The 72,089-nt window shown below is 34.6% G+C and overlaps 2 protein-coding genes across 2 annotated transcripts; both read right to left on the bottom strand.

The window, feature by feature from the left end:
* Positions 1–32,061: 32,061 nt before the first annotated feature.
* On the bottom strand, positions 32,062–33,546 carry LOC145296639 (uncharacterized). Its single transcript, XM_080142566.1, has one exon. It carries the CDS (start codon positions 33,544–33,546, stop codon positions 32,062–32,064), a length of 1,485 nt encoding a protein of 494 aa, XP_079998692.1.
* Positions 33,547–33,613: 67 nt separating this feature from the next.
* On the bottom strand, positions 33,614–37,402 carry LOC145296638 (uncharacterized). Its single transcript, XM_080142565.1, has one exon. It carries the CDS (start codon positions 37,400–37,402, stop codon positions 33,614–33,616), a length of 3,789 nt encoding a protein of 1,262 aa, XP_079998691.1.
* Positions 37,403–72,089: the final 34,687 nt, after the last annotated feature.

The following is a 72,089-nucleotide window of genomic DNA, read 5'->3' as shown; positions in this document are numbered from 1 at the left end:
ATCTAGCGAGATTCGAAATCGGGATCCCATGTTAAGTAGCATAACCCCCTACCACTAGGCTATCTCGCACAACTTGTTGGTTGCTGTTTTGTGATACTTTTTGAATGAATTCAATGATATATACGAAAATGCATTTTTATCTAAATGCGAATTGGGAATAATTTTCCCTTTAACCAATTTTGGTACCCCCAAATGGGGAGCAGCATATGTATTGCCTGCATATTGTAAAAGAAAAGCGAGAAAGTACAGTGTATTTAGACAACAGTGGAAACAACACTGTCTCTTTGAACAAAAAAAAAATCTTGTACCATTTCAACCAATATTAAAAAAAATATATATACATATGAGATACATGGGTAAAAGTATTATTTTATTTAATGACCGGTAGTCTAACCTGACTACCCTGTTCAAATCAGAGAAAGTCCCTTTTTTTTTTCTTTTTTTAATCAGACGGAGAAAATGGAAGTAATTTTTTTAAAAAAGTAAACAAAAAAAATATTGTATTTTTTAACCAATATTAAATCGAAACCTTTTTTCTTACTTTCTTTTTTTTGGTTGCAAATCAGAGAAAGTCCTTTTTTTGTTTTGTTAATCAGAAAATGGAAATAATTTTTTTTTTTAATAAAAAAAAATCTTGTATTTTTCAACCAATATTAATCGTTGTCTGCTGCTGCTACTGCCACCGATTTAATGCCTCTCACCACCACTTTGCCTAACAGCTGCTGATGCTACTCCCACCGATTTAACTCCTATCACCACTACTATTTTTGTCTACGCTGCTACTCTCACCGATTTAACTCCTATCACTACTACTACTTTCCATTTTCTTGAATTTATTTTGCATTTCTATACAGCAAACATGGATATATATACCACTAAAACATCCGCTGGGTCATAAGCTTCATTTTGGTACCTAAATTGCTTGGGTAGGTTGCCTGTAGGCTGACTTAATCCGCGTCACACACCCACACCCACAGACAGACACTACAGAAATGTATAATAGGATAATAATAATAATAATAATTATCCACTGACACGTGTCATATATATATATATATATATATATATATATATATATATATATATATATATATATATATATATATATATATATAAGGACTATCCACTTATTTTGTGCTTCCTTTTTAAAATTAAACGTTTTAACTCTTTTTCAAAGTGTTTTGTAACATGTTTTATTAGCTACTTGTTTCTTATATATATATATATATATATATATATATATATATATATATATATATAATTAACCACTGACACGTGTCATATCTCTCTCCTCTCTCTCTCTCTCTCTCTATATATATATATATATATATATATATATTATAAAATTTTAATTTTTTTGATAAAGACGGTATGAACCACCCAACATACCAAAATTTTAATTACATACATTTATATTTTCCATGAGACTATTTTTAATTTGTCATCTTTAGCCGAGAAACATACCAAAGCACTTGCGCCAAACACACACACATGCACACACACACACTATATATATATATATATATATATATATATATATATATATATATATATATATATATAGTATTACTTCGGGTCACCACTTATCAAAGCCCGAAGGTCACTCGAGGATAAGGGTTAATAAATGTATGATGGTAGTGAAGTAATCGTTAATGATGTAAATGGGGTAGAATTTAATTATTTATGGGGACAACTCGACAGGAACTTGTTTACATTATATTTGAAGGCTATCATGTTGTATTTAGCCGGGAAGCTTGCCACCGGAACAGTGTTCCAAAGGCGGGCAGTTCTGCGAAAGAAGATTTGTTCATGGAATTTGCGTTTACATTTAGGCACAGATATAGAGTGGGGAATATTATATATATAGTGGTTGTAGCTAGTCGAGTGTTTTTAATGTGAAAGTTTGGCAAGGGGGGGCATAGATAGGATTTCAGATAAGTATTTACCATGAAAATAAAGATAGAGCAGAGACAGGCTCGAGACGTTTCTTCTGTGGGAAAGAAGTTGCAGGGAAGAAAAAAGGTCATCACCTAGGTTTTAAAGCCGGTTTTGAACTTTATCAAAGCAGGATAGGACGTGCTGAACAGCTTCTGCCCAGATGTGGCAACAGTACTCCATTGTAGAGCGTACCTTGATCTTATACAGATAGGGGATCGCATCAGCAGTGAGGTACTTACTGAAACGGTAGAGTAATGCAACCATCCTTACAGCGCTTGGCAACAGATTTGATGTATGTGTTCCATTTCAGATCAGGAGTGAAGAGCAGTTCCAGAAGCTTGTCAAGATATGGGCTTCCTCACGACTAGTGCCATTCATTTCATTTGAGGCGTGGTGAGGATCAGGGTGATTATGATGAAAGGAGAGAAGCTTCGTTTTCGATGCATTAAAATTAACCAACCGCCTTTTTCCCCATTGCACTATGTTCTCAAGATCAGAAAAGAGAGAATCAGAAAGATCTTTGCAATTGTGGCTTTTGAAGTGTTACCATGGATTGTCGTCTGCATGAATGTCTACAAATGACCTAAGAATGTGATTTGAGAGATCATTGATGAAGATCAGGAACAGGTGTGGGCCCTGAATGAAACCCTGAGGGACACCAGCGTTAATATAGTGAGTTTATGATTTCTGCTCGTCAACGACTACTGTTGTAAGCCTATCAGAGAGAAAGGATTTTATAACTGAGAGAACATTCCCAGCTATTCCATAGCTGGCGATCTTGTAAAGTAGACCTTTATGCCATACTCTATCAAAATCCTTTGATATGTCAAGAGTCATTATTCTAGAGACAAAGCCTCCGTCGAGCGATTCACTAATCCTGTGTGATGCGCAGTCGTGAAACCATTGACAAATAGATAAAAATCCGATGTCCACCAAGTATTAATTTTTCAATCTTGACTCCTTAGCAGCCTTTTTTCCGATGAAAACCGATTAAAATTTTTCCACGTATCTGAATATCCTATATACCAAATTTCAAGTCTGTAGATAAAAAAATCGTTGAGTATATAGTTCGAGAAGTATCTTCACACACATTCTCACTTTTACAGAAATATAGATATCAATAGCAAGAAACAAATATTTGGCGTGCGATCGGTTTTGAAACGATTTGGATATTTTTTTTTTTTTTTGCTAGCAGACCCTTTTCCCGACGTTGCCAAGAAATTTCACGTTCAACCTTGAACGATCCGTCGGGAACATAGACCCCACACTCTTATAAGCAGATTTCTAGAAAATTATTAATGTTACGTATTATTAGTAATAGTATTTTCACAAAAACCATAGTTAAGTAGTTAAAAACAAATAGTTTATTACTTGTTTTCATTAAGAAAGAAACCGTAATGAAAAGAAAGCAGTTGAAAGTTTCGTATGCGATTGTCATATTTTATTTTAGAAAAAAGAGCGGTCCTTAAAAGATATATGTACCTGTGTAGTTTACGGACAATGCTGAAATAATGACATCATTATTTATAAAGTCATTCTGAAAATTTGAAGGATGGGCTTAGCTATCCTGTAATTGCACGCAAGGATTGAATAAACAGAAGTTACCGTAAAAAATGAATTTAAGTTGAAAATCCCATCTAAACAAGTAGCACATAAACTGAATAAGTACAAAGTTAGGTGTATCAAAATTTTTGACACCCCTAACACGAAACTGCGAATAAAATTTTTAAAAAAAAACAAACTCGTAATTTCTTTTTTAAAAGTGGGTTGTTTATTTTCTTTATAGATTATACTTCCAAAATAAACTATTAAAGTAATAGAAAGTTTATTTTTTTATTTTTTAAAAAAACATTTTTTTTACGTAATGAAATCAATTGAATTTTACGAGTTAAATATTTTTCAATTTTTAAACTTTAAAAATCTATCAAAATTTTTTTATTGGTTCAATTTTTAAGATATTTTCAGGGTCAATGGGAAATTTTATGCACTTTCCAATAACCCGAATATAATATTTTAGACAAACTTTTCTTTTTAAAATTCACGCCCCCCCATTTTGAAATGTTTAATTTATTCACCAAAGTTTTATATATCACAAATTGAAGATAAATGATCAATAAATAATATATTCAAATTTAAAACAAAAAAGAAGTGTTTTTTGTAAAGTCCGAAGCTTAAAACCTTTTTTTTTTTAAACCACTGCGTTTTTTTTTTTTAATGAAACCTTGGTCCTTGCTCCTTTAATTGAAAAAAAAATAGTGTTTGAATTACATTTTTCGAGTAGTTATAAGCTTGGAAAGACAGGGGGTCGAATTATTCAATATTTTTTCACGCATTCGTAAGGTCAGTTTCTGACACACCTAGTACAAAGTTAGTTATGAAAATTGTGAGAGTAAATAAGTTTTAGTTTTGGTTTTAGGTAAAAAAAAAATTATCAGATAAAAGGAATTCTGCTGATGAAACGTTGTTTTTGGGTTGTTGTTTTTTGTTTTGTCGAAAAAAAACAGTCTTCATACTTGGTTCTTAAAAATAACTTAATCGAATTAGATTTTATGTTAGTTGTCGGTCGTTTGATTTATTAAAAAAAAATCTTATTAAGTATTACATTTTTAAAATAAATTTACTTTTTTCGAGCGCTTCATTTTAACAGCGAAATATGGAAACTGAAAAAAAAAAATAGAATTTTTATTAAAAATAATGTTATCTACCTTATTGCCATTTCGTAATCGGTTAAATATTACTGCATTATTACATAAAACATGTACTTTGACTAATCCATTATTCAGTGATATCCGCCGTTAATTGTAACAAAACAGACATCAGTTACTTCCTCTGATTCATGACTTAAGATTTCTTCGAAAACTATTTTCATTAATAATTCATTTTCTATCTTATCGTTTTTCATAATTTTTGGATACGTTATTAAATTCGACATTACACTTAAGTAGATACCATTGGTTTTACTTGAAATCCAATATTTGGATTTTCGGATTTCGCTCTTATAACAAAGAAGCGCCGAAAGGCGGTTACAAGGCTGCCTTAAAAAAACAACAACAAAAAAAACAAAACAATCTACTCCTAAACTGGTTGAGTGCTTAACAAGAAACCAGTGATTTTATTGCTGTATTCTATTATATTGATACGATAAAAATATATAAATTCTAAGGTAAGTAGGTATTATTGGTTTTACTTGAAATTCAACATTTAGATTTTCAAATTTTGCACTTATAACGAAGAAGCACCCTTTTATGTTATAGTTTAAACAAAATCGGTCGTTTAAAAAGAAATCTGTCTCTGAAAGTTAGTCATTGATTTTGTCGTTCTTTTTGTATTGTTCATTTTCTGGAAAGTTTGACCTCTTTAGTTATATTCAGTATGGCACATGTGGATTGCGTTCAACAGCTGATCTATTAGCTGTCGTAAGTAAAGGGATTTGTCGGTTCGGTTTATGGATAAGCGAAGATAGGGCCGTTGTGTTTGACATTTAAGAGGCATTCGACAGAGTGTAGAATTCTGATCTACATAAACTTTTTAGGTTATGATATTGGTGGTAAAGTTCTTTGCATTGTGAGGTCTTTTCTTTCTGATCGAAGCTTGCTTGGTGGAGTGTCTTTATTTCCTTTTCCCATCAATGCCAGTGTTCCTCAGGGCTCTATTCTAGGTCTAACACTGTTTCTTCCAGAGAATATTAAGAGAATATTAAGAGAATGATCTTCCAGAGAATATTAAGAAAAATAACATTAGTATTTAGCTGGAAATGGCGTGAAAGATGTGCATAGTAATTGCCTCGTTGCTTTCCTATACTGTCAGAAGTTATACGGGAAAATCGTTTCTATTTTATTATATACTAGTAGGACCCGTGTACCGGCGTTGCCCAGTGGAAATATGCTCCGCCACCTCGCCTAAAAAAAATCAATTAAATTACGGTTGTTAGTGGGAGCCGCTGCCGTAAAATAACGGGCCAAAATGAATGTATCGCACTGAAGTAACAACGTTAGTATCTATAAACCAATTTTTAACATGGGGATTTGATTATGTGCTGTGATTATTCTATGCTTTCACCTAACGTGTCAAATAAAACTAGGATAGTGTGGCCTATGAGATAGCAGTTGTTACTGTCCGCCTGTAATGTATAATGAAAATAAAAGAATGAACTAGAAATTAATTATAATCCACTGCATTTATTCCGGATGGAACGTTGTGTAACGAGGAAAAGAAACAACCAAAAAACACTGCGGCGGATCTGAACAATGATTCTCGTAGCCTTTAAATTTTTCCTTTTAACTTTGTCGTATTTTTGCGGCGATTATCATTAATTAATTTCCAGATTAAGAATGAAATTTATGGTAACATTTTTAATGACTGGAATAGTCGGGGATCAATTTGTAATGATAACGTTCTAATAAATGGAACACACTTTTTTTGCAACGTCAGTTGATTATGCTGCTCCTAGCCATTAAATGTTTCCCTTTTCTGTTGGTGAGGTATATACAATTTTTTCCAAGGTATTTTGGTAATATGAAAGCTAAGTGTGTAATCTATGATAAACGCCGTAGAAATTTGCAAAAAATTGAAAAGATAAATCTAAATGCTAGTGACAGCATTAACAACGGGAATGGCTAAAAGTGGAAGTAGAACGGTATAATTCTATATTTAAGCACATAAGCGTTGATAATCGCCTGAAAAATTTACGAATAAGTGAAAAATAAAAGTAAAAGTAAATGGTAGGAGCAACATTGTTCTGATCCACCAACTTTTTTTTTTTTTAATTATTCTGCAATCTGAAAATTATGTGCATTTTAAAGAGTAAACGTGTCCAATAGCTGACCCTTATTGGGTTGTCATACTCTACTAAATATTTGAAGCTAAATTTTTCAGAAAAAAAATGCCAAAAAGGCCAAATTGATAACTATAGCCAGATTTTCACAAACAAATAAGCCAAATTGAAAAAAAAAAAACAAAGAGTGTGTGCGTATGTTGCCACATCTGGGCAGGAGCTGCTAGAAAGGACTTGGCCTGCCTTGATAGAGTTCAAAACAGACTTCGTAGCCTCGTAGGAGATGTCCTTTTCTCTTCCTTGCAACCTCTATCTCACAGAAGAGATGTTGCGAGTTTGTCTCTGATGTATCGTTATTTTCATGGAAAGTGTTCGACTGAGCTTCAATCTATGGTCCCCCCTCGCCAAACTTTCACAAGAAACACTCGTCTAGCTGTAAACACTATCAATAATTCCCCCCACTCTTTATCTGTTCCTAAACCTAAACGTAGATTCCATGAAAAAAGCTTCTTTCTTAGAACTGCACGCCTGTGGAATTGTCTTCCGTTTTCCTGCTTTCCGGCTGACTACAATATGGTTGTCTTCAAGTCTAACGTAAATAAGTTCTTGATGAGCCGTTCCATAAAAGTTATCAAATTTTCCAAATTTTCATTACTAATGATTACTATATTGTCCAATTTCTAATGTACAATCTTTAACCCTTATCCTTGAGTGGCCTCTTGGCCTTGATAATGTGGTGATGCCTATGTAAAAAAAAAAAGATATAAAAACATATATGCATTTTACACGTATTTTATTATCACGACTGAATTGTGTTCGAAAGCTACATAAGATAATGTATTGGATTTGAATATGACATCTGTTGTTGCAAAACTACGATACTTTCGTTCAGAGGGGAATTTCTGTAGTCATTTTACTATATATGGAGATATATAGATAACAGAAACTGTAATATATAGTCTTTGAATAAAACAGTTCATATTTTTACCTCCCGACAATAGCTTACGCAATCATCGGTGTAAAAAGTGATAATTACTGTCTTCCTTTACTTTTCTTGTTTCTTCTATTTAAAAACAAAAGGGAGCTCTTACTCAATTCTATTTACGCTACTGTACTGAAGCGGCACTAATCCTCGGCAGGTTGAATCAGCTTCCTCCAAAGGATGAAGTTTCATGGGAGTATGAAATTTGCAAGCGGTCCCCAGTCGCATGTATATCTCCGTTAGGGGAGATGACAACGTTAAATTTTTTGCAGATCTTGAAGGGAGGTGTCGACGTCCTCCTACGTGCAGCGCCTGGGATTCCTAAATGGTTACCCATCTGGTACTAGCCAGACTCAATGTTGCTTATCTTCGGTGATTCAACAAGAACCGGTGTGTCAATGTAATTATGCCGTATATACAACACTTCTATTTACTTGTATTCAAAAAGTTTTTCAAATCTACAGATATATTTTGATCATTTGATTTTTTTTTCGTTCGTGATGTTCGAGCGATACATCATTACATATCGATGAATGATTGATTTTAGACTTTCGTAATAGTACATCTATTTTCTTCTCTTTACTTTATTTTCTATATGCATCACAGCTCTTCAATATGGCTAGACCAGCACCTATCCCAAACTCGGAATCGAACCAACGACCATCGAGTCGATAGGCAGTAGCCCTATCCAGTAGGTCACCCGAGCAAGCACTGTCAGCAATGATATCTAACACTGCTTTATTAGCGGGTTGCACCCGAATGACAAAAGGAAAGACTCAGTCTACAATCATACATTTTTAATTAATTTTTTTTTTCTTTACTGCATTTCGTGCAACCCGAAAAAAAAAAATTGTCTTAATTTCTTCGGTTGCTTTTCAGAGACTAGTAATTATTAAAAAAAAAAAAAAAAAAAAAAAAACACAGCATTCTAAAGCAAAGCAAAAAGCAAGAAAACTGGTTCCCCGACAAACCTGCTTAGCAGCAAAATCACACCTCTTCACTGTTGAATCCTCTAAATATCAGAAAGCTTTCTACTCAAATAGTTTCTTCTTTCAAACAGCTAGAATTTGAAATTCTTTATCTGCTACTCGCTTTCCTGGCTGTACTGATATGCAGAAGTTTAAATGTAACGTAAACCAATATCTTGCTAATCTTTCCTAGGCATGGTATCCAAATGGCGTGAGTACCAAAAAAAAAAAAGAAAAGAAAAGAAAAAAGATGAGACGAAACGGCAAATAAAAAACACGAAAAACACACTTTAAAGTGGCTTTCAGAGAAAAGTCGGGCTACCCTAAAACAAATAGAAAAAACTATCTGATACAATGTTGGGAAATTCTCAAACCGCCTTCTTAGATTTTCTGATGCCATTTTATATTAATAAAGAATGTAGTACAGGGTGGAACGATAAAATTGTCGCCATAGAAAAGACATTTCCATTTGATGAAAACTGAAAAAAAATTGTTGCAGACCATCTACTAGTTGGCCAGTTGTGTACAGATCTCAGGAGCGATAGGATCTTCTATCATGTCTGAAAGTGACACAATGTTCAACGAACGAGATCGGAGATGTGCCGCTGCATAACTCATGCTCTCTACCGATCCAAGTTATGACAACAGAACAAATTCCAGCATCCTTATAATGCATTGCTGGGTTGCCACGAATATCAAGGACGTGCCCACGGTGATGAAAACAACGTTTCCGGTCACGGTTTGGTGTGGTTTCAAGCGAGGGCCACATCATGCCACCTCACATCTTCGAAGTCGGCTTGAAAGTAAACACCAAAATGTACCTGGATGTGCTGAAAGGTGTGGTGATACCCTGGTGCAATCAGGTAGCCGCTAGCAGACCGTAGGTGTGGTAGCAGGACTCGGCACCGGCCTACAAGTCCAAAGAGACCCAGGCTTGGCTTCAGAAGGCGTGTTCCCAGTTCCGGACCTACATCGAGGCAATGATTAGGGCTGAAGGAAGCTACATTGAATAGATGTCAGCTCTACTACATAATCAAGTTACCTGAATTGATTTTTTTTCAAGAAAAGTTTTAAAATAAAACAGTAGTGTTGTTTTCTGTAAGGCGACAATTTTATCGTTCCACCCTGTAGAACAGATACTGGAACAAAATTCGATTTTGAGGTCATCATCCGAGTTTGTGATACTAAATCGGCATGTTTTGTTTGGGCTCAAAGTTTCTTGTGTATGTCAAATTTTAATTTATTGCATTCAAGTCTGTGGGAAATGATAATACTTTGTCAATTTGGTAGCGTAGTTTTGCCGGCCTTTGGAATCGGTTTAGCATTCATTGTCCAATGTAATTCAAGTGGCATAATCTTAACAAACGCAAATAAAAAAAAAGAGTCCTAGAGTAATATTTTTGTTTTGATCTCAAAATAATTTATATCAATTAATAATGCAAATTATTCATATCTGTCTGAAGTCGAAACTATGGCACATAGTGTTCAATAGTAGAGGGGAAGTGTAGTAGAGAATGAAAAAATAGGACGGGATTACTATTTCACATTCGAAAATAACATTAATTTTAACATGTAAATACTAGTGATACCCATGTTCCGGCGTTGCCCAGGAAAATTATATCAACTCAAGTAATTTTCGGGCCCTAACCTTGAACTATTGAATTGTTTATTACTTATGTTAATCCGGCGCGAATGCAGATCACACGAAGTTAATGTAAAATATTTTTTTGTGGAGAGAGGGAGCTTGCTATCCAGGAATTATGAGACAGATTTAAATACCAACCGGGGTGGTCTAAATTGATGTTAGACTTAACGAAGAGTATTTTTTTTTAATTATTATTAAAATAGACTTAGAACCGTTAAAAAGTAAATTTCGACCTACGAAAAGAAGAAAAACTAAACTAAAAGAAATAAATCGATAAGGAAGGTTTTCTTTGGTATTTTCCGACGCCAACGCAGACCACACGATGTAAGTTTTTGAGGGAGCAGAATTGGATAAAATAAATAGCATTTAAAAAAAAAGAAAGCAACAAAAAAACACGAACAAATTAATTGTAATAAAAGAATGTTATGCCTTGGAAAGCCTTCGATTCTTAGCAGAAAGAGGGTAATGCCTGGGAAGACATTTTATGATAACTAAACAGATGATACACGACTCACACCCTATAAAAAATAATAGAATAATAGATTTCTGATTCAATCATTTTTTTATTTTCATTAATTTAAAATTCCTAATCATAAAATGTTATTTTTTGTTTCTTGGAATTTTAGGTAAGATCAAAGTGTAGTATGTCTGCAAGCGACCCCATATGTTAAAAAGTAGTGAATCTTGTAATAGTACACTACCCATCACAACAGAGGAAATACAGAGTGGGAGCTTGCTATCATGACGAACAAACAGACAGACCTCCAAATATTTATTTAATAAAGTAAAGTAACTGGGAATTATAATTTTTAAGCAACGAAACAGTATATGCTAATTCACTCTGGGAACCACTTAGGCCAACTTCTTTGGCGTGTTGCCAGAAAATATGCGTTCATTTCGTTCCCTTTCAAACTTCCTTGTATTTTTTCTTAGTAAGCTGCCCTTCTCAACATATTTTATAGTAAAAGTCGCAGTCATTTTGCCTCTCACACTAATCGCTACTTCTACCTCATTCAGTCCCATCGGGGAACTGTTCTTAATAGGGTGAACCTTTTTGATAAATCGCCGCTATAATGTCTTACTTACACTAGATTATACATCTGAATACAAATCGCACCATTCAAGTATTCTTTATTTATTCCTAGTGTTCTTTTTTTTTTTTTTTAGAATGATGGAATGTAGGAATAGTGTTTCATCATTGTAAAATAAAACGTTTATTTATATAAAAGTACTTGTTGATTTTCTTTTGCCATTTCTAACATGATATAATTCACAACAACTATTGCATGCCTGCAACACATTAAATTCTTTTTACATTTTTATCTTTATTCCTCGATGTCTGCCTACTGACATACCTTTACAAAAAAAAAAAGAGTCATAGGAATATACTAAAAATAAAATATACGAACATACAACGTGAAAGAAAACGCGTTTTCGTAAGATGGCCAATAATCTTATTTTAATTCGCTTCTTAATTGCAGAGAAGAAGATAGAACGAGATCTATTAAATTGCAGATACGTTTCTTTACCTTATTAAGAATTCTCAAGTGGGACAGAGATCCACCAACCCAAATACGACAACAATACTCTATACATGGTCTAATAGTAGATTTGTAGAGATAGGGAATATCCTCGGGTGTGAAAAAATTGTTTAGAACGATATAGAGAATCTACTTTACAAGAAGCAGGAAAAGCAATATATGTACCTAAAAATATTTGCTGAAAAAGGGAGATCAAGAAGTTTCAGAGTTGATTTTTCTTCAAGAATAAAGACATCTATGAGAATCTCAGGAAGAGAAAGGGACACGCCTACGATCGAAAGCTTTAAAATCTATTTCATAGCTTCTCTTTACACAGAAACTTAAGAGAAAAAAAAAGATATTTAATTTTAGTCAACAAATTCCAAGTACACATATCTTTTACAACTCGTTGTTCGCCGCATTCGTTCATATAGGTGTATTTTCTTCCCCTTTTTCACCTCCACCGTTTTCTTAACAGTAACTTATAGAATTACTCCTGTCTTTATGATAGCTTAACCTAATAGGTCCCCCACTATCTACCATATCCCGGCCCCTATCCCATCGCCGCAATGTTGCAGCCATGTGCTTGTTTTACAAATACTCTGACGGTATGTACTCCAACGGACTTGCTGCACTTGTGCCCCCTCAACTACCAACTTACTACTCATTTTGGATGTTATTCTCTCCGCAAGACATATGTCCTAACGGACAGAGTGCTAAAGAATAATCAGTTTTATATTACAGTCTTCTGGAGGTTGAAGGTTCTACTCTTAGTGAGGGCGATACTAAGAATACAATTACAAATTACTCAAAACTTCTACCGACTAATCCAACAATCAGCAAAATCACCCATCTTCATTGTCGAGGTCCCCACATGCCGGAAACCTTTCTACTTTAATAGCTTTTTTTCATCGAACCGCTTGCATCCAGAATATCCTTGCCCCCTGTTTTACCGACTGTGCCAACATGCAGTAATTTAAATGGAAAGTGACTAAGCATCTCACTGCACAACTCCCCATTTAGGATATCCCTATAAATCTGACCTCTAATATTCGGTAGCCCCTTACATCTCAGTGTCAGTGTGCCTTTTTGGAGTAAATTCAAGTTAAAAAAAAAAATTTTTTTTAATGAACTGATAGTGTCGTCCGTGTTGTTACTAAACTACCCCGTCATGTATTGCTCGATGGGTGATGCTTGCAACCTAATCCCCGTCCTGGTCTCTCCGTTACACACACGCCCTAGAGCATTCCACACATTCCATGAAGTAGAAACGCCCAAGTTTGGCCGACGGATATGTTTAGGGGAAGCGACCAAATTTCCGAGACTAATCCATGACCCATTTAATTTCAAGGACAGATTGTGTTGCTCGGGTTAGACTAACCCATGTTAACAATTAACATTTTATGTTTCGGGATTTTTTTAGATGAGGATAAATATTTTGTATTATTTGAATTATTATAACTACTTGGATGTTATTCTCTCTACAAGGATCCATGACGTAACGGACAGCGTGCTAAAGAATAATCAGTTTTATATTACAGTCTTCTGGAGGTTGAAGGTTCAATCCTTAGTGCGGGCGATACAAAGAATACAATTACAAATTACCCAACCATTCTTCCTGATTGCGGCCGTCAGAACGAGATCAAGCTACTCCTGTGGATTAAATAAAGGGTTCCATTCCAAATTTTGTACAGATTCCAGTTCGACAGAAAGAGTCCCGAGTTCAACAAGAGACACAGAAAGGAGACAGGAGGTTAAATAGACCGAAACAGTGTAAGAACAAACATCCAATGATTACAAAATATTATTTAACTTCGGAAATCTCTCTCTAATCAATAGGGCTATGACAACAGCATATTCTTTTCCTTGTTTTGATTCTCAGGTATATATCCATTGATATCTTATATGATTTTATGTAGAGTGATGTGGTTTTCTCGGTTGATTAATTGTGTCTAACTGTGTCGGATATATACTCGAGAGTCAAAACAATGAAAATAATATGCTGTTGTCATAGCACTACTAATCAATCTTTCTATAAATACGTTTTCATAAGTCACTAATTTTCGGTGGGCTTTTCCGAGGCAACAATCACGTGGATGAAGAGCCAGTTGATGGTCTATTTGTTTGCATGTTTGACAAATTAATTTTCGTACTGTTAACTATTCTCTGCCGTTCTTCTATGACGGAATGTTCATATTTTTTCTTCCTAATTATAAAGATTTGGTCGGTAGTAATATTTATTTGCTTTATTGTAAAAAGAAAAACAAAACACAGATAATAGTAATACTACTATTATTAATAATGACAAATTTAGAGATTAACACATTTAACAAAATTAGATTCGGCTTTTTACATGATTACGTAGCGGAAGGAAAAAGTACACTTATTTTAGAATTTCGAGTAGGGAATCAATTTCATACATTAATTTAACGTCAAATTGTAACCGAGCGCATACGAAATGCGAAATTACGTCACTATAAGGATAAAGATTATAAAAAGACCTCATTAGAGAATACGATCACGTTCGAGACGTGGTTGGCATCACAGCTGTGACGAGAAGTCACACGTGGCGAGAGAATAAGCAAATAAATATCGTTGTTACGAGTTGAAGTTCTTTCCTATTCTTCGTCTTCTTTGCGACTGAAGTTACATCGTCTTGGGTTTACGTGTGTAAACGTGTGTACTAGGTTGCAAAATGATCATCATTTCCAGCCCATTATAATTTTTTTAGAGATATTGACTAAATTTTTTACCACTAATTTTATCTAATTAAATCGCTAAAAATCGAAAATTAAATAAAATGCTGGTAGAATATTACATTTTCGAACAATTGTCGACATTTTTTCGGGTGTATTTTTAGCAGAATTTTGTCTAATTTGAGTTTGAGCAGTTATCAAGGATCCTTAGAAGGGTGAGCACTAGAGTTGTTTTGAACTAAAAAAACTTTAAGACAAGTTAAAATACAAATAAACTTATCCATATCTTATCTATATTGTATTTCGTAACATTTATTTTTTGCATATTGTTTTTAAACAATATGCTCGTTAGCAATAAATACCCAAATCTCATTCTTCTATTTTGGGGTCGCGTGGGGGGGGGCGTACTTTTAAAAAACTTCCACATAATTTTTATTTTGTTTAATTCAACAAGCTCCTAAATGTTCGCACTTTGTGATGTTTATCAAAAATTTTTATAAACTTGTAGCAGCCGAAACTCGCTACAATCACAGGCAGGAGCTAATTCTCGCGGTTCGAGATTTGAAATTCATTTTCTCCCTGGTTTGACTAATCACAAGCCAGCTCTCAATCACGTGACCGAGTACATAAAAGGCGAAATCTGAAACTCTTAAGTCCCTTACTCCCTGGCTTCAGCTGGCAGCAGACATTAACCTGTGGCGTTGGCCCTAGGCCGAACGTGAGTACAACAAGCTAACAATGGTACTCTTCAAACTCATATTTATTTCCACGTGCGGTACCCAAACGAACTTTGGTTGTCATGCTACAGAACTGTTCTCGTCGATACACCGATAAACACACACCCACGGCAACAATAAATATACTGAAGACTTTGCCCTTTCTTTCTCCTTTAACTGGTCCCTTCGTCCCGACGACTACTAGCCATAAACAAGTGTAAACGGAACTGTACTCTCCTCAACAAGCCGGCAATATATTAATTATATCTTTACACAAGAACACTTCCACCTGTTTCTCTCTTCTACAAACGCTACTAACGAAAATGACAAATTATAATGTTCATTAATATAGAATGAAACTCCAGTCCGTTGTCTCTTATTCTATAAACTCATTGTGAGATTTTCATGTATATTTTCGCTTGTGGCTAAAACGAAAAAACAAAAACAAAAAAAAACCGCACAATAAAACACCACTTATTTCAAAAGTAGACGATGATCAGACAAAACAAAATCCACCAGCTCTATTGAAAAAAATGTCCAGACCATTATATATCTTTTAATAATCAACAGTGAACTCCCTGAGATGCGGCATATAAACGTTTAGTAAATAAATATGAAGAGAAATTAAAACATTTCAAACAATTTACAATGGAAATGAGCTAAGTGAAATCTATATTTACTTTCTCTACAGTAATTTGCCAATAAAATAAAATAAATTGCACTTGTAGAATAAATGCTAAATCTGGGAATAGGATTTGTAATATGCGGCCTTTGACTCTTAGTCTTATGTTGTAAATGTACAATCTTCTAATAAATAAATAATAATACATTTTTTTACAAAATTTAACAAAATTAAAAGAATCGATTTATTCCGATTCTGTTATCGATATTATAAAAAGCTCCGATTTTTTCGATTCCCGATTCTAATTATATATATATATATATATATATATATATATATATATATATATATATATATAAAGTAGTAGCGTTCGTGTGTGTGTGTCTACAACTTCCAATCACCAAATAAATATAAATGACCTATGCGTGTACACCTCTCCTGGTCAAGAAATAATGCCTATTTTACGATTGTATACGGACTTTCAATATATAGCATTCTTCAAACATTTCTACATTATTGAGTTACGATCATTAACATATCACATTAAATGAAATCTATTTAAATAATTACCTCGATGACATTACTTATTCGACATAATAGCTTTGTTTCAACTGTACTAATTAAATTGTTTTTAATTATTTCAAGTTATATTTGATTAACCTTATTTAATCTGAAATCTGAAACCGTTTTATTTTCAGACCAAAAACCAGAAAACGAAAAGGGGAAATAACTGTGATAGTTTAATTGAAAAAATTGTTTTAAACGGAGCGCGTTATTAAATATTTCGTGTTTTTGTTTTAATTTCGAAATAGTATTCTAAGCGGAATTATTATTTTTATTTTTAATTCGGAGGAAATATTTTCGCTTGTTCTTAATTTTTAAGTAACCTTTTTTATTTGTTAGAGAAAAATAATTAAAACTAATGTCCTCATTTGCTTGCATCCTCACGAGGGCAGAGTTAGTCATAGATACATGTGAACAAAATCCATCATCCTCTGCTCTTTTTGTTTTTTGTTTATGAAATTTAATCAGTGTTGCCCAGGATTTATTATAATAGTTATACCATAGCAAGTGTGTTTAATTGCCTGCGAAACAGATTTTCTTTATAATTTATTTAATATCTTAAATTAAAAATGGTAAATTTGTATGACGTGACCCAACGTCGTTTAATAATTTAAGAAAAAAAATGGTCAATGTAAAGTTTCTTTCCAACTCCTCCAAAAAACTTGAAAATGACGACTTTTAATGGTTTTCGATGATGCTGAAAACGAATATCACATTTAAATTTGGGGCAGATAAGTAGTTTTCATGATATGAAAAATTATTTTTTCAAAAAGTGGGGGATTACTTTCCTATACAAATTTAACGTAAAATGGGCACCCACTTTCTAACCAACTAATAATTTCTTCATATCATAAAACAAATTTAACTGTGATATTCGTTTTCAACACCACCGAAAACCGGCGCTGTTTTTTTTTTTTTTTTTTTTTTACTAAGAGATTCGTTTATTTTTCATAATTTAGGATGTAAATAATGCTGTCAGTAAGCTTACACGAGCGATTTACAAAAATATGTTTTTGTTCTTCATTTTTTTTTTTTTTTGAGGTGGTATTTAGTTATAGAATTTGGGTTATGGTTAACTTTCGTCACCCGTTGTTTACAAAGCCATTTGCCGGAAGTGACGTTTTATCTACGGATGATCAAAACCGTATAGAATTAACCTTTTTTTTTTATATATAAGTTTTATTCAAACAGGCTTTATTTGAACTTAATGGACTTTTTTTTGTATTTATTAACTGTTTTATTCTTTTTATCAAACAAAAATAGAATTTTTATATTGACATATTATGGACTGTTTTTCAAACATCGAAATTTTAAAATTAGTTTTATTTAAAAAAAAAAAAAAAAAAAGAAAGACGGTGTTTTTTTTTTTAAAATTAAATTCTAAACTTTATTTGAATTTTCAACAAACTTTTACAGACATAATGGACTGTTTTTCAAACATCGAACTTTTAAAATTAAAGTTTTAAATATATTTAAAATAAATTATAAAATATCTATAAAGTCTATTTTTTATGTCTGTAAAAATTTGTTAAAGAGTTAAAATAAACAAAGACTTTTCGTTAATATCTATAAAGTCTATTTTTATCTCTGTAAAAGTTTGTTGAAAAATTCAAATAAAGTTTAGAATTTAATTAAAAAAAAAACGCCGTTTTTCTTTTTTTTTTTTTTTTTTTTTAAATAAAACTAATTTTAAAATTTCGATGTTTGAAAAACAGTCCATACTCCATAATATGTCAATATAAAAATTCTATTTTTGTTTGATAAAAAGAATAAAACAGTTAATAAATACAAAAAAAAGTCCATAAAGCCTGTTTGAATAAAACTTATATAAAAAAAGGTTCATTCTATACGGTTTTGATCATCCGTAGATAAAACGTCACTTCCGGCAAATGGCTTTGTAAACAACGGGTGACGAAAGTTAACCATAACCAGAATTTGTATAGTTTTTACCAGGTGCTTCTGTAGTTTACTTAACCGCCTCCTAATGTAAACAGAATTTTTGTGAAATGTTAAACTGCAGAGGCACCTGTTCACAACCATACAAGTTGTATAATGCAAAAAGAACGAAAAACAAAAGTATGCTTTTGTAAACAGCATAATTAGCGTCCTAAATTATGAGATGAAAAAATGAACGCATCTCTTAGTAAAAAAAAAAGCAGCGCCAATTTTCGGGGGTGCTGAAAACGAATATCACAGTTAAATTTGTTTTATGATATGAAGAAATTACTAGGTGACCAGGAAGTGGGTGCTCATTTTACGTTAAATTTGTATAGGAAAGTGATTCCCCACTTTTTGTAAAAAGTAATGTCTTCATATCATGAAAACTACTTATCTGCCCCAAATTTAAACGTAATATTCGTTTTCAGCACCACCGAAAACCATTAAAAGTCGTGATTTTAAAGTTTTGGGGGGAGTTGGAAAGAAACTTGACATTGACCAAAAAAAATTAAGACCTGTTATTTTGTGGCCTAATACATTTAAGCAGTCTTTATAAATAATATGAAAGAAGAAATTTTGAAAAAAAAATTAACATTTTAGCATGGGGGATAATTTTTCTATATAAATTTAACGTAAAATGAGCACCTACTTTTTGGCCACAAAGCGTTCAACCAGACATGTAATCTCTAGCATTTTTTCAAGTTTGATGATCGAGGGTGGGGGCACACATGACAAATACAAATTTTTTTAGTTTTTTGTGGTTGGGGGGGGGCGGGAATTACATTTGAAACATAAAATAACGATAAATTTAATTAATTTTTATGAAACCATTCTGTACTTTCACCTAACAATTTTATAAACAGAGCGAACCCCAAAATATGACAAATTCAATATTTTTTTTGGGGGGGGGGGATTACATTAGAAATATAAAATGACGAAAAATTTCATATAATTGTTTTCGGAATTAATTTTTGGTAGATCATTTTTTTTTCTTTTCTTTTTTCTTTTGCGACCGCACGGACATTCACTACTATTTTTTATTGAAACAAAAGTTGTAATGGTTTATTTTTAATTATCTTTTATTTGGGGGAGGGGTCTTTTCAGTGCTCAATATCCGGAGAATAGTTTCTTCTCTTTGTAGCCCTTCTGCCGAAATATCTGGTGGAGAGAGTATCACATACTTCTTTTTTTGGGGGCGATTACATTTACTTGTTTTTATCAGTTCTTTTATTTTTGTTATGGGGGTATTCACGTTGCCCATGATGAAAATGATTAGTATACCGGTGTGTTTCAAACAGAACTTTCTGTCAACCCAGACAACGTTGGGTACCCATGCTAGTATATATATATATATATATATATATATATATATATAAATATATATATATATATATATATATATATAAATTTTATTCTCGTAACATTTATATGCTAGTTAACATGTCACAGAACATATCTTGTAATCTTGTTAAATTTACTTATGTATATTATTAATATTTTATTTTTATTTTTTTATATATTAGTATAAATAGTAGCCGTATTATTCTTCATTTTCGTATTGGGGACATGGTATTATCCACTGGAGAGCCATGCATTTAAAAGCTGTCTTGTTTGTAAATCTCCGAAACAGCTACATGGTAGGCAGCTCAGTATACCCGTTTTCTATTTTAAAAAAATTAGTTAAGGTTTTCTTTTTTTTCATCCTTATATAGTTAAATTCTTTTTTATAATTGAAGAATTTTGAGAAATCGATTTATGCAAGTACTAAATCTATTTCTATTTAACAATTTTACTTAAGGCTTTTTTTTTCATCCTTATATAAATGAATTCTCTTTTGTAATCATAAACGTTTTAGAAGTCGGATTTGTTGGTGCTAAGTCTGCGATAGGTTAAATTTAGTTTGAATTCTTTATTTTTATTTTTACATTTTTTTTCATCAAAGCTTCTTTTGACTATACATACATACATACATACATATATATATATATATATATATATATATATATATATATATATATATGGACGTGTGTGTGTGTGTGTGTGTGTGTGTGTGTGTGTGTGTGTGTGATTTATTTAGTTCATCTATTACACGGTTGATTTACTCTTTCCGTATGTATTGAATGGTTAGTATCACAGAAGCTTGTCACCTTTGACCTCATCTAAATGAAGCACACTTAATTAGGCGTGCATACACTTTTGTTTGCTCGCATCTACGACGCGCAGTTTTGTCTGTGACGCATGCCCACCATTTCTACGCGTTACACGTCATCCGATAGTTTCATTCTAATCGTTGTGATTATCCCAGCGGCCATATCCGAACCGAGATTTAATTGCAAAATAATGGAAGAACAACAGGAAGAACAATTACAGTGTGCGTACTGCCACCCGGGGTATTTAGAAATTTAAAACAGGGTGCAGGAAACAAAAAATGTTGTTTAAAAAAAAAAAAAAAAAACAAAGAATAAAAAACTATTGTTGAAAGGTGCTTTTTATCTTGGGCGGAAGTTAAGACAAGTTAGACATTGAATTCCTCTCGTTCCTCTCACCATACCCGAAAACTCAAGCTATTTTTCTGGACTCAGGAGATAACAATATTTGAACGAGAAAATCGTCAATCGTTGCAAGAGACGTTTCGTTGACCGATATCTTGACCAACCGGTGGCCTTTACTTTACATTTCCAGCTCGACGGAAACGTGGAAGAAATTGGAGAAAGCTACAAAGACAAAAAACAAAAAAACAAAGTTGCCTCCCCCCAAATAATAACCAAAAGAAATCAGTGTAATCATACCTAATTATGTTTGCGTAGATTCTCTATTAAGGATGGAAGGATATTGTCAACAGGATAACGCAGAACATATATAATTCTAATATAATTTGTGTGTTTTTTTTCAGATGTTTTCTTCAATCTCTATGAAAGGTTCGTTCCGTTTGTCGGTTAGGCATGCATTAATTTCAAATTCTTTTCTTTTTTTATATATAGAAATCATTTCAGACAAGGCATGAAGCCATTCGATAAAAAAAAAAAGCTAAAATGATCAAAAGATGATTAACACAAAGCCAGAATATACCTATTGGCATTGGTCTTGAAAACAAAGAAAAAAAATGGCAGTAGATAGGAAGAAATAGTCAACAGGAAAAGAGTTCCACAAGCCTGGAGTTTTTGAAAAGAGGCTACTGGAATATGAGGATGTAGTAGCTAAAACTCGATACAATCACAGGCAGGAGCTAATTCTCGCGGCTTGAGATTTGAAATCCATTTTCTCCTTGGCTTTTCCAATCACAAGCTCTCAATCACGTGACCGAGTATATAAAAGGCGAAATCTGAAACTCTTTCTCACTGGCTTCAGCTAGCAGCGGACATTAGCCTGGGCCTTTGGCCCCAGGCCGAACGTGAGTACAATAAGCTGAAATGGCGATCTTCTAACTCCCATTTGTTTCCACGTGCGGTACCCAAGCGAACATTCTTTAGTATGCCAAAGAACTGCATTCGTCGATACATCGACACACACATACACACACACTTGACAACACTTAAATACACTGAAGACCTTGCTCTTTGTTTCTCCTTTAACCGGTTTCCTTCGTCTGGACGATTATTAGTTATAAACACGTGTAAACGGAACTATTCTCTCCTCAACACGCGAGCATGATATTGAATCTATTTTTACACAATAACACTTCCACATACTAACGCGGTTCTTTATTCTACTAACGCTACTAACGAAGATGACAAATAAAGTTGTTTATTAGATGTTAAAATGAGACTTGCTTTCGTTGTCTCCATTAAACTAAAGAATATATTAAATCGAATTGATGAAAAACACGAACACGTTCTATAATAGTAATTGTAAAAGGGACTGAGACTAGTAACATCACTTATGTGTGTGACAGAAAGAGAAAGAGAAACAACAGAAACAGGGTAAGAAACAAATAAACAGCAAATAAGTGTAGAATATATAAATATATAAAGCAACAGAAAAAAATAATATTCCATCGACCTGCATAGTTTTAAACTTTTGGAAACTATTTGTAAGTTTTGTTATTTCAGAACGTATTTCGTTACTTTCACTTAACCGATTTCGTCAAACAAAAATGGCGGTCGATTTTAGGCCCTGTTTCTTAGTGTTTTGTCCGAATGAAATGAAACTTTGGTCATAACTAGTTTATTATATTCAAAACATCACATCAACTAGAGTCTTTAGCCTTTTTTTTCTCCTTTGACTGTAAAATGCTCAGAAAACAATTGAATGCCCTCTGTTTTTTTTGGCTCACCTATATATATATATATATATATATATATATATATATATATATATATATATATATATATATATACACCAGGGGTGTTCCCAAAGTAAGGCCTCCTATTTTTTGAAAAAAAAAAACTAAAACATTGAAGAAGTATGAAAATAAGTGTAGTACCTTTAAAACGAGCGATCTTTTGCACTCCAATATTTATTTTTCTACATAGTCACCACCATTTTGAATGTATTTTTGCCAGCCTCGTTTGATGCCTCGGTTGTAAAAGTCCGGAATGCGCTTTGACATTCACATCTCTGTCAACACTCTGAAATCGACAAGCCCATCTTCTAACTGTACTGACATCAACTGCATCGGATTCGTAAGCGTTCAACAGGACCTGGTCAGTGTTGATCAGTGTAATTGTTTCTGCACGGAAGAATTCAATGACGCATCTCTGCTTCTGACGCATGTCCATAATGTTCTTCAATCCTCTCTGTTTCATCCGCTGGAATAAAATATAGGTGACATAACTTTTGGAACGTCCTCCTAAGCAGTTATATGCTGCTACACAGTGATGAGCATGATTCAGTCAGCTAGTTACCAGTAACTAGAGACCTCTTCAGACGATCAAGCTTATACGAAAGCATAATTTGCAATGAAAATGAAACTTTGCTTTCGTATAAGCTGTATCGCCTGAAGAGGTCTCTAGTTACTGGTAACTAGCTGACTGAAACACACTCATGACTGTGGAGCAACATATTACTGTTTATGTAAAAACAAATAAAGAGTCTACCCTGCTCTACTTCGGTATTGAGCACTCTGTTATTAACCTCGTTAAACTTCATTGGTTACTAAATTTCTGTAAAACAATAACCTCAGAGTATATATAAATTTGTATCTCTCTCTCTCTCTCTCTATATATATATATATATATATATATATATATATATATATATATATATATATATATATATATATATATATGTATATATATATATATATATATATAAGACGGGGCAAATACTGGAAAAACATTGTATTCCACATCGTAACCTAAATAAACCGTATCCTGTGCCACCATGTACAATCTTCTATTGTATATATATATATATATATATATATATATATATATATATATATATATGTGTGTGTGTGTGTGTGTGTGTGTGTGTGTGTGTAATCGAGTACACTAAAATAAATTGTTTGGAGTGAATAAAAATAAGAATAAAAACAAATACAATTTTTTTTATTAATTGGCCAATGAGAGATACTTTTGGTGAATATCCGGGAACACGATGTCCAGGGTAATTCCAATTTCTAATTCTATTTGTATGGATTTAGTTTGTTTCGTCACGATAATTTTATTTGACTCATACTCCACTTAATCTGATATTAGACCACTAAGTAATACGTGAACATCCAAAATGTACTGTACTAGTTTTATCCACCCGGTCACGCGTTGCCGTGGCTGAGTCTGGTTGACGTAAATATTAGATTGATTTGTATCGCACAGACAAACGCATAGACAGATACACACACGCATCACGCACACACACAGACATGCACATGCACAAAAACACACACACACATGTAATACACACACGGACACACACGCACACACACACGAACACACTTTGCAAATAGTCAGGAATAGACAGTTTAAATACTTCAAAATCACACATAAGCAGAGTTTGAAGTATATGAACTGTCAATTTCTGGTTATGATTAAATGTTAGAGTTTAGTTATATAGGTCACTGTGTAAGTTTTCGACAAAATTCGGGTGTCGGCTATGTTATTCGCTTAATCCGTTTTATTTTTTATTTAGCGTAAAAAGAAAGAATGTCAGTCAAATAGTCGAAAATAGACAGTTTAAAGGCTTCGAAAGCATACATAAGGAGAGTTTTTAAGTAAATAAACTGTCAATTTCTGGTTCGTCCAAATCCTAGTGTCGGCTAAATTAATCGCTTATTCCGTTTTATTTATTTTTTTGTTTAGCATAACCAAAGAATGAATGTTAGTAAATCGTACAAAAAGAAAAAAAAAATGTTAGAGTAAAATGTTTTCGGTAACATCCGGGTCTCGGCTATATTATTCACTTAATCAGTTTATTATTATTATTATTATTATTATTATTATTATTATTATTATTATTATTATTATTTAGCGTAAAGAAAGAATTTTAGTAAAAATAAGTGTCAGAGTCAAGCAATATAGGTCACTTTTTAAGTTATCGGCAAAATTCGGGTCTCGGCTATATTATTCGCCTAATCTGTGTATTGTTTTTTTAGCGTAAAAAGAAATGATGTCAGTGAAATAGTCAGTTATAGACAGTTGAAAGGTTTCCAAAGCATACATAGGGAGATTTTTTAAGTAAATAAACTGTCAGTTTCTGGTTCGTCAAAATGCTGGGTCTCGGCTATATTAATCCGCTTTATTTTATTTTTTATTTAGCGTAACTAAAGAAATAATAATAGTAAATCGTAATAAAAAAAGAACGATTTATGTAGCTTATAAAAAAAAATAAAGAAATAATTATTTATCAGACTATTTGTCGGAAAACAGTATTTAATAAGTGATGCCATATTTGAAAATTTCTGGGGCGTTCGTTTTTGTAATAAGATTTAGATTCTGGAATGAACGAATTGTCAGCTGTCAGCCAATGAGATTTGGCAGAATGTGAGCAAGGAGAATTTATTATTTTTGAATTTGTTAATGGAAAGATCATGGTATGTCTATGAGCATACGATCCAGTTTATAAGGGTGCAACCCCAGGTCTGTCGAAAGTGCAGAATTCCTCCTGGTGATGAGTGAGGACGGTAGAAGGACTTGTTAATTAGAGGGAAAAATAGGAAGTACTTCCTCTAAAAATGGTTGTGATTGTGATGATGTTGCTCCTAGGATGAAATGTAGAATTTTATTATAACGACTAAATGTGTCTAAAACGGCGTTCTAATTTACGTAAGGTAGTGGCTAATAGTCTAGACATAATAAATTTGTATGTGGCATCTGTTGCTGCAAACCTACGGTACTTTGGTTCACAGGGGAATTTCTGCAATCAAAATATTATATAGGAGATAGGAGATAATAAAGACCAATGTTTCCTGATATATATATATATATATATATATATATATATATATATATATATATATATAATCAAAGATTGCGTATATATCACAAAACACAATTGCAACTGCTCTTCCGATTGTTTTTGATTTATGCAATCATGTCCATATTCTTTTTTATTTTATTTTAAAGTTAATGAGTTGTTAATTTTCTGATGAGTTAAGGCAAAAAAGATTCAAAAATGACATAATAATTATATGAATGGTTCTGCGTTACGAAACAGGTTCTGTCAAGAATTGAACATTCCAACATGCTGAGAGAAATAAACGGTAAGATGGACAACATTTTGGCATTTGGAATATAGACATTTGTCATATATATATATATATATATATATATATATATATATATATATATATATACTAGCAAAAGTACTCGTCGTTGACTGGGTTCAAAAACAGCCTACAGAAAATGGACTCTGATTTATGAAAGTATGATAGGTTATGAAAAGGAAGGGTTGTAAAGAGATAGCTTCGAATTTGGGAGTATCAAAACCAAAGCAAAATATGATGAAAGTAAAAATAAAATAGATAAACCCCATAATTTATTATACCATACCTGTTCACACTGAAACACTTATCACAATATTCTGTGGATCTATATTAAAAAAACCTTGTTAAACTTTGTGACATATTTCCATTCTATGGAGGTCAGGTGCGGACGAACATCCCATAATTTTATTATACCATATTTCTTCAAACTGAAAGATAATTATCAAAGTATACTTACGCAGATAGATATGAAAAGTCTTTATTAAAGTTTGTGCCTATTTCCATTCTATGGAGGCCAGGCGCAAACGCAGACCTCGCAATTTTATTATACCATCCCTATTTAAATTAAAACATACTTATCAAAGTATTCTTATGTATATCTATATCAAAAACACTTGTAAACATTTTTTTTTTTTTTAATTTTTAAATTTTTTATTTCCATACTTTGTGGACCAGGCGCGAACACAGACCCCACAATTTTAATCTGCCAGGTCAAAGTTAAAATACGATATATTGTGGATGTGTAGCACACTCTTGATTTGGTTATTAGTTAGCATAAAGGGGTCCAACTTGAAAACAAAACAGTTGATCTTGGCAGAAGTAGTCGATTAAACCTGTTTACATGCACAAACTAACATTCATAGGTTAAACAATGTTATTTTTTTAAAACTATTTTTATGCGCATCGGCGTGGATCATGGGTTAAGGAATGGGGTCGGAAAGTTGTATGTTTCGGCTTCGACTCCAGCTGATGACACTAGTGACATATGGCCGAGTGGTCCTAGACGTTGTATCAAAGTTTACAGTCACCCAAAGGTGCTGAGATCAATCCTGAACGAGGGCAGTGAAAAGTAACATTCAAAACAGAGAATCAGCAACTATGTCCCAGAGCCTAGCTGGAGTCCAAACACGGTACCCCCGTAATAATAATAATAATAATAATAATAAAAAAAAGGGTTGGGTTCGAGACTCCTAGCAAACGGTCCCCCAGTTCGATACAAAACACCTGATGAAGGCCGGAGGGCAAAACGGTCGAAACGTTGTGACTATAATAACCAAGATGAGGAAGTCAGTTCGACAATCTCAATAAATGAAAACACCTCATCTAAAAAATACAGACAATTACTAACTCTGACTCCTAAATATATTGACTCAAGATCGGAAATCCTTTGTGTAAGCGGAAAATGACCCACTCTTTCTCTTTCTCTTTCTCTCTCCACTCTTTCTCTCTTTCTCTGTCAGCCACTCCCAGCTGATTACCCATTCAATTTCTGAACACTTTTATGTGCCTTGGTAAATCATTTTCTCCCATTGCCTGTGATTCTGACTGGGGGGGGGGCAGGCCTGAATATCTTGGTTGGTTTGAAATGTGGTAAAAATCCAGTTACCTCAAAAGAAGGCATCCTGGATTGGGATAAACATTAAAATTGCCTCAGTCAAAAAGTATTTTTATTTCACTGACCGAGGACATACAATATGGTGTTTAGTATCAGAACAGATTCTACACTTCGAATGAATTAAGCGTTCCCCATATTATAAAGTTTAAATACAACGTGAAAAAATTAGGCACAAGGCCATCAACAATGTGGCTCATTATCCTTAGGCTAAGTAAAAAAAAAAAAATGACTATTCTACCCTTGGCGAGAATCATTTAAATCACCATAATATCACATTTACTCTAGGGGCCATTCTACTGGAAAAAATATATATAGATGCTACGCTTTAAATGAATTAAGCATTCTACATATTATAAAGTTTAAATACAATATACAAAAAATAGACACAAGGCCATCAACAGTGTGGTTGACTATCTTTAGTCTAAAGCTAGATATATAGTAAAATATATCCAAATTCATCGCAGTGGAAAGTGTGATAACAAAGAATAAAAAAAAACGTAAGATCCTTTTAACTTTTAAGTAATAGGTTGAACACTGTTTCTCTATTTGTTTAGAAATGAAAACAGCCAGAACAATCTATAAATAAGAATGGGATCTAAGTGGGATAAACAGAAAAGGGAATGGAGTTTGAGGAGTGGATAGACACTTTGATCTGAGCCAAAAGGACAAGGAATTCTCTGTCGGTTTTTTTTTTTTTTTTTAAAAAGAAACAAAGGCAAAAATGCAAATAATAAATAAATAAATAAATAAACAATGATAAAAAAACGCAATCCTTTATTTTGTTTTGTTATTTTCGTAAGAGACAATGATAATAAAAAAGAATGAAAAAGAGAAAAAATCAAATATAAAAATGAATAAATAAAATGAAATGAAGAAAACGTGGAAGAAAGAAGAAGAAAAAAGGAAAAGAAAGAACGAGAACAACTAAGAAAAAAGAAAGAAGGGAGGATATAAAAAGATTAAAGAAACGGAAAATAAAAAAGGAGATGCACCAGCCCAGATGTGGAAACAATACTCCATGCATGGGCGAATGGTGGCCTTATAGAGGTATAGGATACTCTCGGGCGTGAGTAATCTTCTAGCTCAATAGAGGGAATCCACGTTCTTTGCAGCAGCCTTTGCAACGTCCTCTATGTATTTGTTCCAGTTCATATTGCCCGCAAATGTTAGGCCGAGGAGTTTGAAGGTAGAATTCTCAGGCAGGTGTTATTTGTCATGGATATAGCGGTTGGAGAGGTGCCTTGTAATTGTTAAAGGAAAGCAGCTTAGTTTTACTAGTATTAAATGTTACCATCCATTTGCGGCCCCATTCCACTATTGTTTGGAGGTCATATTCTAACAATTCTAGCATTGTCTTAGATTTATGTACATCTGTTCTTCCCTCATGCAAATTATAGTATTATATATAAAGTTTTGTTGTATTGGTTGTTTTACAAAAGGAAGTCTACAAGTGCGTTTTTTTTTTTTTTTTTTTTTTTTTTTTTGCACACTCTGGCCGCCCAGCAAATATACGCATCTCGGACGCAATATTATGAGGGAGGTCGTTTATAAATATCAGGAATAATATTGGTCCAAGGATTGACCACTGAGGCACTCCCGCATTAATGTTATGCTGCTTGGATCTACGTCTGTCAATGACAACCTGTATGCTTCTATAGGATCTAACTATATTTCGTATACGTCTAGTTATACGGTACGATTTAATTTTCAGTAGCACCCCTTTATGTCTGACTTTGTCAAAAGCCTTTGACACATCAAGGGCCACAGCCCTGGCTTCGCCCGCCTCATCCAGTGCATGGTAAATGCGTTCAGAGATGACTTAAAATATCTGCAGAGAGAAGATTTGATTTTGCAAGGTAGTGAACTAGTGCTTGATTAATTAAGGTCTCAAAGATTTTAGCGAAGAGTGGGAGAAGACTAATGGGGCGATAATTGAGAGGGTCTGTTCTTTCACCAGAATTCTTGTACACTGGTACCACAGAGGCCATCTCCCAGCTATTAGGGAAGCAAGATTCAGCAAGGCATTTATTGTAGAGCTTCGAAAGTATGGGGGCAAGCTCGGCTGAACACTTCTTAATTAGTAATGCACGGATGAGATCAGGCCCACACGCCTTTGAGGTGTTTAAGTTTTTTATGATATTGTGAACATGAGAAGGGGTGATTTTCATCTAATGTGGCTTCAGTCCGCATAGGGAAATTTGGGAGGGAATTGTTAGTTGGCTCTAAGGTGAAGTTGGGGGCGAATCACAGATCAAGCAGTTCCGCCTTCTCCATTGCCGTGCATGCAACCTTCTGTTTGTTGCTCAGTGGAGGAATTACTGATTGTCCTTTATTCACTAAACTATTATAGATTTTCCAAAAATCACGAGAGACATTTATTTAGTCATTTATTTATTAACTCCTTACTTTCATCAAGTGGCTTCGTGCCTTGTCTGGGTCGAATTTCCGTAAAAAAAAAAGAGAGAAAGAAATGAGTTAAGAAAAAAAATCGAGAAAAGCGAAGAAAAAGAGAGAAATAAAAAAGGAAAGATCGAAGTATGAAAAAAAAGAGAAAAAGAGAGAAAGGAAATGTTAGAACCAAGAAAAGGAAAGAAACAGAAAGAAAGAAAGAAAGAATTTTTTTTTTTTTTTTTTTTGCAAGCTTTTACTTTCTTCTTTCTTCGTCCGACTAATCGTTCCTTTGAGACTAGCTACTAAAGTTAACGCCGTGTAATTTTAACTGTAAAACTTTTAATTTTGTGTCACATCGAATCTAAGGAGTGGCTCCATTGAAGAATTGGGTACTTGTGCATAGTGTGAATCAGACGTATCTCAGTGTTCGCTCGACTTTATTCGGAACATGACGTCAACAGCCGAATCATGCCGAGCAACAGCTCGGGTTTAGCTGATGTCTGACGTAACACACCTATCAGCCAATCACAACGCCGCGCTCTGAATTACAACGATTTTATGATAACAACAACAACAACAACAACAAAAACCTTTGAATATTTTTAAAAATATTCCCTTAAAATTATTTCACCCCCTCCCTGCCTCCCCCAATAAATTTTTGCTTCTTCTAACCTTTTCTTGACAATTATTATTTAAAAAAAAAAAATAATAATAAAACACCAAATTATGGTAGGCCATTTTTTTGTTTGTTTGGTTTCTACATTTATTCGTTTCGCTATTTTCTTTTACGTAGCGTTGTTATGATTTTATCGGCGACGGTCGGCATAATTCAACTGTTGACATCATGTTCCGGCCAAAGCCGAATGAACGCTGAGATACGTTTGGTTCACAATATGCACCAGTACCAAGAATTGATTTCTCCCAAAAAGGATTGGATATAAGATGGCTGTTAATTGCCCGGAAGAAAATTAAATCTATCCAATCTCGACGGCCAAAGTGTACTAAAAAAAAAAAAAAAAAACGGACGTGTAGTGCGGGAAATTTATTCACTGAGTCCCGTGAAGGTTATCCCACGTGGTTCATGTTAATAAGCCTAGAAAAATCAGGACATGAAAAAATAAAGACAAGGAAATACTTTTAAGAATAAAAAAATATTGACATTTTATTGAGGGAAAAAGAAAGCATAAGGGTTGGGGAAAGAAGGCAGCAAAGCTGCAAAGTTCAATTATTGAGAAAAAAGTTTATATGTTCACCAATTCAACTGCCAAAAAATATCCTTATGGCAAGCACTAAAGGCTTAATTAACACTAGAGAGAGAGTACAGAAATAAGAGAAAATTAGAATAAGAGAACTTACTGCGTAAAACAATGATTTCGTTTTTCTAACCTTTCTTTTTTTATCTTTATATATATGTGTGTGAGTCCTTTTTTTTACATATATATTTTCTTCACGCCACTCCAAATCGATCTGTCCTCACTTCAGTGACAGAATCCTTGAAAGTTCTTTTGAAAATAATCCTTGAATTTGAAAACTCAATATTGTTTGGTAAAACCTCCGTTCGTCCTTCTTGTCAGATGAAATTCTCACTGGTTAGACATTTCGGTTTCCACACGCCGACATTTAATCGCATCTCGTGCGTCAAGTTTATAAATCAATTCTTCTTAGAATTGATTCTTTCTTTTCTTTTCGAGTCAACCAACTTGATTTGACTCTTTCTGAAACTCATTATTCATTCCTATGAACAACTTTTACTATTTTTAAGACTTGAATGTCTGAGTAGGACCAGAGTTCGTAACTTGCGTGTTACCCTCGTGGAATCTCTGTCCAAAACTGACTTTCGCTTGTTGAATTTTCGCGGGAAAAGTATCTCAATTGTGACGTGATTCTTTCAGCAGCAGCAGCAGCTCGTTAAAAAGACGTAAAGTTAAAGAAGGAAAGAAGGGAGGAAAGATAAAAGATAACGACGAAAAGAAGGAAGAAATTAAATTTCTGACACTCTCCCGAACAAAAAAAAGAAAAAGAGAAAAGAAAAAAGGTGGACATATTCCAACTAATACCAGAGATAATCAGGATTTCTCTCTTTAACTGATCTCTGATGTCTAACAGGTCTAGACTGATCCTCACGAACTGATTCCACAACATTTTCACCTTCAGGCAAATCATCACCTTGATCTGCAGCAGGAGCTTGGAAAGAATGAGTTATAGAAAGTTCCAACGGGAATAAATGTTTTATTGAATGCTCTTGCAACGTATCACCTCTTTTAATCAAGGCAGATCTCACCAATCCGTCGGAACCTTGGGTCAGTTTCATCACCCTGCCCAAACTCCAGTGAGGTCTAGACTTAAAACCTTTTATCAACACTACATCATTCACCTTTATCTTGTTATCAAAACTAGACTGGTACAAATCACTAGATAACTCTCTCAAACTCATCAAGTACTGTTCATACCACATAGACCTGAACTTATTCAAAATGGATTCTCGATATTTTAAACTATCGATTAAATCTGACCTACTAGGAGGTTCAATAGAAGACATCTCTTCATCAGAATTCAGAAACACAGCACTTCCAGGATATGAACGTAGGAACGCGTTGGGAGTAATAACTTCCAAACCATTATCGTCAGAACAGCGATAGGTCAAAGGTCTATCATTGATTGATCTCTGTATGTCCGACAACACAGTCAGCAACTGAAAATAGTTTAATCTACCTCTTCCCACAACTTTGAACAAACAATTCTTCACAGTTTTGATCAATCTTTCCCACATAGCTCCGAACCATGCAGAATATAAGGGGATAGTATGATGCTTTATACTACACGTATCAAGACTTCCTCCAAATTCATCCGCCAACAATACCCTCTTCACTATATCACAACCTGCGACAAAGGATAAGGCATTATCAGAGTAGATGTGTGTAGGTACACCATACAAATTAAAGAATCTGAAAAAGGCTAATACTACAGAGTAAGTAGACACATCCGGCAACAATTCCAGATGAACTGCTCTCACATTAAAACACGTGAAAACAAGTATGTACATTTTCCTGACAGCTTCACCCTCACTCACCCACAGATGACCTGTAAAATCAATACCCGTATGTACAAAGGGCCTGACTAAGTTTACACGGTGCCTGGGCAGATTGGTGACCTTAGGATATCTAAAGGACAGCGAATTGTATCTTTTACAAGTGGCACAATCAACCAAAACAGTCTTCACAGCCTGCCTAGCTTTAGGAATCCAAAATCCAGCATTGCGCAATCTTTCAAGAGTCGCAGCAATGTCCAAATGCTTACACCTGACATGAAAATCCCTTATAAACAATGTAGTAACATGACTAGACTTGGGTAACAGTACAGGATGTTTCACCTCATCCGAAAAATAGAGGCAACCATCAATTCGTCCACGACAACGAATTATATTTCTTTCATCTAAAAATAGATTGTACTTGGCTACCAGCCTAGGCGCTTCCTTCTCACTTGAGTTCAACAAGAAATTCCTCTCTTCCCTGAAGAACTGGTTCTGTACGAACATGACCAAGTACAGCTTGGCCCTGACCAAAGGGTCAACATCCTTAACTTTTTTCAACTTGGCAATGAATTTAAAAACCATAGCCAGAATCCTTCAACTTTATCACAGGCACAACATCAGTCTCCACCTCACAGCCAGTGTATGCCGTGGTCAACTCCCGACTCTTCTCACTAAGGCAAGACAAAGTGTACTCCGGCCATTCCAGGCAATTCCCCCGCAACCATACAGGGCCGCTTAACCAAAAATCCTTCTCTTTAGTAAATTTGTCTAGAGGAACACCTCTTGTTACCAGATCAGCTGGATTCTCTACAGTATTCCCATATCTAAACTTGATCGTATAACCCTTATCTGTCAGTTCGTTAACCATAGACTTGATATCTTTCAATGGGTTTCTCGTAAACTGACACTTGGTGTTGATGGTTTCTGACAATAACCACGACAACACTACTTGTGCGTCGACAGCCACTACGATTTCCTTGAACAAATTCGGGAACATCTTAACCAAAATAATTACATGTTTAATGCCCAAAAATACAGCCAACAATTCCAACGTAGGAAGGGTTCTCTTGACAGAGGGAGCCACTTTAGCTTTTGCAAAAAATAAGTTAGCCCTTCCTCGTTGGTACATATATTCGACAATTCCGTAAGCACGGTTCGAAGCATCACAGAACATGATCAAGATTACCGGCAAATCAGTTTGAACCGAACATCTATTAAAACCAATGTTTTGAATGTCCTTAAGACTCTTTTGAAAACTATTCCAAAGAGATAATATATCATTAGGAATTGCTTGGTCCCAGCCAATACCTAACTTCCATACTTGGCTCAACATGATTTTTCCCTTTATAGTAATAGGCAACACAAGACCCAACGGGTCAAAGATCGAAGAATTCACAGACAACATGTCTCTTTTAGTTGAGACTACTCTCTCAACACCTCCGCTACTTAATTTCATTTCATCCAACATCGGATCGTACGTATAGCCCAAGACTTTCTCACACACCATTCCGTGAGAGGAACCATTGTTGTCCAACTGTATACGTTGCGAAACTATTTCGCTGTTACTGCTACAAGTTTTCAATTCGAAGCCACCCTTTTCCATGGTAGTTACTGCTTCCACATATAACTTCAGCAATTCAGACTGCGACTGGTGTGTTTTAACCAGATTATCGACATAGAAGTTATTCAACAGCATGTCACGGCAGGGTCCTGTGGCATGTTTTTCTACATGATATTTCACTATATAACACAAAATGAACGGGCTGGACACAAATCCAAATATCAAAGTGCTGTACCTAAAACAGACCAGCTCGTCCTCTAACTTCAAAAAGAAGCAGAAACGATTCTTGTCAAATTCGTTCTTCAATTTGACCATCAAAAACGCTTTTCTAATGTCCGCTAATAGAACCAACGTATCGGTTCGGAATTTGAACAAAAGCTCCAGCATATCAGTGTACAGGTTCACACCCGTATAGGCGCAATCATTGAGGGACGGCTTACCACCCGTTCTCAACGAACAATTGAACACAGGCCTTATTTTTGTTGTGCACTGTGATTCAGTTTTGTAGACAGGACGATGGGGTATCCAGGTATACTTGGCAAATTCTGAAGGAGGCACATGAATTCTCTCAATTATGCCTTCGTTCTCCTGATCAAGAAATACTTTGCAATAATCAGAGTACAGATTTTTGTCAGACAATTTATTTACTACTTTGTCTAAGACAGCTAATGCCACATTATAACTAGACGGAACTTCGTTCAACTTATCTAGGTTCCAAGGTAAACTTACATAGTAGCTTCCGTCACGATATTCAATAGACGAACGAAAATCTGCTATTTCTATTTTATCGTAGCTACTGCATACCTCATCTGTAACACCCAATGTTTCGAGATTGAACATATTCTCTATGGACCTATCCACTGCCGCTTCATCAAAACAACTCCAAGGATCCAAATGATTCGATTTAGGCTCCAAAACAAAGTATACATGAGTAACATTACACGACGAAAATTTCCCTACGACTCGATTGTAATTCAAGCCAGCCTGCTCCCGCACAGAACAACAGGATTTGAAGTCTGAAACGTCTCCAAACAAAATCATTCCCTGAGACGAACTAAATGCAAATCCGTCTTTAAATTGGGTTAGCTGCAAGGGGCCCAAAAACTTGATTACATCAATACCAATCAGACCATGGACTGGCAGCATGTCGTTTTTCATACACGAGAAATCAGCAGCCAATTTCACCTCGTCCTTTCTCAAGTCAGATATCACACCGGCTAATCCTTCAATTTTAAAGAACAGGTCTAAGTGTTCATCCAACAAGAATGAAACTTGCCTTGATTCATCCTGAAATTTCACACGGAGATCTATCTCCTGCAGATCTCTTACTTTATTACCCAAAAAGGTATTTATAAGAAATCTGCGACTTTTCATGGGTGAGGACATGGAAATCTTTCTTATAAGTCCTTTGCAGAGGTAAGATCTCTCACTGCCGGTATCTACCAAACAGTTAAGGGACACATCCTTGCCACCCACATTAACCGTAATGTTAACTACAGGTAATAAGGACGAGCTACTGGTCATCCAACAAGCGTTAGAAGAAACAGTAGGCTTGACCGCCATGGGACACATAACGCAGTGCCCAGGTCTATTGCAAGACCAACACAACTCAGACTCCCTTCGATTGCAAGGACAGTCTTTTTCCCCATGGAGATTTCTGATGCATCTAGAACAAATCACTAACTCGTTACACCTTCTCAACTTGTCCTTAAACGTTGGATAGGATTTACACATATGAGCCTTGTGATCATTACTTTTACAAAAACAACATCTATATTCGACTTTAGATGTCTTGACGTGGAAATTCTCCAACGTGGAGGGTCTTTTATCTGGTAAGGAAGGTTTAAACTTGTTATTAGACCTTTTTACAGAGAAGTCTGGTCTACGACTCCCAGGATCATATTTACAGAGCTCAAGAGTTCTAATAATATCAGTACAGTTATCCAAAATCTGCTCCAGAGAAGGGTAATTATTGTTCACCTTGTGCACTAATTCTGTTCTAAAGGTAACGGGTAATTTACCGAATACGATATGACCCAACAATCGATTTCCCGGGGTACCGCATTCCAGAAAATCAATACTGAAGGAATTCTTCAATTCGTAAGCCTGCGTCTTCACGTCAGTCAAGAATTTTTTCACGTCCAAATTACTATACAAACGATCAGTATTCAACAAGGACGAGAAAATTGAGTCCACAACACAACTCTCATCTAGGAACTCGTTGGAAAGCAACTCTAATGCAATCTCGTAATTTTCGTCCGATACCGATAAGTGTTTAACAATCTGAAAGGCGTAACCCGTGAGATGGTTTTTCAACACGACCAATCTCAACGAGTCACTATCCAAACTGGATACACAGTTCAGGAACTCCCGGTGAAAATTTAAAAAGGCTAGCTTATCTGTCTCTAAGTCCCTATCATTGAATTTAGGACAGACGATAGAAGGGGTAATATTTACACCCTTGACTTTATCACTCTTCTTCAAACAGGTCTCCGATTCTTCAACTTTGGCAGGTCTCAATCCAGCCAATTTCTCCAGAGCTTGTAATCTAAACAAGGCACAATCCTTGGAGAAAGTTTCCACAATGTCTTCTTCGACATTATCATTTAAATAAATATCGACTAACTGTTCTTCCAACAATGCCGCGTTCGACAAGTATTCTTCAACCTGATTTTTACATAAAGAATATTTGTCCTCTCCCACTTCACGAGATGATTCTATCGCTTCTAGCACTACAAGTATTTTATTCTTATTAATTTTCAACTTCTTCAACAGAACATCCTTTGGCGTCGCAGCCATTTTATTTTCAACTAATTCTCACTTAACTTATCAATACTTGAGATAAAGAGAGAGAGAACTACCACATAATCTATGACGTCACACAAAATGGCGCCAACCGTTACCAATCAAGCCAACAAGACAAGATGGCGCGCACAGAAAGCCCGCCAAAAAAGAATGATGCAACAACCAAAAGAACTAAGACTATCCCAAAATGGGAAATAATATCTAGAAAAAAAGGACAGACAGATACAGGTGAACATAATACGAAGAATAAGTTAACAGCTTGAGCAGAACCAACCCTAAATTATTTCCAATAAAGGGATAATCCTATATAACGTTTCTCAAGCTTTTGACAGAAGAAATGGTATCTCCCCAAATCTTGTCCGATAGGAGGAAAATAACCATTTCAGGTAAAAACACTGCCAATAACTAAAGCACATAGCAACATCCGTAATCTCGGCTTAGGTGCAATTATTTCTTAACAGGGTTCGTAAATGTTTTGGCAGAATGCGGGAAATTTATTCACTGAGTCCCGTGAAGGTTATCCCACGTGGTTCATGTTAATAAGCCTAGAAAAATCAGGACATGAAAAAATAAAGACAAGGAAATACTTTTAAGAATAAAAAATATTGACATTTTATTGAGGGAAAAAGAAAGCATAAGGGTTGGGGAAAGAAGGCAGCAAAGCTGCAAAGTTCAATTATTGAGAAAAAAGTTTATATGTTCACCAATTCGACTGCCAAAAAATGTCCTTATGGCAAGCACTAAAGGCTTAATTAACACTAGAGAGAGAGAGTACAGAAATAAGAGAAAATTAGAATAAGAGAACTTACTGCGTAAAACAATGATTTCGTTTTTCTAACCTTTCTTTTTTTTATCTTTATATATATGTGTGTGAGTCCTTTTTTTACATATATATTTTCTTCACGCCACTCCAAATCGATCTGTCCTCACTTCAGTGACAGAATCCTTGAAAGTTCTTTTGAAAATAATCCTTGAATTTGAAAACTCAATATTGTTTGGTAAAACCTCCGTTCGTCCTTCTTGTCAGATGAAATTCTCACTGGTTAGACATTTCGGTTTCCACACGCCGACATTTAATCGCATCTCGTGCGTCAAGTTTATAAATCAATTCTTCTTAGAATTGATTCTTTCTTTTCTTTTCGAGTCAACCAACTTGATTTGACTCTTTCTGAAACTCATTATTCATTCCTATGAACAATGAAATAACTTTTACTATTTTTAAGACTTGAATGTCTGAGTAGGACCAGAGTTCGTAACTTGCGTGTTACCCTCGTGGAATCTCTGTCCAAAACTGACTTTCGCTTGTTGAATTTTCGCGGGAAAAGTATCTCAATTGTGACGTGATTCTTTCAGCAGCAGCAGCAGCTCGTTAAAAAGACGTAAAGTTAAAGAAGGAAAGAAGGGAGGAAAGATAAAAGATAACGACGAAAAGAAGGAAGAAATTAAATTTCTGACAGTAGACTTTCTTTTATAAAACAACCAATACAACAAAACTTTATATATAATACTAGAAAGATACTTATAGAAAATCCTATAATCAATCAATAACGTGACTCTTAAGTTTCACATACGAATTTTTTATAACTTATTACCTAGCTCTACCTATGTATTGAGCACTGTTGAAGTAAATACTGAAAAATTGCGCATAAAATTATATCTTCATATATAAATCTATGTGATTAAATGAAATAGCCATATATATATATATATATTGCCCGGTCATAATATATGCATAAATATTATGTTTTAATTAGTACAGAAACTGAGACATGTGCATATGCGAGTAATCTGTTTTTTTTAACAGTTCACTTCTTATAAGTAAAAAAATGTAATCGAGCTGAGATCGAAACCGTAAGCTAAAGACATTGAGTCAAGTACGATAACGATCAGACCAGCGTGACACGATTTAAAAGGTGTTTTCAAACTACTTATTCTTAACTTAAGTAATCTGTAATGTGAACAATTCACGCATGCGCATTCGTGAAACAATTAGCAAACATAAAATCCGATGACTCCCACTTTCCAATTTTTCAGTTTTTACTTCTTCGCAGCCCTTTTTCCGGGTGAAAATGGGTTATAAAATTTTCCACATATCTGAATATCCTATACACTAATTTTCGCGTCTGCAGATCAAAAATTGGTTGAGTATATAGGTTGAGAATGTCCTTGCACACACACACACACACGCACACACACACACGTACACACACACATACACACACACGTATATATATACAGGAGTCACTACTTATCAAGGGCCAGAGGCCACTCGAGGATAAGGGTTAATGAGTATACATTAGCCAATGTGATTATAGCGTAGTAAACATAAGTAGTGGAAATTTCGTCAAATTAAGTATAAAACTATTTTTTAATTGTTGCCAGGTTTAAGTTTTAGAGATGATTGGTCGGATTATATGACTTTTTTTTTTTGCACAGGAATCAACACATTATCAAGGCAAAGAGACCACTCGAGGACAAGGGTTAGAGAGTGTACAGTAGAAATTGGACAATATAGTAATCAATTCGGTAAATTTGTTAACTTATATGGAACGGCTAATCAAGAACTTGTTTACGTTAGACTTGAAGACAACCATATTGTAGTCAGCCTGAAAGCAGGAAAACGGAAGACAATTCCACAGGCGTGCAGTTCTAAGAAAGAAGCTTTGTTCATGGAATCTACGTTTAGTTTTAGGCACAGATAAAGCATGGGGATTATTGATAGTGTTTTCAGCTAGACGAGTGTTTCTTGTGAAAGTTTGGTCAGGAAGGCCATAGACTGAAGCTCAGTCAAACACTTTCCATGAAAAAAACGATAGATCAGAGACAAACTCGCAAAATCTCTTCTGTGAGATAGAGGTTGCAGGGAAGAGAAAAGGACATCTACAAAGCTACAAAGTCTATTTTTAACTCTATCAAGACAGGACAAGTCCTTTCTAGCAGCTCCTGCCCAGATGTGGCAACAGTACTCCATCCTTGGACGTACCTGGCTCTTATATAGATAGAGAATAGCATCAGCAGAGAGATATCTACTGGATCGATAGAAAGATCCCACCATTTTTCCAGCGGCCTTGGCAACAGATTTGATGTACGTGTTCCATTTAAGATCAGGAGCAATGATCAAGCCCAGAAGCTTGTCAAAACTTGAGGCCTCCTGAAGACGAGGGCCATTCATTTCAATTGATGCCAGATGTGGATCATGTAAAGAGAGAAGCTTGGCTTTAGAAGTAACCAACCACTCCTTTCCCGATTGTACCACTTGCTCAAGATCAGAGGAGAGAAAATCGGAGAGAACTTGGTCGTTTACTGTCTTAGATGTGCTACCATAAATCGTAGTCATCATCAAAAATGTCTACAAATGATGTAAGGATGTGATTTGGAAGATCATTAATGTATATCAGGAAAAGAGTTGAGCCCAGGATGGACCCCTGAGGGACACCAGCATTAATACTGTGAGCTTCTGATTTTTGCCCCTCAACTACTACTCTTATGAACCTATCAGAAAGAAATGATTTAACAATTGAGAAGACATTTCCAGCTATACCATAGCTAGAGATCTTGTGAAGTAAACCTTTATGCCATACCCTATCAAAGGCCTTAGATATGTCAACAGCAATTGCCCTAGAAAGGTTGCATCCGTCGAGAGATTTGCTAATCCTATGAGATATAACTGTAAGCACATCTGCTGTAGATCTAGCAGAACGGAAACCATATTGAGTGTCACTAAGAAGTTTATTTTTGTTGAGATGGTTGATTACTTCTGTATTTAATACAGATTCCAGCAACTTACTCATGACGCACAGGAGACTTATTGGTCTGTACTGAGAAAGGGATGAGTGATCATCTGAATTCTTAAATACGGTGCATACTGATGAGATTTTCCAGGGTGATGGGAAGAAATTATCCTTAAGACAACGTTTAAACAGTTTTGTAAGTATGGGCGCTAGTTCTGGTTGAATTTTTTTGAGTACTATAATTGGAATACCGTCAGGGCTTGTTGCTTTACTGGAATCAAGGTTTTTTATTAGCTTGGCAACATCACGTACAGATATATGTATATCACATAGCGTGTTTTCGTATACAGGAGGAAATATTGGAGGTTGGCGGCCTTGGTCGCAAAGGGTAGAATTAGCTGTAAAGTTCTTGGCAAAGAGTTTGGCTTTGTCTGATGCTGACGAGATTACCTCAGGTCCATTGATAATAGTTGGGATAGAGCACACGCTTCTGTTTATGATTCTGTTTGCTATTTGCCAAAACTGGTGGGAACCAAGCCGCTGCTCAGCTACTTTGGACTTGACGGACTGAGCGTTCTTTATTACTTTCTTACAATGGTTGCTGGCAGTCCTGAAAGCGGCTTTAGTTTCCATACATCTATTACGTTGGAAGCAGTGGTCAAAGTGATTTCTGTGCGCAATGGCAGCAGCGCATTCTGGAGAGAACCATGGCTCGCTTTAAGGTTTTTGCTGGAACTTTTTCGAGGGTATGAAACGGTCTATACCTACAATTAACAATTCTGTCAGGTCTGATACTATAGAGGACATATGGAATTAAATTCAATAAGTTAAAAAAATTACAAGTTTACTGTTTGATAATGGATATAAAAAAGCTTTTTTCCTTAATGTATGGATTTTAAATAAATGCCTCATATCAGCAGAGGAAATGTTTTTAGCAAAATAATGTTTATAGGCAGTCATAAATTTAGCTATTTAGCTCATAGATTGAAAAATAAAAAGCTTGTGTGAAAAATCTTAAAGAAGTCAAAATTTAAAAAGCATATTCCATCGTGTAGTTTTGTTCAATGAAGCAATATAAAGGAACAATCGTAAAATCCAAGGCAATGAAAAAGGGGAGATAATCTAAATGGAGAGTTTTTGATATTCCAATTTGTGTATATGAGGTGTACATTTTACCTTATCACGTTTTATGAATTGCCGCATATGCATACATTGGAACATTAAAAAAAAATTCCGGCTGAGGAACTTAGAAAGTATTCCCGAAATCCGCATATGTAAGTAAATAGCATATACGGTATAATCACGTTGACACACCGGATCATCGAAGTTAAGCAACATTTAACCTGATCATTACTAAATGGGTGACGATTTGGGACTTCCAGGTGCTGTATGTGCTCTCCGCTTATCTCGTCATTGTTTCCAGTCGTCCTGGACTTCTCCTTGCTACTGGACACAAACAGTGTCAATTCAGGAGGTGTGGTTGGGGATTGCGCAACCCTTGCATCACAATTACATGCGCATGGGGTTTCCTTTGTCTTTAAAGACTGAACGGAGGCATCGAAGTAGATGGCAGAGAAAGCAATGAATATATATTTTCAATCCCGTTTGTAGTCACAGTAAGTGAAATTGGGTGTGATTAATAAACAGACAGATTCAATGACGTAGATGATGAAGTTGTTTCCATAATTAATGTCAACTTTTCCAATAACATATCTTTCTATTTGTGGAAATCGCTCGAGCAAGACATAAAGCCACTTGATGTAAGCAACTAACAATAATGATACTTGATTATCGCAAAGACAGGAGATGCCTGTTGACCCGAATCTTGAAAAGACCAAGGCCGTAGGTAGAAGGAAAACAGTGAGCAGGAAGAGACTTCCACAACCTCGCAGTTCTTGGGGGAGAAGCTACTAGAATAAGAAACTGTATTAACATGAGGTATTAAAACAGCGAATTAATGGAGACCACTAGACCAACAAGTCAAACGAACAGGAACAAATGAAGCAGGGAATAGATTAGACACTTCTGAAGAACACAAGACTAACAACCACTATTGGAGTGATAATTATATATTCTTCCCTTTCAACATATAAATGATCGTCTGCCATATAGACGTCTAATGACTTGGGCGAGCTTGAATAAAACAAAATAATACGCAAACGTAATAAATCAGTAAGTTTTTTTTTATTTTTAGGATATGATGATGATGATGATGATGATGATGATGATGATGATGATGATGATGATGATGATGACGACGACGACTATGATGATAATTAGCTCATGGTAACTCTAAACAATTCCTCTCGTTAGCAAATGCGAACACCGAAGACATAATTCCGTTTTTGAATAGATTTCATTTATATATTAACATCATGCCAATTACAGAATTATGTTCGATGGTTCGGTCATTATACTATTATCTGTCCATTTGTTTGTCTCGTATAGCAGAATAGCAGATTAATAGATTTACTATTATAGAACACATGTTCGGGGTTCTTCCACGACTAGATGATAATGATTTATACACATTTTGGAGGAAAAGAAAGTTATCAGCGCTAGTAGCATTGCTGTGATGTCATTATATCTTAAAACTACACAGGATCATGACCATCAAAGAACAAGCTATCTCAACACTGACCAAGATTCTGGTGGTTTGAGGCGAAGAGAAACCGCCGACTGACTCCAACGTTCAATGCAAACACTTAAAAAAAGACCGCACGCAGATAAACTAGGCAGAGATTCACTAAACAGACGCCCACGAAAACCCCTTTTTCTACGTATGACCAAACTTCATTCTTCTTACCACCACTATTATTATTATTATTATTATTATTATTATTATTATTATTATTATTCCACCTTTTTCTCACCTACAAAAATTGCTTGAGCAGTCCCGTCGGCATTCTTAGGTCGAGCCGCCTTGGGTAATGCCTGGGAGCGTAGAACTATACAGAACGATACATCAGTTCGATAGAAAAGGGCCACCTAGATCAAATGACCTATACCCTGTCGGACTAGGCACAAAGTGTCTTATCAGTTATAATGTAACAAGCACAAGTAGGAGCTAATTCTCGTGACTCGAGATTTTAAATCTACTTTCTCTCTTGGTTGTCCAACCACAAGCCAGCTCTCAGTCACGTGATCGAGTGTATAAAACGTGAAACCAGCAACAAGCTCTCTTTCTTTTTTTTCTGCTCTGGCCGGCAGCAGACATCGCCTGGGGCTTTGGCCCCAGGCTAACGTGTGTACCACAAGCAAACATGGCTATCTTCAAACACAACCATCTTTCTCATGCTATGGGACTCTTTAATCCGTTGTCCATGGGCGGCACACTCACGCACGAACTTTCTTCATCATGCTACAGAACTGATCACGTCAATACTATCAACTACAACTCGTAAACACACAGAATACTTTTCTTTTTCTTTCTTCGTTAAGCAACCTATCTAATCTACGTTTCAGGACTGTCTAATCCTTTGTCCCAACAACTACAGACTACAACATGTGTACACTGGACTATTCTTTCCTTCAACAAATCGGTATGATATTCAATCTATCCTTATACACAAGAACACTTTAAGCTACTAGCCCGTTTCTCTCTTGTATATTCTTACTAACGAAGATGACCAATAAATTTGTTTTTAAATGTAAAAACGAGATTTCCTTCCGCTGTATCTTCTTGAAGGAAATGGACCTCCCCACATTAAAACCGGACCTTGTGTCTAACCTTGCCATCGTAGGAAGGAAAATAAATAGAAATACCACCACGGATAAGGTCATGTTGACCTCTGGAAACTGCAAGTCTGTCGATTATTCGTTCATGAAACGCTGCATGTGTGCAACACCGTTTAGCGACTCATCAGATTTCATCTTCATCTGTGATTCGCAGTTGAAAATTTATTGTTTTATAGATGTAAATCTCGTTTAGGGTGTTGTTTTTTACATCTCGTGTGTCATAACAATAATTGAAGTATCCAAGGAAGGGCGGCGTAGCATTTCTTCATGGGGACCTCCGGCTAATTTTATGCGACATATATTTTCTATTGTGATACCGGTTGGGTTGCCAGACAGACAGCTTTCGAACAACGAGAAACACATTTAGTTACAAATTTTTTAAAATTCTCCGGCTGAGTTTTACTAATTATGCACGACAAATTAAGCATGACAAATATACTACAAGGCACGAAAAAAACTGCTCTTACTGATTCTCTCTTTGTTTGGTATTAGGCACGCCATTCGAACAAACTGTGATTCATGAGTAAAAAACGACAAGAAATTTAATGTAGACTGACTGACACGCTGTTTTCTTTTTTTCTTTCAACAAAAATCTTTGTAAAAAAAACATTTTTTTCCAGACTGACCGGCCAAGATTTGGGGATATTAAATAATTTGTTCATATATTTACATTTTATTGCCATTTATTTTTGTAAATAGTATTTTTGTAAACACTTACTATGAAGAAGACAAAAAAGGTTTATGTAACAGAGCGCGTATACAAATGCATACGAAATGCGAAATGACATCGCCGTAAGGAAAAAGAAAAAGACTATAAAAAGGCGAGAGCACTTTCGACAGTACTTCGAGAGCATGTTTGAGATCACGTTAGATACATGTATGACATTCGCGAGGACAGAAGTCAAAGAGCAATCACAGTTTATTCAGAAAAGTACCAGGAAATAAGAATTAATAATACACATCTAAAAAAATTAGAATCAAAGCTTTCAGAAATTGAAATTAAACGTACCTGTAATCAAGAAAAAATTGTCAAAAATCTAATGGCGTTATTAATTTTGTATCAGAGCTTTTTTTTTCAATTATATCGTTAAGAATATTCGTTCGTGTTGAACATCCATGAACTGCAAAGACAATTCTGTAGTTTATTAAAAAAAAAAAGTAAGAAAAAATTATTATATTAGTTTGGGCCCTAGCACGTAATGTGATAAGTAAACTGTAGATCAATTGTGTGAATGAAATGGGAAACACCTGACAATATATTGACATATTTTAATTCATTTTATTTACGCGTAAATACTGAAATGGATTTCACAAGGTCATGCCAGGGGAATTATGTGATTGGCCCATGGGAATTTTTTTAGAACCAAGAAGATAATCTTATACCTATAATATAAACGACAGTTGTGTGTGTGTGTGTGTGTGTGTGTGTGTGTCCCTCTCTCTGTATATATATATATATATATATATATATATATATATATATATATATATAAGAGCAATTAGTTATAAAAAACATGTTAAAAACACGTTGAAAAAGAGTTAAAAACATATTTAATTTGAAAAGGAAACACTAAATAAGTGGATAGTCCTTAATCCGCGGAGTTTCGAAGAAATACTTTCCTTCTCATCAGAGGGTAGGATTTAGCAAAATGCAGGATCGGATTTTGCTTGCAAAAGAATTTGATGAAACTACATGTAAGTCAAAGATCTTACTTGATAACAAAAAGTGAAACAGAGGGAATAGGGCGAAGAAAAAAGTGATTTCACGTGAATAGATAGTCTGGTGAAGAGTGTATATATATATATATATATATATATATATATATATATATATATATATATATACTTTAATTTGCTACACATTCTGAGCATGTTTCGGTCTTCTAGTATTTAGTAACTAAAGACATCTTCAGGTAATCACATTTACATTGAAAGGAAATCACGCTCTCTAATTACTAAATACTAGAAGACCGAAACACGCTCATGACTGTGTAACAACAGATTACTGCCCAAGTAAAAACAAATTAAAAGTATACCCTACTCTACTTCGGTATTGAGCACTTTTGTATTAACCTCGTTATACTTCACTGGTTACCTTACCCCTGGAAAATAACAACCCCAAATAATGATGGAACGGTTCCAATATTTTTCCCGATTCCAATACAATTACCGATCCGTACTAAATTCCTGATTTTGATTCCGATTATTTATAAATCTCTAAATGTTTATACTATAAAATGTTTTTTTTTTTTGTACGGATTACCGTAAAAAGCACATCTTAAATATGCATGTATTTCTCCAACGTAAAAGCACACTTGTGAGATGATAATCTATAGATTTTAGTTTTACTGGAAGTTTAAATCAATAAATATTTATTATTATTTTAATTGGAATTCATTATTGAGATGAGTATTATCTATATATTAATATGCTTGTCCGTACGGTGTCACGTCATCATCATCGCAAACATTAATTAATGAAACGCGTCATCATCATCGCAAACATTAATTAATGTGAATTATCTCCCTTTATTGTTCAATCTTTATTAATTAAAAATCATTAAACCCTTTTATTTCCAAAAACTTCCCGAACAACAACAACAATATATATATATATATATATATATATATATATATATATATATATATATATATATATATATATATATATATATATATAACCCCACATATCTACCTTGGTCAATGTAGGGGCAACCCTTCATACCAACAGTTCCTATACAACTCCCATTTCCCACCCATCGGGAGCTGGTCCCCATTTCCCTCCCCCTCCCTCTCTCTCCACATTAAAAAACAGCCTTGTGCCTAATTTGCTCAGGGGGAAAGCCCCCAGTCCACTACACTTTACCGTAAAATTCGGCTAAAACAATTGTTGACGAATTACCTCCTTTGAATCGATATCGTCTGCTTGTGACAATTGAAGCGAAAACCTTATTAGGTATTAAATGCTAAAACATTTTAATACAGCTGGCTAATTGGCTATGAAGTAAAAGTTATTCCGAACTTTGATCTAACATTTTAATTTAAAAGAAAAATCTTAACATTTTATTGTATCTTTTTTATTATTATTATTATAAGAAAAATGTAAGCATCATGCTGAAATAATAAAAATGCCATTCTTAATAAGGGGAGAGGGTTTGACTATTCTAAACCTTCACCTAAATAACGATTTAATGAAAAAAATGTTTAAAATGTTCTTGTATCTTTTTTATAATTTTTGTTAAATAAGAAAAATCAATAAACTTCGATAACACTATTGTAAGAATCATGCTGAAAGCCATTCTTAATGTGGGGAGGGGGGTTAACTATTCTGAAACTTTACCTAACAATGTAAAAAAAAATAAGGGAAAAATATATATGAACGATAAATATTTCATACAGTTTTGAAGTGTGAAATTCAGTGAATATGTTAAGTAAAATAATTAATTTAAGTTAAGCAAAACAAACAAATTTATTTTTTAATATTTATACGAAAAAAGCCATTTTAAAATCTTTGATAGATAAATTAACAATTTCTTTTTAGCGAGCCGAATAATGCATGACCCTTATTAAACAGGGCATGCTTTGAAGAATCGATACAAAAAAAAATTCGATAAATATTGTGCCCTTTGTGTTAAAAATATCATTATTTTTTCGATCAAGTTTGGAAACGTTTGCCACCTTTCGACTACGGTGAACCAAACGCGCTGAAATAATTTTTTTTATTCTGCTTTAAATTGCCCCCCCCATTTTGGAGAGCCTGGCCCCCACACACATACACATTAAAAACCAAACTCATACTGATGGTCACCCATCTGGTACTGGCCAGCCTCTGCGTTAATAATACATTGAAATTTTCGTCACTGAAAAATAAGTTCTTTTTGGCTTTTTAGTCTTCCGTAGTTTGCTTTTTATCAAGTACAAATGTAAACAGACTAATCGACTCGAAGTAACTAGTTGCTATATGAATAAGTGGAATTATTTGAAATCCAGGTTATAACATTATAATATTATAATATTTTTGCTATGGTATAGCTGGAAATGTCTTCTCAATTATTAAATCATTTCTTTCTGATAGGTTCATTAGAGTAGTAGTTGAGGGGCAAAAATTAGAAGCTCACAGTATTAATGCTGGAGTCCCTCAGGATTCCATCCTGGGCCCAACTCTTTTCCTGATCTACATTAACGATCTTCCAAATCACATCCTTACATAATTTATAGACATTTATACTGATGACACTACGATTTATGGTAGCACATCTAAGACAGTAAACGACCAAGTTCTCTCCGATTCTCTCTCCTCTTATCTTGAGCGCGTGATACAATGGGGAAAGGAGTGGCTGGTTATTTTTAATGCATCTAAAACAAAGTTTCTCTCTTTACATCATCAACACTCTGATCCACATCTGGCATCAATTGAAATGAATGGTTCTCGTCTTCAGGAGACCTCAAGTTTGGCAAGCTTCTGGACTTGACCGTTACTCCTGATTTTAAATGGAACACAGACACGTGCATCAAATCTGTTGCCAAGGCCGCTGGAAAAATGGCGGGATCTTTCTATCGACCCAGTAGATATCTCTCTGCTGATGCAATTCTCTATCTATATAAGAGCCAGGTACGTCCAAGGATGGAATACTGTTGCCACATCTGGACAGGAGCTGCTAGAAAGGACTTGTCCTGTTTTGATGGAGTTAAAAATAGACTTCGTAGCCTCGTAAGAGATGTCCTTTTTCTCTTCCCTGCAACCTCTATATCACAAAAGAGATGTTGCGAGTTTGTCTCTGATCTATCGTTATTTTAATGGAATGTGTTCGACTGAGCTTCAGTCTATGCCCCCCCTCGCCAAACTTTCACAAGAAACACTCGTCTAGCTGAAAACACTATCAATAATTCTCCCGACTCTTTATCTTTGCCTAAAAACCTAAACGTAGATTCCATGAACAAAGCTTCTTTCTTAGAACTGCATGCCCGTGGAACTGTCTTCCGTTTTCCTTCTGACTACAATATGGTTGTCTTCAAGTCTAACGTAAACAAGTTCTTGATAAGCCGTTCCATATAAGTTAACAAATTTACTGAATTTCCATTACTAATGATTACTATATTGTCCAATTTCTACTGTACACTCTTTAACCCTTATCCTCGAGTGACCTCTGGGCCTTGATAATGTGGTGATGTCTGTGTAAAAAAAAAAGCATAAAATTATTTTGATCGCATACACACAATTTTCTTTTATCGCGTTATGTTCTCTGACGTCAGTCTATATGATTGCCTTAATTTATCATGAGTTGTGATTTCTATTTTCGTGCTAATTAAAAGACTAATTACACATTAAAAGCGTTCTAATTAGGTACAGCAATGAAGAAGGGGTGAAAACCCTAAAGATTTGAAAGGAATGAGTAATATAATCCGATCCTTGTTTATTAACACACTTCATGGACTAAGTGCGCCCGCAGGGCTCATTCGGTTTTGAACTAGAGCACCGTTAATTGATTACCTATATATTACCGACAGTACGAAATTTGGAACACTTAAAGGAGAACGCTATCATAACGCAAAGAATGGAAGGTTGTTGGTGTTGAGAAAGGTAAACAAAAACACGTGATCTATCTATCTATCTATCTATCTATCTATCTCCTTCTCTTTATTGGTCTAGTGGCTTAGTCGAATTTGGACCTTAGAATTCATCCTCGTCCGTTCGCCGTTCGTTCCCAAAATTCACAATAACTACTCATTACATTTTTCTGAAATTTTGCATGAAGTTACAACTACCCAAGGGAAGAAATGTAACATACTCAGATTTTTGATAAAAACTCTGGTTGCTTCACAAGGGGGTCAAAAGGGATTAAAATGACAAAAAATAGCACTTATCGGGACATAGAATCTTTTCCGATTATTAGATTTGGCTGTAAATTGCCCAAAAGCAAGGCCACGTGGATATTAATCTGGAAACGAATATTTGACCCTGAGAATTCTGGATCTTGGTAGTAGGTAGGCAAGCTCAAACCCGTACTGCGAAGGAGGAAAAGAACGTAAAAAAACACAAATAAACGTGACGTCTTTGCTGTTGCGCCCATCGCCAAACCGAAAGTGACGTAGGTTTAAATTAAGGTTAGACAATCGAAAAGAGCGGATGACTTTCGAAAATATCGGCGAAAAAAGCGACCACTCCCTGTAGAAAAGTGCGCAGTTAAGGGTGAAGAAATTAATGTTTTTAGCCAATTTTTCGATATTTGTCGTCCGAAGGGTCTAGTTTCAAAACGATACCGATCTTGTGAAAATCCGTCGCCTACGTCGAAAGTTTTAGGCAGACATACAAACATACATACATACATACATACATAGATTTATATATCGGCAGCTCAAATTTTCGACCCAAACCGATAGCTTGTCCTATCTCTGAATACCATTAATGTAAAATTTCAAATGTTTAGACCAGAAATTGGCTGAGTAATTTGGCAGAGACACCGAAGTACAATTTTTTAAAACTTTGACCCCAGTTTTGATCCCTTAACATTCATTATTTTGATCTCCAATCAAATTAAAAAGTTCGACCCATGTTCAAGTAACCTATATTTCAAATTTCAAATGTTTAGACCCAAAATTAGCGGATGGGTTTGGTAGAGTTTTCAGCGGTCAAATCCTTGAACTTTAAGCCCTTGACAGCTAAATGTCTGGCTGAAAACCGATTAAACAGATTTTCCCAAATCTCAATACTCCTTCACCACGGTTTATGGGAGCCCTCTCCACCCCAACACATATATATACCACATACCATATATAACTGTTTTGAAGGGCCGAAAGAAAACTTATACGACCGTATTTACTTATATTGACCATAGCAAAGAATTAACACAGGGGTTGGAAATTCTCTTTCTAGATATACAATATCTAGACGAATGAAAGAAATGGGATTTTCCTCTAGAAGGTGTGCAAAGAAACCATTTAACATCAATAATAGAAAGAAAGTTTTCTTGTGCTATGGCAAGAAAGATACAGACTGGTTCAGGAATATTTTCTGGTTAGATGAATCAAGATTTTGACTTGTTATTGATGCTCCCAATGCTCCCGAACGGTGAAATCGAAGAACTGGAGAAAGATTTTCGCCAAGTTGCATATAAACGACAGTCGAACACGGAAATGGAGGGATAATGGTATACGGAACTTTTACTACAGCAGGAGTTGGGGAACTTATTAGATGTGAAAAGTCAATCAATGCAAAGGAATACATTCGAATATTAGAAACAAAACTGTTACTAAAAATTCAGAAACTTGGAATATCCCAGAACATTATGTTTCAACATGATTATGCCCCTGCACACACTGCTAAAGTCACAGAAAAATGGTTTTCTGATAATTCAATTGATGTGATATTTTGGCCAGGTCAAAACCTCAATTTAAACCCAATCGAGAATAGTTGGTGCATAATATCTCGTGCATTGGCCGGAAGAACTTTTTTGAACAATGACAAATTATGGGAAATTGTGCAAAGCCAATGGAATAGAATCCCCTCTTCACAGTGTTCCACTTTGGTTGAGAGCATGTCTAAAAGGATTGATCTTTTAAACAAATCAAAAGGGAATGCGATTCCATCCTATGCATTTATTAAAGTAATTGTCTTGTTCTGTGCTATTAGTCTCGCTTAAGTTCCCTTGTTCAATTATTCTTTGTTCGATATGGCTTTTAGTGCAATAAAATGTATACAATTTGCTTAGCCCGTTTTTTTTTTTTTTTTTTTTTTGCTCCAAGTATATATATATATATATATATATATATATATATATATATATATATATATATATATATATATATATATAGATAGATAGATAGATAGATAGATAGATAGATATAATGATGGGAGAGAGCAGCGTGTTTTCCTTAGTAAACTAGCGTAGTGGATTTCGTCTAAAAATGAAAATTAATAAAATAAATAAATTGATAAACTGAGACGAGAAAATTAATTGGGTTAAAATATCGTAAAGATTTAAAAGATGGCGTCTGGAAATATAACCGTGATAGATTAAGTAAATGAAATGAAACGAGATTACGAAGGGAGTTTTTAACAAATTAGAGACAATAGAATTGGGATAAAATAGCGTAGTAACTTGAAAGTTAGCACGAGCCATCACAAAACTCCTAACGCCATTATTGGGCACAATTAGCAATTCCCATATAATAAACTCTGATGTCCTCCTTCTTAATAAAATAAAATACCTAGCTATGAAAAATAAAACCATTAATAGTCTCGATATAGAATCTTTATACACTAATATCCCTACCAAAAAATGCCTCAACCTACTTTCAAGACACTTGAACAAAATAAAAATTAAATTGCCTCTGCCAATAGATAATATAACTAAAATTATAAGTATATGCGTTGACATATTCACGTATTTCACATTCGATGGATTCTACTACAAACAAAAATTTGGACTACTCATGGGTAACCCCCTAAGTGGGGTTTTGGCATGTCTATTTTTAGAATTCATAGAAACCGGACCCATGAAATATAAATTGCCCAAGTGCACTTCCTACTATAGATACATGGATGATATTTAAATTTTTCTCCCCATATCTTCCAAAATAGAGAATATTACTGATAAATTAAATAAGATCGAAAACACTATTAACTATACGCATGAAGGAGAAAAAAATAACTCCGTACCTTTTCTGGACATCAATATCATGAATAACAATGATCATCTAAGTTTTAAAGTTCATCGGAAAGTAACGAATAAAAATGATTACATACATTTTTATTTTCATCACGATGATAAAGTGAAAAGAGGTATTCTAATAGGATTTTTTCTTAGAGAATATCTGAGAATATGCAGTGAAGAATACATCAAGGAAGAATTTGAATATATTGAACGTACATTTATGAACTTACAATACCCTCAACATTTTCTGACAAATACAAAAAGGAAAGCACTAAAAATTTACCATAACCAAAACCGAGACAAGTCCCTAAATAGCCAGACACAAGACAGACAATTAACATTACCAACTAATAAAAGCAACGACACAATCGATAAGAACCTAAATAAGACAGGCATTCAAATAACAAAACTAAACTCTTTAACAATTAGGGATCTAACACGTAAAATTATGACTAATACCAACACTAACATAAAAGCCGGAATATATTCGATACCCTACCTTGATTGTGGAAAAATATACGTAGGAGAAACTCAACGTAATTTAAATAAAAGAATATATGAACACAAAAGAGATGCAAAAAAAATAATGCACTCAACGCCATATTTTGTCATATTATGGAGAACGACCACCATTTTAATTTTAACAAAGCAACTTTCCTTAAACACATACATAACAGATCCACACCACGTTTAATTGAGTCGGCTATAATCTCCAATTTCAGCAACATAATTAAGCAAAGAAAGGTTTTTTTTCACGTTGCTCCCTATCTGTCGAAAATAATTATTAAAGAGAACAATTTAGACACAGGTTAAACTTGAAATATATATATATATATATATATATATATATATATATATATATATATATATAGTAGGTTATAAAATATATATGGCGATTAAACTACACTGAATATTCCGCGTTTCATCAACTCTAGGACTCTTCAGGCTTATGCGCATAAGCCTGAAGAGTCCTAGAGTGGATGAAACGCGGAATATTCAGTGTAGCTTAATCGCCATATATATTTTATAACTTACTAACTAGCTCTACCTACGTATTGAGCACTTTTGAAGTAAATACTTAAAGTTTACGCATAAATTTATACTTTTGTATATTAATATGTGAGTAAATTAAGTAGTTATATATATATGTATATATTACTTGTTTGTTTCAATCAAACAACAGATATCATCAGGCAGCGACTTGACTAGTCAAGTCGCTGCCTGATGATATCTGTTGTTTGATTGAAACAAGTGGCTATTTGTAGCAGCGGGATGTGAGCATGTTTATATAACAATAAACAAGTATTATCAGCTCTTTTTATTGAGCACTATCTAACAACCTCGTTGAATTCATTAGTCCATTACTTTTGAATATAAAAAAACCCGAGTATATATATATATATATATATATATATATATATATATATATATATATATATATATATATATATATATATATATATTAAATCCATTCGTAATTTCACTACATTTGTTATTTTTATTTTACTTATTTATTGTATTTTATTTTATCACTGTCTATTTTGGACGCCATTTTATCACTTTCTATTCTTATTTTTAGACGCCATCTTTCAAGTTACTATGCTATTTTATCCCAAATTAATTGTCTCTAATTTTTAAAAACTCCCTTCGTAATCTCGTTTCATTTCATTTACTTAATCTATCACGGTTATATTTCCAGACGCCATCTTTTAAATCTTTACGATATTTTAACCCAATTAATTTTTTCGTCTCAGTTTATCTATTTATTTATTTTATTAATTTTCATTTTTAGACGAAATCCACTACGCTAATTTACACTAATTTATTATTTATTTTCTAATCATAAAATGTATATATGCATATAGACATCTAATTTACTTAAAGAAAACACGCTGCTCTCCCTCATCATTATATATAGCCCTAAATCATCCGACCCTCTCGTCAGTGACCAACCCTCTTGAAAAAGCCCGCATAAATCGGGCGAAACGTTGAGTATTCAGGTCCTTCCACCTCCGTTCTCTTTCATATCGTCGGATTGAATCCAGCTCAACAATCATATATATATATATACTAGCAAAAGTACCCGTCGTTGACTGGGTTCAAAAACAGCCTACAGAAAATAGACTCTGATTTATTAAAGTATGATAGGTTATGAAAAGGAAGGGTTGTAAAGAGATAACTTCGAATTTGGGGGTATCAAAACCAAAGCAAAATATGATGAAAGTAAAAAAAAAAAAAATAGATAAACCCCATAATTTATTATACCATTCCTGTTCACACTGAAACACTTATCACAATATTCTGTGGATCTATATTAAAAAAAACTTGTTAAACTTTGTGACATATTACCATTCTATGTAGGTCAAGTGCGAACGAACACCCCATAATTTTATTATACCATATTTCTTCAAACTGAAACATAATTATCAAAGTATACTTACGCAGATAGATATGAAAAGTCTTTATTAAAGTTTGTGCCTATTTCTATTCTATGGAGGTCAGGCGCGAACGCAGACCCCACAATTGTATTATACCATCCCTATTTAAGTTAAAACATACTTATCAAAGTATTATTATGTACATGTATATCAAAAACACTTGTAAACGTTTTATTTTTATTTTTTATTTTTTTATTTCCATACTTTGTGGACCAGGCGCGAACGCAGACCCCACAATTTTAATGAACCACCGTTCTGCCAGATCAAACATACCCATTCCTGTGTCTCAATACATCTTCTATCATTATATGTAATCAGTTTTTTAAAATAGCCAACCATATAGGAACCTATTCGTGACCACACACACACACACACACACACACACACATACACACACACACATACATTCAGTTTTGTGTGTGTATATATATATATATATATATATATATATATATATATATATATATATATATATATACATGAGTTTGGGTTCGGCTTCGATTCAACCTGATGAAGCCAAGTCATATAGATATATATTTTTTGAAATCGCAACTTTGTAATATATAAAAGTCGATAGAACATTATACGAAATCTGCAAGAAATTAAAATATCATATTTAAGCGTATTTTACGACCTAGCTACGCCGGGCGTCCCTGCTATCTTGGTTAAATAATTTTGCAGTTTTAACAAAATAGCTATAATAATATCAGAGCGTCTCAATTTATGCCGAATATTTACAGAATGCCAACATGAATATATTACATATGAATGAGTCTCCTGTGGAATTTCCAAAGATATCGCAAGTCATTTATTATAGAGTTATATTTTTTATTTCCTGGCGTTTTAATCAACATTTGTACACTCATAGAAAAACCAGGATATATAACTCTAATATTCTAAGCAATAACGAAATTGTTCATCAAGAAATTATCTTTTAAGAAATGTATAAAGACTGGACTTTAAAGTTCTATCATCTATTTATATCATGCATACATACATACATACATACATACATATATATATATATATATATATATATATATATATATATATATATATATATATATATATATATATATATATATATACTAGTTATATATATCCGCCATAGCTGGGGCAAAACATATTGCCCGGCGGAGAGTTTAGTCACATACTATTTTAGATGAAATATCCTAACTTGTCACATAAATTTGACTGTTGAATTTAGCCAAGCATAAAACACATCTAGCATAGTGTAAACAGGAAATAACTCTCGTAGTTTAAATAAATAAGCTTACTTCCGGTTTTAAACGCAACCGTTGTCAGCTCTTAATAATTGCAAATAAATTAAATTTAAAATGAATTAAATAAATTAACTTTAAATAATTTTCTAAATCGAACAATTAAAACGAGTACATTACAAAAAATAATTAAAAGTATCGCACTAATTATTAAAATAGATTTTCTTTAATGCAATATGCAAATGAGGTCACTCATTGAATGTGGATTTCTTTTGAATAAATAGTATATCTCGAAATCATGCTTGAGTAAAATTTCGTTTCCGGTATGAAAATTAATTTTTGAAATGTGTACCTTTTGTATATATAAATTAAATTGTGAACAAACAAATAGGAGTACGACTTTATTATAATACTAGCAAATGTACCCGGTTTTGCCCGGTATTAAACGTAACATTAAATTCTTTAAAAGAAAAATTGAAGTAAAAAACAGAAAGCAACTGAGTTATATGCATGTGAGTATTATGTTTCATTTTTCTTTTGTAAGTAGAAAAAAACATACTCGAGCTAAGATCGAAAGCAAAACCATAAATACAATGAGTTAAGTACGATAACCATTAGACCAGCTTGACGCGTTTTTTAAAGAGTGTTTTCAAACCTACTAATTCTTAAAATATGTAATCTGTCACGGGAACGATCCACACATGAACATTTGTGAAATAGTTAAAAAAAAAGAGTCTCTAATCTAATATGTCCTGCACTATCATCGAAGCTCCAGCCTCTGTCCCATCACTGCAATGTTATATGCTTATGTCTGTTTTACAAATATGTTAATGGAATGTGCTCTAACGAATGCGTTGCACTTAACATAAATACCCCCGATTAATCTGACAAATAGCAAAATTCCACCCCTTCATTGTAGAAGTCCCTAGATGCCGGAAAGTCTAATAGTTTCTTCGCACAAACTGCTAATCTTTGTGATTTTCTTCCTGTCTCCTGCTTCTCTGGCTGCACTAACATACAGAAGTTTAAATGTAATGTGAACAGACATCTCACTGCTCAAGTCGCTACAGAGTGTCCGTGTAAACATGATCTCAAATAGTAGCTCCCTACGCGTAAATGGCAATATGAAAGACTTGAGCCTGATCTCTGATTCATTAAAGCGATTTATTATTATTATTATTATTATTATTATTATTATTATTATTATTATTATTATTATTATTATTATTATTAATTTTTTGTATTATTATTCATCGGACTACTGTTCTCATCTTGAGTGTGCTTTTTCACAAAGTTTTGATCGATATAACCTCCGACCTTCTTCAGGTGTATCTTGTTCCGTCAGCCATGACTGGATAGAGGTCCTAAGTAATTCGTCATGGCTGACGGAACAAGAGCACGCTACTCCCGTGAAGTAAATAAAGGGTTCTGCTCGAAATTCCGTCCAAATTCCCGAGTTCGACAGAAACATTTCCGAGTTCGACAAGATACACCTGAAGAAGGTTGGAGGTTATATCGACCGAAACGTTGTGAAAATCACACTCAAGATGAGAACAATAGTCAGATTAATCCAAATAATACGAATAACCAATCCTCATCTCAAAAATTCAGAAACGTATTATATTTTTTTATTTAAAACTTAATGTTCGTTTGGTGGCGTAAATCAAAAACTTTAGATAAAAATCTTACAATGAGTTCATCAAAATCTAAGATACGATACATAAAGTTAAAACACTAAGAAATTTGTCAATCTAGATTTAAAAAATACATGAGGATTCTCCGCAACCCCACCCAAACGAAAATTTACTTTTAAGACGATTAAAGAATGGGGACTATAGGATAGTAACATAGTAACCCGGAAATTATTTTTGAATCGTTCTATCACGAGTACGAGTTTGAAATGGGTTTTCTGTTGGTCAGTCACGTTTAAGTATATTTAATATCGCATTTACGTTGGTTCATGAGACTTCATTGGCATTGCTTAACATGCATATCGAATGACAGTATCTTGAAAATATCCGTTTGGGTTCCGGTATGTGTCAGTATTTTAATTGTGATCAAAACAATTACTCTTAATGCTACAAAAGGAAGGAATATTAATTATTATATCTATAGCTCTACTATCATATAAAAGGTACTTTGTGTGTGTGTGTGTGTGTGTGTGTGTGTGTGTGTGTGTGTGTGTGTGTGAGAGAGAGAGAGAGAGAGAGAGAGAGAGAGAGTTCCCTATGGACTCCTAAACGGCTAGGCTGATTTATATGAAATTTCACATAAATGTATTTTATGTATCTGGCAGTGTTCTTACATAGGTTTTGCATCGGAATATCCTCAGTAAGTATTGATAATCGATAATCAAAAATATCTGATGAAACAAATGAACAGACGATTTTGATCAAAGTTAACGCCTTATACAGCCTAACATCACAAGTGCATTTGAGAAGTTTTATTACCACACAAGCAGAAAGGCCCAGCATATAAAATCAACATCAAATTCTTTGATATGACAGGGGCGCGTTTAAAATGAATGTTTCTGCTGAAAACACAAATGATATATATATAATTATTACAATAATAATGTCGTGTTTCATGTATATATATATATATATATATATATATATATATATATATATATATATATGTATATACTAGCAGGGTTGCACGGGATTAAATGAGGATCAACGCATGTTCCACATATCCTTTTATTGTCACTGAAATCGGTGGAACTACCCATTTTTAAATCAAATTGATTGCTTCCCTGCTCTAGTCGGAGACCCACCGCAGTACACCGTGAGGAAGCTCTACATGTCATCCCGTGATTTAGTCCACAATACATTGTAGTCTACATTGCACTGTACACAACCTATAGTTGATTTTATAAAATCAGTTTTTATATATAATGATTTGAATTAAAGTTTAAAATGCAAAAGTCAAGTATCATGGTTCAAATGTGTTCTAAAAAGAAACATTCATACCAGACACAGCCTCTGTCTTATTAAAGAACTTATTGTTGATTTTATATGTCGGTTCTGCCTGCTTGTGCGATACAACTTCTTAAATGCACTGTGATGTTAGGCTGTATAAGAGTGTTAACTTTACTCAAGTGAAGCCATTATTTACAGATAATTTTATAAAATCAACAGTACATTCTCTACAGTGTAATGTAGACTATAATGTATTGTGGACTATGTCACTGTGGGGAGGCATGCGAAGCTTTCTCCTGGTACACTGGGGGGGGGCTAACTAGAGCAATCAATCAATCGATTTGATTAAAAATTGGGCGATTTCACCGATTTTGATGACAATAAAAGTATCGGAGGGTTGAACCCGATCCCCATTTAATCCCGGATATCGTCGGGTCTCCTTGCTAGTTCTGATATAAAATTTACCAGGAAAAACATTCGAAATGTTCCCGAATCTCTAATCTGTCTCAAAGAAGAGTTATTGCTAGTTTTTCTCTATTTTATCATTATTTTCATGGAAGGTGCTTCACTGACCTGCAATGGTCCTACTCATATGTAAAAAATTCACAATATAAACACTTGTCTAACTACAACCACTACCGATAATTTCCCTTTTTTCCTCTGTGTAACTTGAACTAATCGAAACTTCCATGACCAAAGTTCATTTTCTGGAATTGCATGTCACTGGAACACAGTATCCCCGGGCTCCTTCCCAGATAACTATGCCATTACCGTTTCCATGTCCAATGTAAACAAATTCTTGTTGAACCGTTTTCTTAAGTTGTCACTTTTTGAACAGTTACAACCATCATTACTAATCCCCTCGGTGTTTCATTGGCTACCTGTCATACGCATTGGCCCTTATCCTCGAGTGGTCTTCGGGCCTTGATAAGCGGGGACCCATATGCAAAAATAAAAAGAAAGAAAGAAAAAAATCATTAAAAATCGTTGCGATTTAAGGTTTGAAGGCGAATCTAGGTCAAACGTGACTGTCAGACAGTCACGTAGTCATGTGAGTGGCGTTGGGGATGAGAAATCGTAGGTTGATACGGCTATTAAAATATCAGAATCTAGGTCAGCTTTCTGTGAGGGCGACATATGTATAGTCTATTATTTACTTAAAAACGAGCCATGAGAAAATTCCACGATTAAATAATTAAAGAAAATAGATATTAGTTTTATTAGTGGTTTTATTAGTTTTATACTACTACGTGTGATATTAATTTTATTTTTTTACAAACAGTAAGAGGGAAAATTGAACAAAATTTTACACTTCACTCTCTCCTTTTGTCTTTTAGTCCTCATATTCCAGGTGCGATACTTCTGACAAAGAAGAAAGTATTGCTGTTTTCTGATCAAAATCTATTCCATCTAACTTATCATTAGCAAGTTCTTGACCATGAAGTAATATTTTTTATTCCCTTACATCAAATGGTTTCATGCATTATCTGGAGTGATTTCCATGAAAAAAAAGTGTTACACTAATCGTCTTAGAAACTGTCCCATGTGACAATAGGGTCCGAGTATCAATAGGAAAAGAATACCTGAGATGTCGGATGTGGGTGTGTAGCTCCTTTGTTCTCTCAAGATGACATCTCCACTCTGGTGCCATTCTGGTTGAAACCTTCTTCCTTCGTCTTCAGGCCCGCTTCGTTCTTTAATGCAGACATTTATGGCAGACACAAAAACACACAACACAGGTGGTCCTGGATATGACCTTAAACTATATCCAGTGGTGAGGCCCCAGCTTGCGGGCTTTGGAGAGTGTGGAGCCACCCTTTAATTGCCATTGCTCCCAGATCTGCTCTGACCCGGAGTGGTAGTATCTGTTAGAGTTCCAACTATGGGTTAAATAGAAACTGATTTGAAAACAACAAATATATTCTATTAAAAAATCTTTCTTCAAAATCTTTGGATTCAACATTATAAATAACCTGAAAAGGGTTGATATGCCGTAAAACAAAAACAACCAACCAACCAACACAGGTTGCAATTTATATGAGAAATATAATTGACTATTTATTTTTTCACAAGAAATTATTACAATGTTTTTACAAAAAGAATTTACAAGTGATTAACTTTTACTATTAAAACTAGCTAACTTAAACTAATTCTGAGGGAGGGGTGCCCCCCCTCATTTACAGAGAGACAAAAATAGACGTCTTATCCCATGGCTGTCCGAACAAAAAAGAAAGCGAGAAAAGAAAGGGAATTATGGGATTGTATTTCTGTGTATCCCTCCACTTACGGCCAAATTACCACCTGGCCATGCTGAAGGGGGTGTTAACAACCACCACAACGGGGGCACTAATATATAGTGCACCAGCAGTATGACTGCAACAACCGTCATGTCAACTGAACACTAAATGTAAACCGACTCAATATAAACAATACCATTGATAAAACCTATCACCGTACAAAGCACTTCTGTTGACATGACTTCGTATGGTTCTGTACAAATCCATCGACATGACCTGGTATGGTCCCAAACAATTCTGTCAACCTACCCTACACAATGCACACAATTCTATTGATATGACCCGGCATAATCCTAAAAACTCTGTCTATATGACCTGGCACGCTATCAGAGCAAGCTCGATAGTTACTCACTGAACGACTCTGGCTTTGACTTTTTGTAGCCCTTGGACGAATTCATGTTTCACCATAGATAGGCCCGACTAAGACAGACGCATAAATCTTGAGCACTTTTGTGCGTGCCTGTCACAGCCCCTAAAACCAAACTTCTCTCTTTTCACCATCAAAGCTCGGATCCTTACTTTTCCTCAGTCAAAATGAATAGCTCTCTCCTCGAGCTAGCTTCCTTACTTTGATAAGCTCCTAGAACTGACTGTCATTCCTCACCTAAAATGGAAGGCTTACATTCAATCTGTTGTTAGGATCACTGGGAAATGTCTGGGTCATTCTATCGCTTCATGAAATACCTCATTCATATTACAATCCTCTACCTATATCAGAGTGGGATACGTTCGAAGGTGGAGTACTCCTGCCACATCGGGAGATGGGGAGTGCCGTTCAAAGCTCTCTTTGTTGTCTTGACAGAATTCAGAATTTACTTCAAAATCTAGTGAAGGATGATTTGCCACAGATGAGATGTTACTCTACTCTATCATCATTTTCTGTGCTCGACTGCGCTCCATTCTTTTAATAAGACATTCATAGCAAGAACTCGTTTTTCTGCAGAGACAACAAAAAAAAAACTTGTTTTCTACCTGAGTGTGCTTGGCATCAAACAAAATTGTCACAAACAGAGCTTCTTCGCATTGCCACGGAACTACTTCTCTACAGATTACAACCTAGTCGCTTTTAAAGCCAATGTCAACAGATTCATATTTAGATCCGTCTTTCAAAATATCCGATTTTTATTCTGACAAACTTTTCTATATTACTAGTCCCTCGCCCAGCGTTGCCCGGTTGTAAAATACACTTAAATGTGATATTTTACTTTATGCAGATGTCGTATTTATTATTATAAAGTCAATAAAATAAAGATTATTATATTGTACCCAATATATAGTAGTGATTTCAAAATTTAAAAATAAAAATATGAATTGAGTACCATCAGCTAGAATCGAAACCAAAACATTTAGCGCTCCAACCTTAGTCATTACTATTTAAGCTATCGTCAGATGGATAAAAATAGTTAAAAATAAACTGTATATTTGCGCATGTATACAAGAACATTTTAAGTCGACTCACTTACCAAGTATTTACCAAGTTCCAATTTTTTAATCAAATTTGACCCCTTAGCAGCTTTTTTTTTTATTTCTATTATTATTATTTTTTTTTTCTTACTTTATATAGTTAAACTAGTTACTCGGCATCGCCCAGGTCCATTTATTTATCTTTGTCACGGCCAGGACATGTTTTAGCTTAGTCAATGAGGATAGATAGCCACTTCAATCACCTTACCTGGTATTCGCTGTACTAGAATTCTCCAACGCACTTAATTCGTTTGAGTCGATATTTTCATTATTCATGAACAAACCTAACCCCATCTGAACCATTTCATTTCATTTTCTCGGGGGATTTCCGCTGGGATTTCCGCTAACGACTATCTAATCCATAGTCAAAACAATTCTTTTCTCCTTGGGTTTGATTTTCATAACTAGTTTGGAAAATAAATTTTCTCAGTTCACTCTTTCAAATGTATACTAGCGTCTCTAATTACCGGAAATTCTTTTGTGAGACACCCTCGCATTGTCATACACAAATATTCAATCATGGTGTTTTTAGCATGTCCGGAATACAAGTTTCGAGGCATGAACTCAAATATTTTGTATTATCAGGCCGTGCATCGTTGCTCGGTTATAAAATACGCTTAAATATTATATTTTAATTCATGCACATTTCGTATTTATTATTATAAGAGCCGATTCTCAATCGATTATTCTATTATACCTAACATATAGCAGTGATTTCAAAAGAAAAAAAAATGACTTGTGTGCCATTAGCTAAAATCGAAACCAAAATATATAGCATTCTAAATTTATCCGTTAGCGTATGACCTAAATCCATACGTATATAAAGGCTGCAAAAAGATGATGATGATGATGATGATGATGATGATTACGACGACGACGTTGTTTAACCTATAACTTTTAATTAGTGCATGCGCTGGAAAAAAAGTCTGCATAGTCGACCTATGTCAGGCCAAAGTCAATATTTGCTTTTTTTTTTTTTATTGTGACCCTCTAGTAGCCATTTTACCGGCTAAAACCGAAACCGAAAGTGTCCAAATACCCTATATATCAAATTTCAACTTTGTAGACGAAATATTTAGAGAGGAGTTTGGTAAAGAATTTTTGCACACACACTAAAAAGGTCACTTATATATATATATATATATATATATATATATATATATATATATATATTACGTATGATATATGTTTATAAGCCAAATTACAACGCAATATTTTGTAAAATAAACAAATATTTATTTGATGAAAATTAATATTTCGACGATATATGCCATCATCAGAATTTTATATATATTTTTTTTTCTTCACCATAGTGGTAAATGAAAAAATACACTTAGTATAGAACCTGCGTGTTTTTCTTCAGCAGTGATATATCATGCATATTTTATTTCAAAATTTAAACAATAAAACTTATATCACGGAAAACACAACTTTGACTTTCATATCACGCGTGTCAAGCATAATCTTCCGGCATTAGAAAATATCACCGCTGAAGAACAACACACGGATTCTATACTGACCGTATTCTTCCATTTACCACCATGGCGAAAAAAAGAAAAGAAAATTGATTAGAATTGACAAAAAAAAAAGAAAAATCAGTAGGAACCATTGTTTTTTGGTCCCTCGACAAAGGGAGGGTGGACCTGTAAATTCACCCTTGTCCGTTCGTACGTTCGTTCGTTCGTCTGTCCATCCGTTCGTCTGTCCGCACTTTTCTCAATAATTACGCCTTGGGTTTGTTTTTTTTTTTAATTTTGCATAAGCATTAAACATGATATGAGTAAAAAAAAAATAACAGAACGGATTTTCCGGGAAAACTCCGATTGCCCCCCCCCCTCCTCCCCAAGGGGGCCTTCGGGTTAAAATGGCTAAAATTGACACTTTTGTGCTTATTAATAAAGAAAACTGATGTCTTGGATTTTTATAAAACTTTCTGAAAAGTTGTAACAAACTGATTTCTATATAATTTTGTTTGTTTATACTTCGTGATAACTCTTGGGTGTGCCCCAGGGGCTCTTTTACGGCTAATGAAAAACACTCCATTTTTGGGACTATTTTACCATATTTGTCCAAAATTTTCTGTGTATGTCTATTTGTATGGTGCTGAACTCAAATTTAAATATGTTAAGGCCTTGGGAATTTTGGGGACTAAATGAGGGGTGGGCAAATGATGGACTTAGTCATTTCTTTTTTTTTTTTTTTTTTTTTTTTGCATGGTGCAGAACTCAACTGTACATATGTTAAGCCTAAAACTGCATCATTTGTTCATTTTTACCAGGATTTAACGTCACCTGGGGAGTTTTGGGGCTAAATGGGGGTGGGGGTGGGCAAATGCTGAACTTAGTAATTTGTTATTCCTCCTTCATTGTGCACTCACGGGGGACCATGCATGCTTCACTTATTTATCTGAAAACCCCACTTATCGAGTACAAAATTCTGTCCTAATAGTGTGGAATCGCCCAAATTTGACTTACACACACACACTCTCTCTGTGCAAGAATGACTATTTTCATTTGAAATTCTACGCAATTATGCAGAATATAGAAAGTATGCATAAATAGAATTCAGCGTAATTGTGAAATGAAACCAATAATCTCGTAAGAAACCATAAACAATGAACAAGCAATTAATTAACGCTCGTTTTTCAAAGGAATATGCAAATTAGTTAATCTTCATTTAGTCGACCGCATACCCATGATTAAATATATTTTAAAAAGTTCGTTTTAATAATTTTTAAATAGAAAAAGTAATATAAGCGTCAGATTGAGATTAAAAAAAAAAAAAAACTCAACTTTACAGGTATATAGATAATCGTTATTTATTTCTTAACACTTTACAGCAATTTACAGGGCAAAAAAGAGGGGTGAGGAAGAGTAGTTGGCGATGAGAGAGATGGGGGGGGGAGAAAGGTAAGTAGAAGGAAAGAGAAACAGAGAAAAGATGAAAGGTACCGCCCCCTTAAGTAGACACTTTATTAAATCTCCACACTAACGTACTGTACTTGCAATAACCCTTATTCCTGAGTGGCTTCTGGGCCTTGATAAGTGCTGACCACCTCGTAAAAAAAAAAAAACATATCCTCTAATTCTCATGCGACCTCGCAGTCACACGTGTTCCTCTTCAACTTTTGAAGTTTTATACGTTAAATCCATTCTTATCTAACAGCCACTCATTTTATTCCGACCTTTAGTCAGACTAGACAAAGTATAGAAAATATCGTGTGATATAATAACTAGACCTACTTTTATTGACTGATTTAATTATCTTCGCTGAGCAGGTTATGTTTTCGGTCGAATTTGTAACTAGCGTCCACATCGCTTGATCAATCGTCACCAAACTTGGTCAAAATGTGGGTCATCGTCTAACGCAGAACTAATTTAATTTTAGAATATCTAGGTGCAAGATCTAATTCAGTCAAGCGCACAGAAGAGTGAACTTCACAATTTTAGCAATAACTTTCTTTCTGTTAATCATAGACTCGGACTTGGTTAATGAAGTCATTGACCTTGAAAAGTTCGATTGCAATTATTGGGATTAATTCTACCCTGAATAAACGTTCAATTCTCATACGTGGGAATGCGGTAACAAATTAATGATAAGCTTTGAAACAGAATATGGCGATAGTTGCTGGGTGGTTTGCGAGAAAAAACATGGCAAGTATGTACAATATTTAAAGCCATTTCACTAGCTGAACAAATCGATGATACAAGAAAAAAGTTAATTGTACAGAAAAGAAGATTTGCGAAAAACATGCTGCGCAATAGCTTATCTGAGGTGGAAAGCTCAAAAAACAGGTGGCACGTGGTATCTGCTACGCCCGCTAGACTTTGGAATTCCATTCCAGGTCCCTGCTTCCCCAACAGTACTGACGTGCAGAAGTTCAAGTGTAACGTGAACCGACATCTTGCTGTCAAAAATCCCTACATAGTACCCCAGTAGTTGTTGCCCCTGATAGTAGCCCCCTACACCAAAGTGGCAATTTGCCTTGTTTGGGGTGAAAATACAATAAAAAAAATTTAAAAAAATTAAATAACAGGACTTCCCATGCGTTTTGCACCTTAAATTCTCAATATGGAAAATTTATCATATCTAACGAGATTTATTCTCCTTAACAACCGTGTTATTGCAAACTGCTATTTTCATATGTATTGAACACGCACACACACACACACACACACACACACACACACACATGCCACTTAAATACGTACTGACTTTATTTTTCCTCCAAGAAAATAACCACGTGTTGCCTCTCAAAATGAAAATTCATAAGAATAAACTTTTTGCCTTTTCTTCGAGACACGCATTAGCAAAAACTGTCTAATGGAAACGTGTTGCAAAAACCTTCACGTTGAAATAATTTGAATTACTTTTTCTTAAACAAATAAATAAATGCTATTTTATCCCAGTACAGCGATCTAGAGTTCTTTTTTTTAATGTTATTATTTTTCCGAAGTTATTCACGCCTTTTAAATTTATGTGGATGTGACTCGGTAGGACCCTTCTGTAAGCCAGTGATCTCGTGAAATTTATCTTTAACGGTCCCAGTGACACTCTACCACTTTCGACTTATACCATGATCTTTAATACCAAGGATCGTGATTGCAAATTGGTTATCCTGCCAAGCCAGATTTCCCAAAAAGTGGGGACCCTCATGAGTTCTTAATCTGACAGACACTCTGATGAAATACGATCACGCATTTCAGCCGCACGCAAGCTCTTTTCAGATCTGCACGTGAATCCAGAAATTGAGGACTACTTCAGCACGACAGGCTAATAAATGTTATTATTTTATCCCAGTACAGCGATCTAAAGTTCTTATTTGAGTGTTGTTATTTTTCCGAAGTTATCCACGCCTTTTAAATTTATATGGATGTGGAGTGACTCAGTAGGACCCTTCTGTAAGTCAGAGATCTCGCTAAATCTATCTTTAACAATCACAGGGATACGGTTCCAGTGATACTTTCGTAGCCTCACCTCACCCTAGCAAACAACGGTGTGAACTACTCAACAAAAAACAATACCAACACGCAACACATATCTACTCGCCAACCGCATGCCGACATCTCGACTCCCCTAGACGAAATGCGTAAAATTTGCCTTTCAACCATGCACCTTTACGCACCCTTCCGGCCAACATATAAAAAACGAAAATATTCCCTCAGCCACTGACCCCTTGCCCCCAGCCAAACACATTCTTTGGCGGATATAGGTGGTTATCGACTTTCTAGCCAATCAAAATGTGCAAAAAAGCATATTTTCTGAGTTGAATTTGGAGCCGATTTTCAGGTTGAAATCGCTATAAACGAGCGATGATTTCTCCATCTCGTCAGTGGGCATCTAAGAATCAGCAGGCACAGCAACTCCCCACTCGCTTGTATGGCCTCTTCAACAGACAACTCTACAGGCTGCAGTCAACCCGACAGCAACGATACACGCACTGATATTCTCAGTGTATCTGCTACGCCCGCTACTCGTCGTCCACACCAACAATACTACAACTGTTCATTTAAAGACACCTCTCATCAACCGCCCATTTTCAGGACAACTCAGTTCTTAGACAGCCTCACACGTCCAGGACACGGCCTTTCTAAAGGAACACTTCTCGGCTTCCGACAGACTCCCAGCCAGTGCATCAATTATCGACCAGCCAGACGTAACCTGCTTGCAGACCCGCGGCCTACGAAGACCTACCACTACTAGCCCTGCCGAAAGACCCGATTTCAACGAACACGCCCCGTTTCTGCAGAAGATAATTTTCCTATTTAGTTTCTATTTCGAGAAAATGAATTCCTCATAAATTTAATATCCGCCTTGGTCATCTTTGCTTTGGTTGTGTTTAACTTACTTTTTATTTTTCTTCAGTTTGCAGGGTTAACGTACTTATTAGCTCCGCAACAACAAGACTCTATCACTTTCGACTTATAGATATCCCTGCACCTGCAACCATGATCTCTAATATCAACGGATTCCAACTACGAATTGGTGAATGTCGACTCACTAGCTACAATCCTATATCTGGTGACTCTGCCATGAGTCTTATAGATGTATTGAATTGTGTGTGTGTGTGTGTGTGTGTGTGTGTGTGTGTGTGTGTGTGTGTGTGTTTTTGCTAGAATGTTTGGTATTTTGAGGGAATTTTTTTAGTTCAAGAGTGCATATGAGAGAAGGAGACAATTCAAAGATTTCCTAAACTTTTCCAATTCTCAAATGTTAGCAACGGTACAAAAAGACAAAATAAAACATTAATTATCTGAACAGTTATTGAATTAAAGTAGAATTAAAAAAATTGGATTACACAAAAACAACAGAATAGCAGTTGTTCTACTCGACGAATCTTCGCAATTTTTGGATATATTACTATTTCCGACATGACAACGTATGTAATATTTTTTTGCCTAAAACGATATATTTTAAAAATTGATTTTTTGACTATATCTTAACAAGCGCCGGGAAAATTGCATTTTTCGTAGATTTTTTTTTTTTTTTTTTTTTTTTTTACACAGTGATCACCACTTATCAAGGCCCGGAAGCCACTCAGGGATAAGGGTTAACGATGATGACCATGAAGATTGCAGGAACGGGGGTGGGGCATGACTCAGAAACCATATTTTACATTACATCGTAATGGCGTCCAACATGTGTAGCCAATATGTAGATTTGGGCAAAATGAATGCCGATGCTCAAAATGAATAAACATTTTGACCCCTCCCTTTACTTAAAAAATTACAAAAAATCAGAAAATTAACCAATTTTAATGAATTTTTCATTATTTATCAAATAATGATCACGGACTATAATCAACTAATTACTTTTATTTAAATCTTCGTGAAAATGTATTATTTTGTTTAAACAAAAAATACCTTTACTAAAGCTATGGTTTTCTGTAGTAAAAAAAATTACAGGAATTTATTTTAGTTTTTTTTATGAAAATAAAGCATCCTAAAATATAACAATTAAAAAAGATTATTTAATTTTTACAGGAAAATTACGATAAAAGCCCCTAAAGTCTGTATTAATGAATTCGATATAACTCGAGGAAAAAGTAATTTCTCGGACTACCGATATTATCATTGAATTAAGCATTGTTTATTCAATATTTTCACACAAAAAATTATAATAATGAAAATTATTACAAGAAAAGGCTGTACCCTTTTCTTGTGAATAAGAAAAACATTAGATAAGTGGAAAATGAGATTAGGATAAGCCGAGATTCAAACCTTGTAAGCAAGGGTTCAGAATAGATTCAGAAATTAGAATGTTGGAATTTCGCTATTGTTAAATTTCATATAAAATAGTTAGATATTGTTTGTATTGTAAAAAGAATTAATTGTTCATTCTTTTATGAAAACGGAATAAAAAAGGTCAGCTAAAAAGAATGAACAATACAATTTAAAAATATTGAAAAATAGATTAGGTTGAAAACTAGGTTAGTTCAGAATTCTTTATTTGCAGAATGGTTAATTGTAGGTATAGACCGTTTCATACCCTCGAAAAAATTCCAGCAAAAACCTAACAGCCAGCCGTGGTTCTCTCTGGAATGTGCTGCTGCCATTGCGTATAGAAATCACTTTTTCCGTTGCTCCCAACATAATAGATGTGCTGAGGGTAAAGTCGTTTTCAGAACTGCCAGCAACCACTGTAAAAAAAAAGTAATAAAGAACGCAAGAGAGTTGTATGCTCAGAAATCCAAAGTAGCTGAGCAATGGCTTGGTTCCCATCAGTTTTGGCAAATAGCAAACAGAATCATGAACAGAAACGTGTGCTCTATCCCAACTATCATCAATGGATCTGAGGTAATCTCGTCAGCATCAGACAAAGCCAAACTCTTTGCCAAGAACTTTGCAACTAATTCTAACCTTTGCGACCAAGGCTGCCAACTTCCAATATTTCCTCCTGTATCAGAAAACATGCTATGTGATATACAAATATCTGTACATGATGTTGGCAGCTAATCAAGACCCTTGATTCCAGTAAAGCAACTGGCCCTTACGGTATTCCAATTCTAGTACTCAAAAGACTTCAACCAGAACTTGCGCCCATCCTTACAAAACTGTTTAAACGTTGTCTTAAAGAGAATAGCTTCCCGTCACCCTGGAAAATCTCATCAGTATGCCCCATATTTAAGAATTCAGGTGATCGCTCATCTCCCTCACAGTACAGGCCAATAAGTCTCCTGTGCGTCATGAGTAAGTTGCTGGAATCTGTATTAAATACAG

The sequence above is a fragment of the Euprymna scolopes genome, chromosome 17 (genome assembly GCF_053919585.1).
Source record: "Euprymna scolopes isolate OS-2025 chromosome 17, ASM5391958v1, whole genome shotgun sequence".
NCBI lineage: Eukaryota > Metazoa > Mollusca > Cephalopoda > Sepiida > Sepiolidae > Euprymna > Euprymna scolopes.
Note: the sequence above shows the minus strand (reverse complement) of the source record. Positions and strands in the feature narration are given on the sequence as shown.

Excerpts from the sequence above, each read along its gene's own strand:
- LOC145296639 (XM_080142566.1), bottom strand. The coding sequence starts at position 33,546 with ATGTTCGTACAGAACCAGTTCTTCAGGGAAGAGAGGAATTTCTTGTTG.
- LOC145296638 (XM_080142565.1), bottom strand. The coding sequence starts at position 37,402 with ATGGCTGCGACGCCAAAGGATGTTCTGTTGAAGAAGTTGAAAATTAAT.